At 44.0% G+C, this 70068-nt stretch overlaps 2 protein-coding genes across 6 annotated transcripts in view; both read left to right on the top strand.

Moving 5' to 3' along the window:
- Positions 1–30511: 30511 nt before the first annotated feature.
- ttc14 (tetratricopeptide repeat domain 14) lies at positions 30512–41297 on the top strand. 2 transcript variants are annotated; one of them, XM_079267647.1, is made up of 13 exons: positions 30553–30597; positions 30947–31109; positions 31871–32001; positions 32339–32538; positions 32802–32886; positions 34348–34477; positions 35240–35395; positions 35734–35805; positions 35950–36069; positions 36677–36799; positions 37086–37203; positions 39319–39425; positions 39572–41297. In XM_079267647.1, exons 2-13 carry the CDS (start codon positions 30976–30978, stop codon positions 40581–40583), a joined length of 2388 nt encoding a protein of 795 aa, XP_079123773.1. In that variant the 5' UTR covers positions 30553–30597; positions 30947–30975; the 3' UTR covers positions 40584–41297. The 2 variants fall into 2 exon arrangements, with proteins under 2 accessions (XP_079123772.1, XP_079123773.1); XM_079267646.1 differs by having other exon boundaries at positions 30512–31109.
- A 19084-nt stretch (positions 41298–60381) lies between these two features.
- fxr1 (FMR1 autosomal homolog 1) overlaps positions 60382–70068 on the top strand; it is an 11716-nt gene continuing 2029 nt past the window's right edge. Inside the window, exons 1-17 of one of the 4 annotated variants that reach the window (XM_079267423.1) lie at positions 60382–60646; positions 62523–62575; positions 62689–62782; positions 62888–62959; positions 63559–63707; positions 63958–64051; positions 64312–64428; positions 65218–65388; positions 65610–65688; positions 65915–66024; positions 66199–66285; positions 67485–67734; positions 67953–68046; positions 68126–68247; positions 68812–69021; positions 69247–69324; positions 70018–70068. The exon at positions 70018–70068 is cut by the window's right edge and continues 38 nt beyond it. In XM_079267423.1, the coding sequence (XP_079123549.1) occupies positions 60509–60646; positions 62523–62575; positions 62689–62782; positions 62888–62959; positions 63559–63707; positions 63958–64051; positions 64312–64428; positions 65218–65388; positions 65610–65688; positions 65915–66024; positions 66199–66285; positions 67485–67734; positions 67953–68046; positions 68126–68247; positions 68812–69021; positions 69247–69324; positions 70018–70068 (1969 nt within the window). In that variant the 5' untranslated portion in view covers positions 60382–60508. Of the gene's footprint in view, positions 60647–62522; positions 62576–62688; positions 62783–62887; positions 62960–63558; positions 63708–63957; positions 64052–64311; positions 64429–65217; positions 65389–65609; positions 65689–65914; positions 66025–66189; positions 66286–67484; positions 67735–67952; positions 68047–68125; positions 68248–68811; positions 69022–69246; positions 69325–70017 lie in introns of all 4 variants that reach the window. The other 3 variants (XM_079267422.1, XM_079267425.1, XM_079267424.1) reach the window with 3 other exon arrangements.

Raw genomic sequence — 70068 nt, 5'->3', positions numbered from 1 at the left:
CAGCAGTTGTTGTTGGGGCAGCAGTTGTTCTTGGAGCTGCAGTTGTTGTTGGGGCAACAGTTGTATTTGGGGCTGCAGTTGTTGTTGTTGGGGCAGCAGTTGTTGTTGGGGAAGCAGTTGTTGTTGGGGCAGCAGTTGTTGTTGTTGGGGCAACAGTTGTATTTGGGGCTGCAGTTGTTGTTGTTGGGGAAGCAGTTGTTGTTGGGGCAGCAGTTGTTGTTGGGGCAGCAGTTGTTGTTGGAGCTGCAGTTGTTGTTGTTAGGGGTGCAGTTGTTGTTGGGGCAGCAGTTGTTGGGGCTGCAGTTGTTGTTGGGGCTGCAGTTGTTGTTGGGGCAGCAGTTGTTGTTCTTGGAGCTGCAGTTGTTGTTGGGGCAACAGTTGTATTTGGGGCTGCAGTTGTTGTTGTTGGGGCAGCAGTTGTTGTTGGGGAAGCAGTTGTTGTTGGGGCAGCAGTTGTTGTTGTTGGGGCAGCAGTTGTTGTTGGGGCAGCAGTTGTTGTTGGGGCAGCAGTTGTTGTTGGAGCTGCAGTTGTTGTTGTTAGGGGTGCAGTTGTTGTTGGGGCAGCAGTTGTTGGGGCTGCAGTTGTTGTTGGGGCTGCAGTTGTTGTTGGGGCAGCAGTTGTTGTTGGGGCAGCAGTTGTTCTTGGAGCTGCAGTTGTTGTTGGGGCAACAGTTGTATTTGGGGCTGCAGTTATTGTTGTTGGGGCAGCAGTTGTTGTTGGGGAAGCAGTTGTTGTTGGGGCAGCAGTTGTTGTTGTTGGGGCAGCAGTTGTTGTTGGGGCAGCAGTTGTTGTTGGGGCTGCAGTTGTTGTTGGGGCAGCAGTTGTTGTTGGCGCTGCAGTTGTTGTTGGGGTAGCAGGTGTTGTTGCGGCTGCAGTTGTTGTTGGGGCTGCAGTTGTTGTTGGGGCAGCAGTTGTTGTTGTTGGGGCAGCAGTTGTTGTTGGGGCAGCAGTTGTTGTTGGGGCAGCAGTTGTTGTTGGAGCTGCAGTTGTTGTTGTTAGGGGTGCAGTTGTTGGGGCTGCAGTTGTTGTTGGGGCTGCAGTTGTTGTTGGGGCAGCAGTTGTTGTTGGGGCAGCAGTTGTTCTTGGAGCTGCAGTTGTTGTTGGGGCAACAGTTGTATTTGGGGCTGCAGTTGTTGTTGTTGGGGCAGCAGTTGTTGTTGGGGCAGCAGTTGTTCTTGGAGCTGCATTTGTTGTTGGGGCAACAGTTGTATTTGGGGCTGCAGTTGTTGTTGTTGGGGCAGCAGTTGTTGTTGGGGAAGCAGTTGTTGTTGGGGCAGCAGTTGTTGTTGTTGGGGCAGCAGTTGTTGTTGGGGCAGCAGTTGTTGGAGCTGCAGTTGTTGTTGTTAGGGGTGCAGTTGTTGTTGGGGCAGCAGTTGTTGGGGCTGCAGTTGTTGTTGGGGCTGCAGTTGTTGTTGGGGCAGCAGTTGTTGTTGGGGCAGCAGTTGTTCTTGGAGCTGCAGTTGTTGCTGGGGCAACAGTTGTATTTGGGGCTGCAGTTGTTGTTGTTGGGGCAGCAGTTGTTGTTGGGGAAGCAGTTGTTGTTGGGGCAGCAGTTGTTGTTGTTGGGGCAACAGTTGTATTTGGGGCTGCAGTTGTTGTTGTTGGGGCAGCAGTTGTTGTTGGGGAAGCAGTTGTTGTTGGGGCAGCAGTTGTTGTTGTTGGGGCAGCAGTTGTTGTTGGGGCAGCAGTTGTTGTTGGGGCAGCAGTTGTTGTTGGAGCTGCAGTTGTTGTTGTTAGGGGTGCAGTTGTTGTTGGGGCAGCAGTTGTTGGGGCTGCAGTTGTTGTTGGGGCAGCAGTTGTTGTTGGGGCAGCAGTTGTTCTTGGAGCTGCAGTTGTTGTTGGGGCAACAGTTGTATTTGGGGCTGCAGTTGTTGTTGTTGGGGCAGCAGTTGTTGTTGGGGCAGCAGTTGTTGTTGGGGCAGCAGTTGTTCTTGGAGCTGCAGTTGTTGTTGGGGCAACAGTTGTATTTGGGGCTGCAGTTGTTGTTGTTGGGGCTGCAGTTGTTGTTGTTGGGGCAGCAGTTGTTGTTGGGGAAGCAGTTGTTGTTGGGGCAGCAGTTGTTGTTGTTGGGGCAGCAGTTGTTGTTGGGGCAGCAGTTGTTGTTGGGGCAGCAGTTGTTGTTGGAGCTGCAGTTGTTGTTGTTAGGGGTGCAGTTGTTGTTGGGGCAGCAGTTGTTGGGGCTGCAGTTGTTGTTGGGGCTGCAGTTGTTGTTGGGGCAGCAGTTGTTGTTGGGGCAGCAGTTGTTCTTGGAGCTGCAGTTGTTGTTGGGGCAACAGTTGTATTTGGGGCTGCAGTTATTGTTGTTGGGGCAGCAGTTGTTGTTGGGGAAGCAGTTGTTGTTGGGGCAGCAGTTGTTGTTGTTGGGGCAGCAGTTGTTGTTGGGGCAGCAGTTGTTGTTGGACCTGCAGTTGTTGTTGTTAGGGGTGCAGTTGTTGTTGGGGCAGCAGTTGTTGGGGCTGCAGTTGTTGTTGGGGCTGCAGTTGTTGTTGGGGCAGCAGTTGTTGTTGGGGCAGCAGTTGTTCTTGGAGCTGCAGTTGTTGTTGGGGCAACAGTTGTATTTGGGGCTGCAGTTGTTGTTGTTGGGGCAGCAGTTGTTGTTGGGGAAGCAGTTGTTGTTGGGGCAGCAGTTGTTGTTGTTGGGGCAGCAGTTGTTGTTGGGGCAGCAGTTGTTGTTGGGGCAGCAGTTGTTGTTGGAGCTGCAGTTGTTGTTGTTAGGGGTGCAGTTGTTGGGGCTGCAGTTGTTGTTGGGGCTGCAGTTGTTGTTGGGGCAGCAGTTGTTGTTGGGGCAGCAGTTGTTCTTGGAGCTGCAGTTGTTGTTGGGGCAACAGTTGTATTTGGGGCTGCAGTTGTTGTTGTTGGGGCAGCAGTTGTTGTTGGGGCAGCAGTTGTTCTTGGAGCTGCATTTGTTGTTGGGGCAACAGTTGTATTTGGGGCTGCAGTTGTTGTTGTTGGGGCAGCAGTTGTTGTTGGGGAAGCAGTTGTTGTTGGGGAAGCAGTTGTTGTTGTTGGGGCAGCAGTTGTTGTTGGGGCAGCAGTTGTTGGAGCTGCAGTTGTTGTTGTTAGGGGTGCAGTTGTTGTTGGGGCAGCAGTTGTTGGGGCTGCAGTTGTTGTTGGGGCTGCAGTTGTTGTTGGGGCAGCAGTTGTTGTTGGGGCAGCAGTTGTTCTTGGAGCTGCAGTTGTTGCTGGGGCAACAGTTGTATTTGGGGCTGCAGTTGTTGTTGTTGGGGCAGCAGTTGTTGTTGGGGAAGCAGTTGTTGTTGGGGCAGCAGTTGTTGTTGTTGGGGCAACAGTTGTATTTGGGGCTGCAGTTGTTGTTGTTGGGGCAGCAGTTGTTGTTGGGGAAGCAGTTGTTGTTGGGGCAGCAGTTGTTGTTGTTGGGGCAGCAGTTGTTGTTGGGGCAGCAGTTGTTGTTGGGGCAGCAGTTGTTGTTGGAGCTGCAGTTGTTGTTGTTAGGGGTGCAGTTGTTGTTGGGGCAGCAGTTGTTGGGGCTGCAGTTGTTGTTGGGGCAGCAGTTGTTGTTGGGGCAGCAGTTGTTCTTGGAGCTGCAGTTGTTGTTGGGGCAACAGTTGTATTTGGGGCTGCAGTTGTTGTTGTTGGGGCAGCAGTTGTTGTTGGGGCAGCAGTTGTTGTTGGGGCAGCAGTTGTTCTTGGAGCTGCAGTTGTTGTTGGGGCAACAGTTGTATTTGGGGCTGCAGTTGTTGTTGTTGGGGCAGCAGTTGTTGTTGGGGAAGCAGTTGTTGTTGGGGCAGCAGTTGTTGTTGTTGGGGCAGCAGTTGTTGTTGGGGCAGCAGTTGTTGTTGGGGCAGCAGTTGTTGTTGGAGCTGCAGTTGTTGTTGTTAGGGGTGCAGTTGTTGTTGGGGCAGCAGTTGTTGGGGCTGCAGTTGTTGTTGGGGCTGCAGTTGTTGTTGGGGCAACAGTTGTATTTGGGGCTGCAGTTGTTGTTGTTGGGGCAGCAGTTGTTGTTGGGGCAGCAGTTGTTCTTAGAGCTGCAGTTGTTGTTGGGGCAACAGTTGTATTTGGGGCTGCAGTTGTTGTTGTTGGGGCAGCAGTTGTTGTTGGGGAAGCAGTTGTTGTTGGGGCAGCAGTTGTTGTTGTTGGGGCAGCAGTTGTTGTTGGGGCAGCAGTTGTTGTTGGAGCTGCAGTTGTTGTTGTTAGGGGTGCAGTTGTTGTTGGGGCAGCAGTTGTTGGGGCTGCAGTTGTTGTTGGGGCTGCAGTTGTTGTTGGGGCAGCAGTTGTTGTTGTTGGGGCAGCAGTTGTTCTTGGAGCTGCCGTTGTTGTTGTTGGGGCAGCAGTTGTTGTTGGGGCAGCAGTTGTTGGGGCTGCAGTTGTTGTTGGGGCTGCAGTTGTTGTTGGGGCAACAGTTGTATTTGGGGCTGCAGTTGTTGTTGTTGGGGCAGCAGTTGTTGTTGGGGCAGCAGTTGTTCTTGGAGCTGCAGTTGTTGTTGGGGCAACAGTTGTATTTTGGGCTGCAGTTGTTGTTGTTGGGGCAGCAGTTGTTGTTGGGGAAGCAGTTGTTGTTGGGGCAGCAGTTGTTGTTGTTGGGGCAGCAGTTGTTGTTGGGGCAGCAGTTGTTATTGGGGCAGCAGTTGTTGTTGGAGCTGCAGTTGTTGTTGTTAGGGGTGCAGTTGTTGTTGGGGCAGCAGTTGTTGGGGCTGCAGTTGTTGTTGGGGCTGCAGTTGTTGTTGGGGCAGCAGTTGTTGGGGCTGCAGTTGTTGTTGGGGCTGCAGTTGTTGTTGGGGCAGCAGTTGTTGTTGGGGCAGCAGTTGTTCTTGGAGCTGCAGTTGTTGCTGGGGCAACAGTTGTATTTGGGGCTGCAGTTGTTGTTGTTGGGGCAGCAGTTGTTGTTGGGGAAGCAGTTGTTGTTGGGGCAGCAGTTGTTGTTGTTGGGGCAACAGTTGTATTTGGGGCTGCAGTTGTTGTTGTTGGGGCAGCAGTTGTTGTTGGGGAAGCAGTTGTTGTTAGGGCAGCAGTTGTTGTTGTTGGGGCAGCAGTTGTTGTTGGGGCAGCAGTTGTTGTTGGGGCAGCAGTTGTTGTTGGAGCTGCAGTTGTTGTTGTTGTTAGGGGTGCAGTTGTTGTTGGGGCAGCAGTTGTTGGGGCTGCAGTTGTTGTTGGGGCAGCAGTTGTTGTTGGGGCAGCAGTTGTTCTTGGAGCTGCAGTTGTTGTTGGGGCAACAGTTGTATTTGGGGCTGCAGTTGTTGTTGTTGGGGCAGCAGTTGTTGTTGTTGGGGCAGGAGTTGTTGTTGGGGCAGCAGTTGTTGTTGGAGCTGCAGTTGTTGTTGTTAGGGGTGCAGTTGTTGGGGCTACAGTTGTTGTTGGGGCTGCAGTTGTTGTTGGGGCAGCAGTTGTTGTTGGGGCAGCAGTTGTTCTTGGAGCTGCAGCTGTTGTTGGGGCAACAGTTGTATTTGGGGCAGCAGTTGTTGTTGGGGCAGCAGTTGTTGTTGGGGCAGCAGTTGTTGTTGGAGCTGCAGTTGTTGTTGTTAGGGGTGCAGTTGTTGTTGGGGCAGCAGTTGTTGGGGCTGCAGTTGTTGTTGGGGCTGCAGTTGTTGTTGGGGCAGCAGTTGTTGTTGGGGCAGCAGTTGTTCTTGGAGCTGCAGTTGTTGTTGGGGCAACAGTTGTATTTGGGGCTGCAGTTGTTGTTGTTGGGGCAGCAGTTGTTGTTGGGGCAGCAGTTGTTGTTGGAGCTGCAGTTGTTGTTGTTAGGGGTGCAGTTGTTGTTGGGGCAGCAGTTGTTGGGGCTGCAGTTGTTGTTGGGGCTGCAGTTGTTGTTGGGGCAGCAGTTGTTGTTGGGGCAGCAGTTGTTCTTGGAGCTGCAGTTGTTGCTGGGGCAACAGTTGTATTTGGGGCTGCAGTTGTTGTTGTTGGGGCAGCAGTTGTTGTTGGGGAAGCAGTTGTTGTTGGGGCAGCAGTTGTTGTTGTTGGGGCAACAGTTGTATTTGGGGCTGCAGTTGTTGTTGTTGGGGCAGCAGTTGTTGTTGGGGAAGCAGTTGTTGTTGGGGCAGCAGTTGTTGTTGTTGGGGCAGCAGTTGTTGTTGGGGCAGCAGTTGTTGTTGGGGCAGCAGTTGTTGTTGGAGCTGCAGTTGTTGTTGTTAGGGGTGCAGTTGTTGTTGGGGCAGCAGTTGTTGGGGCTGCAGTTGTTGTTGGGGCAGCAGTTGTTGTTGGGGCAGCAGTTGTTCTTGGAGCTGCAGTTGTTGTTGGGGCAACAGTTGTATTTGGGGCTGCAGTTGTTGTTGTTGGGGCAGCAGTTGTTGTTGTTGGGGCAGCAGTTGTTGTTGGGGCAGCAGTTGTTGTTGTTGGGGCAGCAGTTGTTGTTGGGGCAGCAGTTGTTGTTGGGGCAGCAGTTGTTGTTGGAGCTGCAGTTGTTGTTGTTAGGGGTGCAGTTGTTGTTGGGGCAGCAGTTGTTGTTGTTGGGGCAGCAGTTGTTGTTGGGGCAGCAGTTGTTGTTGGAGCTGCAGTTGTTGTTGTTAGGGGTGCAGTTGTTGGGGCTGCAGTTGTTGTTGGGGCTGCAGTTGTTGTTGGGGCAGCAGTTGTTGTTGGGGCAGCAGTTGTTCTTGGAGCTGCAGTTGTTGTTGGGGCAACAGTTGTATTTGGGGCTGCAGTTGTTGTTGTTGGGGCAGCAGTTGTTGTTGGGGAAGCAGTTGTTGTTGGGGCAGCAGTTGTTGTTGTTGGGGCAACAGTTGTATTTGGGGCTGCAGTTGTTGTTGTTGGGGCAGCAGTTGTTGTTGGGGCAGCAGTTGTTGTTGGGGCAGCAGTTGTTGTTGGAGCTGCAGTTGTTGTTGTTAGGGGTGCAGTTGTTGTTGGGGCAGCAGTTGTTGGGGCTGCAGTTGTTGTTGGGGCTGCAGTTGTTGTTGGGGCAGCAGTTGTTGTTGGGGCAGCAGTTGTTCTTGGAGCTGCAGTTGTTGTTGGGGCAACAGTTGTATTTGGGGCTGCAGTTGTTGTTGTTGGGGCAGCAGTTGTTGTTGGGGCAGCAGTTGTTGTTGGGGCAGCAGTTGTTGTTGGAGCTGCAGTTGTTGTTAGGGGTGCAGTTGTTGTTGGGGCAGCAGTTGTTGGGGCTGCAGTTCTTGTTGGGGCTGCAGTTGTTGTTGGGGCAGCAGTTGTTGTTGGGGCAGCAGTTGTTCTTGGAGCTGCAGTTGTTGTTGGGGCAACAGTTGTATTTGGGGCTGCAGTTGTTGTTGGGGCAGCAGTTGTTGTTGGGGCAGCAGTTGTTGTTGTTGGGGCAGCAGTTGTTGTTGGGGCAGCAGTTGTTGTTGGGGCTGCTGTTGTTGTTGGGGCTGCAGTTGTTGTTGGGGAAGCAGTTGTTGTTGGGGCTGCAGTTGTTGTTGGGGAAGCAGTTGTTGTTGTTAGGGGTGCAGTTGTTGTTGGGGCAGCAGTTGTTGTTGGGGCAGCAGTTGTTGTTGTTGGGGCAGCAGTTGTTGTTGGGGCAGCAGTTGTTGTTGGGGCTGCAGTTGTTGTTGGGGCTGCAGTTGTTGTTGGGGAAGCAGTTGTTGTTGGGGCTGCAGTTGTTGTTGGAGCTGCAGTTGTTGTTGTTAGGGGTGCAGTTGTTGTTGGGGCAGCAGTTGTTGGGGCTGCAGTTCTTGTTGGGGCTGCAGTTGTTGTTGGGGCAGCAGTTGTTGTTGGGGCAGCAGTTGTTGTTGGAGCTGCAGTTGTTGTTGTTAGGGGTGCAGTTGTTGTTGGGGCAGCAGTTGTTGGGGCTGCAGTTGTTGTTGGAGCTGCAGTTGTTGTTGTTAGGGGTGCAGTTGTTGTTGGGGCAGCAGTTGTTGTTGGGGCTGCAGTTGTTGTTGTGGAAGCAGTTGTTGTTGGGGCAGCAGTTGTAGTTGGGGCTGCAGTTGTTGTTGGGGCTGCAGTTGTTGTTGGGGTAGCAGGTGTTGTTGGGGCTGCAGTTGTTGTTGGGGCTGCAGTTGTTGTTGGGGCAGCAGTTGTTGTTGGGGCTGCAGTTATTGTCGGGGCTGGAGTTGTTGTTGGGGCAGCAGTTGTTGTTGTTAGGGCTGCAGTTGTTGTTGGGGCTGTAGTTGTTGTTGGGGCTGCAGTTGTTGTTGGGGCAGCAGTTGTTGTTGGGGCTGCAGTTGTTGTTGGGGCAGCTGTTGTTGTTGGGGCTGCAGTTGTTGTTGGGGCAGCAGTTGTTGTTGGGGAAGCAGTTGTTGGGGCAGCAGTTGTTGTTGGGGCTGCAATTGTTGTTGGGGCAGCTGTTGTTGTTGGGGCAGCTGTTGTTGTTGGGGCAGCAGTTGTTGTTGGGGCTGCAGTTGTTGTTGGGGCTGTAGTTGTTGTTGGGGCTGCAGTTGTTGTTAGGGATGAAGTTGTTGTTAGGGCTGCAGTTGTTGTTGGGGCTGTAGTTGTTGTTGGGGCTGCAGTTGTTGTTGGGGCAGCAGTTGTTGTTGGGGCTGCAGTTGGTGTTGGGGCAGCTGTTGTTGTTGGGGCTGCAGTTGTTGTTGGGGCAGCAGTTGTTGTTGGGGCAGCAGTTGTTGTTGGGGAAGCAGTTGTTGTTGGGGCAGCAGTTGTTGTTGGGGCTGCAGTTGTTGTTGGGGCAGCTGTTGTTGTTGGGGAAGCAGTTGTTGTTGGGGCAGGAGTTGTTGTTAGGGCTGCAGTTGTTGTTGGGGCTGCAGTTATTGTTGGGGAAGCAGTTGTTGTTGGGGCTGCAGTTGTTGTTGGGGCTGCAGTTATTGTCGGGGCTGGAGTTGTTGTTGGGGCAGCTGTTGTTGTTGGGGCAGCAGTTGTTGTTGGGGCTGCAGTTGTTGTTGGGGCTGCAGTTGTTGGGGAAGCAGTTGTTGTTGGGGCTGCAGTTGTTGTTGGGGCTGCAGTTGTTGTTGGGGCAGCAGTTGTTGTTGGGGCTGCAGTTGTTGTTGGGGTAGCAGGTGTTGTTGCGGCTGCAGTTGTTGTTGGGGCTGCAGTTGTTGTTGCGGCTGCAGTTGTTGTTGGGGCTGCAGTTGTTGTTGGGGGAGCAGTTGTTCTTGGGGCTGCAGTCGTTGATGTTCGAGCAGCAGTTGTTGTTGGGGCAACAGTTGTTGTTGGGGCTGCAGTTGTTGTTGTTGGGGCTGCAGTTGTTGTTGGGGCAGCAGTTGTTGTTGGGGCTGCAGTTGTTGTTGGGGGAGCAGTTGTTCTTGGGACTGCAGTCGTTGATGTTCGAGCAGCAGTTGTTGTTGGGGCAGCAGTTGTTCTTGGAGCTGCAGTTGTTGTTGGGGCAACAGTTGTATTTGGGGCTGCAGTTGTTGTTGTTGGGGCAGCAGTTGTTGTTGGGGAAGCAGTTGTTGTTGGGGCAGCAGTTGTTGTTGTTGGGGCAGCAGTTGTTGTTGGGGCAGCAGTTGTTGTTGGAGCTGCAGTTGTTGTTGTTAGGGGTGCAGTTGTTGTTGGGGCAGCAGTTGTTGGGGCTGCAGTTGTTGTTGGGGCTGCAGTTGTTGTCGGGGCAGCAGTTGTTGGGGCTGCAGTTGTTGTTGGGGCTGCAGTTGTTGTCGGGGCTGGAGTTGTTGTTGGGGCAGCTGTTGTTGTTGGGGCAGCAGTTGTTGTTGGGGCTGCAGTTGTTGTTGGGGCTGCAGTTGTTGGGGAAGCAGTTGTTGTTGGGGCTGCAGTTGTTGTTGGGGCTGCAGTTGTTGTTGGGGCAGCAGTTGTTGTTGGGGCTGCAGTTGTTGTTGGGGTAGCAGGTGTTGTTGCGGCTGCAGTTGTTGTTGGGGCTGCAGTTGTTGTTGGGGCAGCAGTTGTTGTTGGGGCTGCAGTTATTGTCGGGGCTGGAGTTGTTGTTGGGGCAGCAGTTGTTGTTGTTAGGGCTGCAGTTGTTGTTGGGGCTGTAGTTGTTGTTGGGGCTGCAGTTGTTGTTGGGGCAGCAGTTGTTGTTGGGGCTGCAGTTGTTGTTGGGGCAGCTGTTGTTGTTGGGGCTGCAGTTGTTGTTCGGGGAGCAGTTGTTGTTGGGGCAGCAGTTGTTGTTGGGGAAGCAGTTGTTGTTGGGGCTGCAGTTGTTGTTGGGGAAGCAGTTGTTGTTGGGGAAGCAGTTGTTGTTGGGGCAGCAGTTGTTGTTGGGGAAGCAGTTGTTGTTGGGGCAGCAGTTGTTGTTGGGGCTGCAGTTGTTGTTGGGGAAGCAGTTGTTGTTGGGGCTGCAGTTGTTGTTGGGGCTGCAGTTGTTGTTGGGGAAGCAGTTGTTGTTGGGGCAGCAGTTGTTGTTGGGGCAGTTGTTGTTGTTGGGGCAGCAGTTGTTGTTGGCGCTGCAGTTGTTGTTGGGGCTGTAGTTGTTGTTGGGGCTGCAGTTGTTGTTGGGGCAGGAGTTGTTGTTAGGGATGCAGTTGTTGTTAGGGCTGCAGTTGTTGTTGGGGCTGTAGTTGTTGTTGGGGCTGCAGTTGTTGTTGGGGCAGCAGTTGTTGTTGGGGCTGCAGTTGTTGTTGGGGCAGCTGTTGTTGTTTGGGCTGCAGTTGTTGTTGGGGCAGCAGTTGTTGTTGGGGCAGCAGTTGTTGTTGGGGCTGCAGTTGTTGTTGGGGCAGCAGTTGTTGTTGGGGCAGCTGTTGTTGTTGGGGCAGCAGTTGTTGTTGGGGCTGCAGTTGTTGTTGGGGCTGCAGTTATTGTTGGGGCTGCAGTTGTTGTTGGGGCAGCTGTTGTTGTTGGGGCTGCAGTTGTAGGGGCAGCAGTTGTTGTTGGGGCTGCAGTTGTTGTTGGGGAAGCAGTTGTTGTTGGGGCTGCAGTTGTTGTTGGGGCAGCAGTTGTTGTTGGGGCTGCAGTTGTTGTTGGGGCAGTGGTTGTTGTTGGGGCTGCAGTTGTTGTTGGGGCAGCAGTTGTGATTGGGGCTGCAGTTGTTGTTGGGGCTGCAGTTGTTGTTGGGGCTGCAGTTATTGTTGGGGAAGCAGTTGTTGTTGGGGATGCAGTTGTTGTTGGGGCTGCAGTTATTGTCGTGGCTGGAGTTGTTGTTGGGGCAGCTGTTGTTGTTGGGGCAGCAGTTGTTGTTGGGGCTGCAGTTGTTGTTGGGGCTGCAGTTGTTGGGGAAGCAGTTGTTGTTGGGGCTGCAGTTGTTGTTGGGGCTGCAGTTGTTGTTGGGGCTGCAGTTGTTGTTGGGGTAGCAGGTGTTGTTGCGGCTGCAGTTGTTGTTGGGGCTGCAGTTGTTGTTGGGGCAGCAGTTGTTGTTGGGGCTGCAGTTATTGTTGGGGGAGCAGTTGTTCTTGGGGCTGCAGTCGTTGATGTTCGAGCAGCAGTTGTTGTTGGGGCAGCAGTTGTTGTTGGAGCTGCAGTTGTTGTTGGGGCAACAGTTGTTGTTGGGGCTGCAGTTGTTGTTGTTGGGGCTGCAGTTGTTGTTGGGGCAGCAGTTGTTGTTGGGGCTGCAGTTGTTGTTGGGGGAGCAGTTGTTCTTGGGACTGCAGTCGTTGATGTTCGAGCAGCAGTTGTTGTTGGGGCAGCAGTTGTTGTTGGGGCTGCAGTTATTGTCGGGGCTGGAGTTGTTGTTGGGGCAGCAGTTGTTGTTGTTAGGGCTGCAGTTGTTGTTGGGGCTGTAGTTGTTGTTGGGGCTGCAGTTGTTGTTGGGGCAGCAGTTGTTGTTGGGGCTGCAGTTGTTGTTGGGGCAGCTGTTGTTGTTGGGGCTGCAGTTGTTGTTCGGGGAGCAGTTGTTGTTGGGGCTGCAGTTGTTGTTGGGGCTGCAGTTATTGTTGGGGCTGCAGTTGTTGTTGGGGCAGCTGTTGTTGTTGGGGCTGCAGTTGTAGGGGCAGCAGTTATTGTTGGGGCTGCAGTTGTTGTTGGGGAAGCAGTTGTTGTTGGGGCTGCAGTTGTTGTTGGGGCAGCAGTTGTTGTTGGGGCTGCAGTTGTTGTTGGGGCAGCTGTTGTTGTTTGGGCTGCAGTTGTTGTTGGGGCAGCAGTTGTTGTTGGGGCAGCAGTTGTTGTTGGGGCTGCAGTTGTTGTTGGCGCAGCAGTTGTTGTTGGGGCAGCTGTTGTTGTTGGGGCAGCAGTTGTTGTTGGGGCTGCAGTTGTTGTTGGGGCTGCAGTTATTGTTGGGGCTGCAGTTGTTGTTGGGGCAGCTGTTGTTGTTGGGGCTGCAGTTGTAGGGGCAGCAGTTGTTGTTGGGGCTGCAGTTGTTGTTGGGGAAGCAGTTGTTGTTGGGGCTGCAGTTGTTGTTGGGGCAGCAGTTGTTGTTGGGGCTGCAGTTGTTGTTGGGGCAGTGGTTGTTGTTGGGGCTGCAGTTGTTGTTGGGGCAGCAGTTGTGATTGGGGCTGCAGTTGTTGTTGGGGCTGCAGTTGTTGTTGGGGCTGCAGTTATTGTTGGGGAAGCAGTTGTTGTTGGGGATGCAGTTGTTGTTGGGGCTGCAGTTATTGTCGTGGCTGGAGTTGTTGTTGGGGCAGCTGTTGTTGTTGGGGCAGCAGTTGTTGTTGGGGCTGCAGTTGTTGTTGGGGCTGCAGTTGTTGGGGAAGCAGTTGTTGTTGGGGCTGCAGTTGTTGTTGGGGCTGCAGTTGTTGTTGGGGCTGCAGTTGTTGTTGGGGTAGCAGGTGTTGTTGCGGCTGCAGTTGTTGTTGGGGCTGCAGTTGTTGTTGGGGCAGCAGTTGTTGTTGGGGCTGCAGTTATTGTTGGGGGAGCAGTTGTTCTTGGGGCTGCAGTCGTTGATGTTCGAGCAGCAGTTGTTGTTGGGGCAGCAGTTGTTGTTGGAGCTGCAGTTGTTGTTGGGGCAACAGTTGTTGTTGGGGCTGCAGTTGTTGTTGTTGGGGCTGCAGTTGTTGTTGGGGCAGCAGTTGTTGTTGGGGCTGCAGTTGTTGTTGGGGGAGCAGTTGTTCTTGGGACTGCAGTCGTTGATGTTCGAGCAGCAGTTGTTGTTGGGGCAGCAGTTGTTGTTGGGGCTGCAGTTATTGTCAGGGCTGGAGTTGTTGTTGGGGCAGCAGTTGTTGTTGTTAGGGCTGCAGTTGTTGTTGGGGCTGTAGTTGTTGTTGGGGCTGCAGTTGTTGTTGGGGCAGCAGTTGTTGTTGGGGCTGCAGTTGTTGTTGGGGCAGCTGTTGTTGTTGGGGCTGCAGTTGTTGTTCGGGGAGCAGTTGTTGTTGGGGCTGCAGTTGTTGTTGGGGCTGCAGTTATTGTTGGGGCTGCAGTTGTTGTTGGGACAGCTGTTGTTGTTGGGGCTGCAGTTGTAGGGGCAGCAGTTATTGTTGGGGCTGCAGTTGTTGTTGGGGAAGCAGTTGTTGTTGGGGCTGCAGTTGTTGTTGGGGCAGCAGTTGTTGTTGGGGCTGCAGTTGTTGTTGGGGCAGCGGTTGTTGTTGGGGCTGCAGTTGTTGTTGGGGCAGCAGTTGTGATTGGGGCTGCAGTTGTTGTTGGGGCTGCAGTTGTTGTTGGGGCTGCAGTTATTGTTGGGGAAGCAGTTGTTGTTGGGGATGCAGTTGTTGTTGGGGCTGCAGTTATTGTCGTGGCTGAAGTTGTTGTTGGGGCAGCTGTTGTTGTTGGGGCAGCAGTTGTTGTTGGGGCTGCAGTTGTTGTTGGGGCTGCAGTTGTTGTTGGGGCTGCAGTTGTTGGGGAAGCAGTTGTTGTTGGGGCTGCAGTTGTTGTTGGGGCTGCAGTTGTTGTTGGGGCAGCAGTTGTTGTTGGGGCTGCAGTTGTTGTTGGGGTAGCAGGTGTTGTTGCGGCTGCAGTTGTTGTTGGGGCTGCAGTTGTTGTTGGGGCAGCAGTTGTTGTTGGGGCTGCAGTTATTGTCGGGGCTGGAGTTGTTGTTGTTAGGGCTGCAGTTGTTGTTGGGGCTGTAGTAGTTGTTGGGGCTGCAGTTGTTGTCGGGGCAGCAGATGTTGTTGGGGCTGCAGTTGTTGTTGGGGCAGCTGTTGTTGTTGGGGCTGCAGTTGTTGTTGGGGCAGCAGTTGTTGTTGGGGCTGCAGTTGTTGTTGTTGTGGCTGCAGTTGTTGTTGGGGCTGCAGTTGTTGTTGGGGGAGCAGTTGTTCTTGGGGCTGCAGTCGTTGATGTTCGAGCAGCAGTTGTTGTTGGGGCAGCAGTTGTTGTTGGAGCTACAGTTGTTGTTGGGGCAACAGTTGTTGTTGGGGCTGCAGTTGTTGTTGTTGGGGCTGCAGTTGTTGTTGGGGCAGCAGTTGTTGTTGGGGCTGCAGTTGTTGTTGGGGGAGCAGTTGTTCTTGGGGCTGCAGTCGTTGATGTTCGAGCAGCAGTTGTTGTTGGGGCAGCAGTTGTTCTTGGAGCTGCAGTTGTTGTTGGGGCAACAGTTGTATTTGGGGCTGCAGTTGTTGTTGTTGGGGCAGCAGTTGTTGTTGGGGAAGCAGTTGTTGTTGGGGCAGCAGTTGTTGTTGTTGGGGCAGCAGTTGTTGTTGGGGCAGCAGTTGTTGTTGGACCTGCAGTTGTTGTTGTTAGGGGTGCAGTTGTTGTTGGGGCAGCAGTTGTTGGGGCTGCAGTTGTTGTTGGGGGAGCAGTTGTTGTTGGGGCTGCAGTTGTTGTTGGGGGAGCAGTTGTTCTTGGGGCTGCAGTCGTTGATGTTCGAGCAGCAGTTGTTGTTGGGGCAGCAGTTGTTCTTGGAGCTGCAGTTGTTGTTGGGGCAACAGTTGTATTTGGGGCTGCAGTTGTTGTTGTTGGGGCAGCAGTTGTTGTTGGGGAAGCAGTTGTTGTTGTGGCAGCAGTTGTTGTTGTTGGGGCAGCAGTTGTTGTTGGGGCAGCAGTTGTTGTTGGAGCTGCAGTTGTTGTTGTTAGGGGTGCAGTTGTTGTTGGGGCAGCAGTTGTTGGGGCTGCAGTTGTTGTTGGGGCTGCAGTTGTTGTCGGGGAAGCGGTTGTTGTTGGGGCAGCAGTTGTTGTTGAAGCTGCAGTTGTTGTTGGGGCTGCAGTTGTTGTTGGGGCAGCAGTTGTTGGGGCTGCAGTTGTTGTTGGGGCTGCAGTTGTTGTCGGGGCTGGAGTTGTTGTTGGGGCAGCTGTTGTTGTTGGGGCAGCAGTTGTTGTTGGGGCTGCAGTTGTTGTTGGGGCTGCAGTTGTTGGGGAAGCAGTTGTTGTTGGGGCTGCAGTTGTTGTTGGGGCTGCAGTTGTTGTTGGGGCAGCAGTTGTTGTTGGCGCTGCAGTTGTTGTTGGGGTAGCAGGTGTTGTTGCGGCTGCAGTTGTTGTTGGGGCTGCAGTTGTTGTTGGGGCAGCAGTTGTTGTTGGGGCTGCAGTTATTGTCGGGGCTGGAGTTGTTGTTGGGGCAGCAGTTGTTGTTGTTAGGGCTGCAGTTGTTGTTGGGGCTGTAGTTGTTGTTGGGGCTGCAGTTGTTGTTGGAGCAGCAGTTGTTGTTGGGGCAGCAGTTGTTGTTGGGGCTCCAGTTGTTGTTGTTAGGGCTGCAGTTGTTGTTGGGGCTGCAGTTGTTGTTGGGGGAGCAGTTGTTGTTGGGGCTGCAGTTGTTGATGTCAGAGCAGCAGTTGTTTGTGCAGCAGTGGTTGTTGGGGCTGCAGTCGTTGTTGTTATGGCTGCAGTTGTTGTTGGGGCAGCAGTTGTTGGGCCTGCAGTTGTTGTTGGGGCTGCAGTTGTTGTTGGTGCAGCAGTTGTTGTTGGGGCTGCAGTTATTGTTGGGGAAGCAGTTGTTGTTGGGGCAGCAGTTGTTGTTGTTGTTAGGGCTGCAGTTGTTGTTGGGGCTAGGGTTAGGGTTAAAGTAAAGGACCAAAGTAAAATACATACAATCAAAGCCACAATAGTATCATTCAAATATTTACCTTGTCCAGAGGATGCATGAAAATATCCAAATAAAAATATCAAACAAAGGATTTTTCTTTCCATGATGAGTTACAGGTTCAGACAAGTGCTTCGTAAATGAGTTGTTGCATAGTGTGGATTACTCCTCCCTCAGCTAAGGAGGACGGAGGATACTTTTATATAACTTGAGAAACCAGTTGATGCCTACAATACTCCATTGAGGAACTCCTTGGTTTTAAAAGCTGGTGTCAAGTAACTATAAATTAAATGGATATAAAATGATCGCAATTAACATGAGTTAAACAATTAAAATGCCATTGCTCTTAAGAAAGCCATTTTTCTTGCCGGACAACCAATTGAAACCCACGTACATGCATACATGAACATCCATATGCACACATACTTACCTGTTTTTCATTATCTTATTTTATTTTCTTTTTCTTTTAATTGTTATTATTATTTTTATATTTATTTTTCATCCATCTCAAAAGGCTCTAGGACATTCTCACACACCCACACACGCACACATACACACACACTGACTATATGATATTTGCTGGCTTTTATACCACTGTTCTTGTCATCCTCTTGTTGTTATGTCTGTGTATTGTCTTAATATTGTCTCGTGTCTTTCATTAAAAAATGTATAAAAAAACAAAAAACAAAGCCATTACTGGAAACCCTCATCAAGGTTGTCAAACAGGTTTGTTATTCATGTCATGCAATTCCTTTCTACATCTTCCGTCTCCGTTTTTGAAACTCTACTATTCTCAGTTGTGGGCCGTCAGGGCCAGCAAAGCCTTCTCTGCTGGCCGAAACAGAATCACAAAGTTATAGCTATTTTATAATTTAATAATTTTTCATAAATACACTACATGTATTGTAATTATTTTTCCCATTAGCTCATTTTCTCATTGCACAGCTGTCTTCCTCAGTTGCTCTGCTTCCAGCCTGCAGCGCTGCTTCCAGCACAGCTTGCTTTAAGTAGAGCTTTTATCCAATCAGATTCAGCCCCTATGTCTAGAAGAGAGGCCTGATGCCCTCTAGATAGACTTTGCAGTTTAAGTAAATGGACACGATATTGTTGATTGTCATAGTCTTCAACCAATCAGATCTTTATTTTGACATGTTGGCCGTATTCTTTGACGTGCCAGAGCATTCGCAGTAGCCTACGTCAGCATTAAGGTGCGGCTGGCTCAGCAATAACTTGTGCCGTGATTGGTCAGTGGGCTAGCGTGACTGTTGTAAAGCAGAAGCTGAAGCTAAAATAGACATTTAAATATCTCATTAACAACACTTTACACAGCACCACTGAACCTGAACTTAGTGACACATATCATGTTCAACTTGCTACTTCAGACTGCGGCTGACAAATCACATGGCCTCTCATTTCTTCTTATAAAAATTATATTGATTTAGGGACAAGTTGGTGTGACTGTAGCTTTCATAGTTACAGCCAGAGTTGTTGTGGCTGCAGTTGTGGTTGGTGTCGGCGATTTTGTGGTTGTGGCAATTGTGGTGTTACTTGCAGGTGGGGTAGTTTGAGCCACAGTGGCTTCAGCTGTGGGTGTTAGAACTATAGTGGCTGCAGTTGTGGATGTGACAGCCAGAGTTTTAGTCGCTGCAGTTTTTGTCGTTACAGCTGGAGTCGGGATGGCTGTAATTGTGGTGGTTGGAACTACAGATGTGGTTGCTGCAGTTGTGGGGTTGCTGCAGTTGTGGGCGTTCCAAATGTGATAGTTTCAGCAATAGCTGTGGTGGCTGCAAGTTTGGTCGCAGTTCTCTAGGCTGTATATGTCTAGGGGCGCAGTTGTTAGAGCTGTAGTTGTGGGGGTGCTTTTGTGGGGGCCACAGTTGTGGAGGCCATGGATGTGGGGCCACGGTTGTCAGGGCTGCAGTTGTGATAGTTTGAGCAATATAGCTGTGGATGCTGCAGGTTTTGGGGGCACAGTTTTCGGGGGTTTGGAGTTGTGGGGGCCGCAGTTGTGGTGTTTAGAATCGCAATGGTCACGGTTTCAGTTGTCGGGCTAACAGTTGTCGGGGATGTAGTTGTGGATTGTTGGGGTACACTTGTAGTAGCTGCAGTCATGGTTGTTGTAATTGTTGGGTTGATAGTTGTGGGGTCCGCAGTTGTGGGAGTTGTAGTTGAAAAATTAAATACTTCAGTGTGCAAATATTTTTATTTGAGTACAAATTTGAATGTAGGACTTTTACTCGTAACAGAGTATTTTTACACTATAGTAGGCCTATTACTAGTTTTATATAAGAAAAATATCTGAGTATTTTCTCTATTGGCTCATAAAGACTGTGTATGACTAAATTGTGGTTGGATATTTTACTTTTAACATCATTGCTGTAAGAGGAGTTACTTTGGAATACAATTTAGATTTGATTTTGAATGTAGCTTAATTAGAATTCAACACATTTGTAAGCTATTATGTTGAGCTCTCTCGGAAGCAGTGTTCCTGTGTATGTTTCTGGTGCTTTTATTGTGGAGGATGAGACGGAAAGAGTTGGAGATGAAAGAGGTTCTGGCAAAGTGTGTGTGAGAAGTGAATACATTTGCTGACATCTTGGCGCAGAATACGGAGCCCCGTGTTTATTATTGTATCATTATCCTAAAGTATAGGCGCAACATTAACCCTCGGCTACATATTCAAAAAATGTATGAATGTTTTGATTGTCCACTTTGGTTCCTAGGTGGGATTTGTTTCTCCCGACGGTTTCAGTGTAACACACCTTGCGCATGCTCACTCGTCCATGTGTGATAGTAATGGACGATGTAGGAGAAAAGAGGAGTCGAGACTTGTTGGAATTGAATATTGTCACGAGTGACTTCAAAAATCTATCTAACTCGCGATCATGGTAGAGAGACCCAGACGTCGTTGTATCTGGACCTTGGACCCATAGATAATTGAGAATTATTTAATTTTGACTCTTTTAACCGGCACAGCTTTACTGGCCTTTACATTCAGTGGTCTGGGAAACACATCAACCAATCACATGCTTTGTAAATCATCTCACATAATGCTACTCAGTCAATCCAATATGTGTATTCCGATTAGCATCGCAATCAATGTGAGAAAAACCCAACAGGAGCAGTTTGTAAATGAGAGAAGTTATTTCACGTGGCGTTCATCAAAAAAAGAAATGTGGACAGCGAAACCAGAGCCTTCAACCAAGAATGTACCGACTCTTAAAAGTCCATTCTTCCCGCGGGCAGTAAAACTAGTATCTCATATGTTCAGAGACCGTGACGATTTATAAAAGCAGCAATGTGAAGCGCCACTACAAGACAAAGCACAAATCTTTTGAGCAAACGCACCCACTCAAATCCAAAAGGCACAGAACATATAAAATCGTAAAGCTCAATATGATCAGAATTTGTTGATAAAATTAGCTTATATACAGCTTAATCAGCAGCTAGTTTATATGCAGCTTTAAGTAGCAACTAGCTTATATACAGTTTAATTAACAGCTAGCTTATATACAGCTTTAAGTAGCAATTGACTTATATACAGTTTAATTAATCACTAGCATATTTGTAGTTTTAATAACCATTAGCTTATGCAGCTCTATTAACCACTTATACAGTGCTCACAACACAGTAAGGCCAGAGAGAAGCAGGTGAAAGGTTACTTATTTAACTGCGTCACAAGGAACAGGCAGCCATCTTTCAGATAGATAAGACAGTGAGATTCAAGCGAGGGCCAACGCCCTAGCTGAGCCCGGCTTCTCCACACACTTATTCTCTAGGACCTCTCGCATGCAACACCTCACTCACACTGATGGAAACCAACGCCTACTGGGAGGGGCCAAGGTGAATGGACATTCACGGCCTCCATCCAGGCGCCATAACGTACAAACGTGCCACGCCTGCATCTTTGACTTTGGCCAATGTGTATCAAGGGGCGGACCCCCTATATTAAGTTTCACGCTGATGTGTTGAAGTGTGTCTCATGGTGAATCTCTGCGAAGTTCATGCATTAGCACCCAAGCTTGTTTTTTTGATAGCTGGGCTGAATAACTTTGTTGATAAATAAATCTATTGCTTTGATTTAACTATACGCCTATGAGAGCTTCTGTTTCATTCTTAAACCTGCTCTAAGTGTGAAAGACAGCTACACACATTTTTTCACAACAAAGTGGTGACCCCGACGTGATTTATATGATACAGAGCTTCGGGTTGGAATGTTAACAGACCTCTCTATTTGTGATTCCAGATAACGGCGCATCTCTCCCCTGAGGCTGGGAACCGATAATTGCCATCGGAGCGAGCTTGCAGTTCGGGAGACAGTCTGATTGTGCCGGCACATCTCAAGGTGAGCAGAAGCCTATTTAACTGAATTCTGCGTATTGTATTTATAGTCATAAAACTAAATTAAATCCGACTGTCCGAACTGTAAGTATTGCGTAGTCATAAAAGTACTGTAAAGAAGTAATCACACAGCAGCAGGGTTGTTCAGCCCAGCATTTGGGGTTTTTGTACATATGTGTGAATGAGTCCAGCAGAAGACGTTAGATAAAAGGCGAAAAATGACGTTTTCTGTGGCAGCGTAGAGTGAAGTAGTGTGAGACGCGGTCACGCGCCTCTTCTGTCGCGGTCACGCGCCTCGCATGAAGCGCTCAAATTCCTGCCACAAATAAAGCGTAATCTTTAACGTAATTATAAGACGTCTTGGGCTACGAAGAAATTGTATAACATGACGGGGATATATGTATATGTTATTGATGTCATTGGTAAATTGTATTGAGAGAATTGACCGTGAAATACTACCGTATCAAGGCATCGAGTGTGTTACGTGTGGTGTAAAAACCAAGTTAACTCTGCTTAGAGTAACTCTTAGAAAGTTTCTGCACGGGAGCACAAGTTTTAAGTTAACCGATGTATCGTTGATAGCGGACGAAGAGAAAATTACCTTATTGAGATCATCAAATCTCCGGATACTAAATTTGTGTGTGGCGTTTAGTGGAAAACCATGATATCTCTGCTTAGAGTATCCTCGACGGAGTTTCTGGGCGAGAGCACAAAATTTACGTTAAGTGATGTGTCGTTGATAACGGACGTTGTGTAATAAAGTAACTAGAGAAAAGGACCCGCAGAGTCCTAGGTTACTTAAAAGTGTATTAAATTGTGTTGTTTGATGTATTGCGTTGGTGGTGTGGTTGGTAGCACTGCGGACTTCCACGCGGAAGGGCCGTAATCGCGGCCCAGCCAAAGCAGATATTGTACTTTTGTTTTATGATACGCAGCGGTCGCTGTGATGCATTAAAATAGCGCTGTTTTCTTTGATATGTGTACGATAGGGAAAGAATCCTTTATAATTTGACTGATTGTTTGCTAAAAGAGCAGTTTTCATTTGTATCGTGGTCGAGAGGTCAGCGGTACACAGTCTGTTTGCTGAGTTTGAGGAAAAAGACAAATTGCTGTTAAAGTGCGCTGCTGATAAAAGTGTGTCTAAAGAGAAAAAAAAGAGCTGTTCAGCTCATCCGAGGGCTGCGCTTGTGACTGATTTATATTTAAAGAGACAGCCGTGTATGTTCTAATTTGTGTTCATTGTTTCACTGCATTTGTAAAGATATTAATTTCCTTTTAGACCGTAATTGTGAATTGTGCGCATTTCAGATTTGGTTTTAATTTGTGTTTATCATTTGACTGTGTTTGTTTGCTGAGAAGCAGTTTGCTTAGTTTGAGAAAAAGAGCTGTACATCTCCTCTAAAGTTCCGCGCTTGTGACTGATTTATGCTTAAAGAGACGGAAGCGTGTGTTTTGATTATTTAGTATGAATACGGGTGACTATTTGCTGAGCTGTACGTTTTCACTTTTGTTCATCATTTAACAGCGTTTGTAAAACTCTTCACTTCATTCTGAGACCGTGTTGTGACGGCAGAGTATTGATTCAAGTTTGTTTGAATGAGTGGAACTATTTGGCGCATACATGAGCGAGCTGACAGCTGAGCTGCTGAGCTGTACGTTTTAATTTTTGTTTATTTGTTTGACTGTATTTGTAAAGATATTCCTTTACCGTATTTGTGATCTGTGCGCATTTAAAAATGGCAGTGTGTTGCAATTTTGTTTGAATGAAAGTGAATGTTTGAAGTGATTGTATATGACAGAAGGACTGCTGAAAGCTGTAAAAAGTTTGTGCGTTCCTGAGAGGACAGGCAGTTGAGATCTTGATGTGTGGCAACATGTTCGTGCGTTGTTTCAAAGTTTGCTGTCCAGAGCAGGAAAAACACACATTATACACAAGCGTTGCATTCACACACATACATAAATCACTAGAATATGCTGAGAGACAGCTGAGGGTTAATCTAAGTGTTGGTTTTATTGGAATAGTTATAGAGACTACAGATACAGTGGAAATTGTGTTTCATAGGCCCCGTTAGTGAAGTTAAGAAAAGTGAAATCATTGCAGGCATACTTTCAGCCAGACAGACGCTAAAAATTAGGAATGTCCAAGGTTTACAGCTGAAACAAAGCATCCATTCATTTAGTCAGACAAACGGTGAGAATATTAGGGAGGGTATGCCTTCCTGATAAAAACACAGCTGCGGCCTTGATTTGAACAAGGACAGAGAGCTGAAGGAAACTAAAAAGGGGGGTTTATGGGCATATAGTTGCCATACTAATCTGAGAAATTCGAAACCACGTAACACACACACACCCGTACTAGACAAAGCACCCCCACTAACTTCTGATTCAGATGATAGATGATCTAAACCATAGAGTTACAGCCATTGCTTGAGTAATTAAAACATAGCATTTCACACCTAGCAGGGGTAAAAAGGGAGATTTGTAAATAATATATATTCATACACTGTTAAATAATATGCGTTATACTTGTAAAGCTTATATTGCGGAGTTGTGAGGTCACTGTATGAAGGTTTAAAACGCCGAAAGAAGCACTCCGTCATTCTTTCGTACAACAGAAAAAAGATCAGTGACCCCTGAACAGTAACGCTTGCTAAAACCATCAGATTAGGGCTGAACATTGCCACCTTAGTATAATGGACGAGCTTTTGGTGTCTATTCACACAGAGACTTCGAAATAAATCTATGACTATTCTGTTTTCGTCCTCTTCACCATATGTGTTAATAATAAAATAGATCATCATTTCACACACACACATTCCAGAGAAAGCACGGTTGTGAACGAGGGCCAGTGTGAATTCAGAGAGCAAACATGTCAATTGAAGGCATAAGAGGAGGTTTGGCTCCCTCTGCTGGCACTTCACAACCTGGGAAGAAAAAAAAAAAGAAAAAACATTTGACATGCATTTTGGCTTTTCTGTGGCCACTCCAAGAACTGCAACAGGAACAGTGGATAGGAGCTTTGGCTCCATCGTGTGGACATTTGGGAATACTGATTTCAGACTTTCTATTGATTATTGCAGAGGGGGACATCATGTCAGCAAAAATACTCCTCTTGTCTGTGCAACTTGGAGAATGATGTCCAGGATCAGAGCAGGATGAATGGAAGAATCAAACATTGGCCGGTGGAACAACAAGCGTACAAAAGAATGATAAAGAGATGGAAGGATAAAGCCATTTGGGATGGAGAACGGCTGAATTGTTCCCCTACAGAAGAGATGGTGCAACAAATAAGCACAGAACACACTTATGATGAATACAGAGCTGCTGTGGAAAGAACAGATATGGAGCTCGAAGCACTAAAAGTGTCAATAATGAGACAGCTGGCAAAGCTTGACGGGGCTCAAATGCCTGCTAAGGACAAAAAGAAACAGCACGGAAGAACTTTCTACTGCTACAACTGTGGAAAACCTGGTCACTATTCACGTAACTGCCGCACGCGTGGTCAACAACAACAAGGCTCACCACGTGGAAGAAGAGGAAATTATCAGAGAGAGACAGGCAATCAGCATCCAAGAAGCCAGAATCAAGCTGAACAGCAATATCTTTCACATACCTGGCAACAACAGAGACACTGCTGCAACTATTAGCCACAATACCTGCGTCATATCCAGTTCCAGACCCACATATTCCCTTAACAAATCACAGCCCACAGCCCACAGACAAAGCATCCTCCATCATGAAACACCTCAGCCCCTTTAGTTTGAACACAAGAAACAGAAGATGTTTCTGAACAAAAAGAGGGATGTTAATGAAGTTTTGTATCAGAAAAAAGGGGGAGAAAGAGACTCATCAAAGAATCCTCCTAAGAAATTCACGTTTGGAGCTGCAAGAACATCGAAAAGAGAAGGAGCTGCATCAAAGAATCCTCCTAAGCAAAGAAATTCACATTCGGAGCTGCAAGAAAATCGAAAATTCAAAAAGAATGCACAAGAACACATATTGTCTATGAAACAGGAGGAATAAATATGGCGTCATCACTACAACAAGGACAAGGAGATCAACCACACAGCTGCGAAGCAAGAGCAATCATTGAAAACAAACTAAGGCCAGACCTGGGAAATACACCAATCCCAGGAGCAGAAATGTGGTTATACACGGACGGATGTTGCTACAAAGGAGATGAAGGAAACACAGCATCCTATGCTGTGGTGAGACAATTCGAAGACATGGAACACACAATAGTAGCATCAGGTATCCTACCTCAACCAGCATCAGCACAACTGGCAGAAGTCGAAGCGCTCATACAAGCCTTGAAAATAGCAGAAGGAAAATCTGTAAACATCTTCACAGATTCTGCTTACGCACATGGAGCAGCTCACGTTGATGGGCCCATGTGGCGAAGAAGAGGATACACAACATCAATGGACGCACCCATCAAACACAAGAAGGAAATCATGGCACTGGTGGAAGCTATGAAGCTACCAAAAAGAGTGGCAATCATGAAATGCAAAGGACATGATGGCAAAGCAAGAACCAGAATAAGTGTGGGAAACGACATGGCAGATGAAGCTGGCAAAGGAAAGGAGCAACAACAGGAGAAAGTGGACTTTGGAGATCCCATGATGGCAGAGTGGTAGCACCAGCAGAATTGTGTGTCTCACTGATACCAGAGGCACATGGACCAACGCACGAAGGAAAGAAAGGAACATTACAAAGAATGCAAGCACTGTGCCTCTTCTGCGACGAATGCACCACCTGTGGGGATCATAATGTGAAGAAACCGTACAAAACACCTATGGGCTCTTATCCTGTACCATCAGCCTGCTTCCAAGACATCAGCATAGACTGTACTGACATGGGACATGAAAACAGAGTACAAGGAAGAAGTACATCTTGGTAATGGTTAACAGATTCTCAAAGTGGGTGGAGGCAATCCCAACTAAAAGAGAAGACGCACAGACAGTAATGAAGTGGCTGCAGACAGAGCTGATACTCCGATAATGGTTCACATTTCAGTAATAAGCATTTGCAGGAAGTAGATATGGATCAGTGTATCATCCACAGTCACAAGGACTGGTAGAGAGGGCAAATCAGACGCTAAAATCAAAAATAGCAAAGACATGTGTAGCATCAAAGCTGACATGGGTTGAAATTTTACCACTGGCTCTAATGGCAGTGAGGAGCGCACAAGGAAATAAGACGCTTCTTTCACCACATGAGTTAATGACAAGGAGGCAAATGCCTGGTCCTCCAAGAGACGGTAGTCATATACATAGATATACATAGATACATAGATGTACATATACCTAGATGTGCAGCAAGTTGAAATGAAGGCATATGTGACTGCATTAATCACTCTCACGGAGGCTCTCTCCAAACAGGTCCAGCGAACCAGTGCAGCTGACCAGGAAAAGGTAAAAATCTCATCCGAGAGGGTGACTGGGTCAGGGTCAAAGTTCATAAGAAAAGTGGACTGACCCCAGGTGGACAGGGCCGTACGAAGTGAAGGAGGTTACTTCACACTCGGTCCAAGTCATAGGTAAAGCAGGAGCACCTTGGCACCACCTGTCACACTGTGCCCCAGCACCTGAGCCGTCCAGACCTCTAGCAGAGGTCCGAGGTAATCTGACGCAAAATGCATAATTTGTTTTGTAATTTGTAATTTGACTTTTCAGCAACCACCAACAGGTGATCCAATTAGCTACAGGACATGGAAACGAAAATGTTTGGTTAAATTGAATTGTTGATAATGCTATAAACAAAAACAAAATGGGTGGCTGTATAGCTTGTGCTGCAGCTAGACCAGCTAGGTTCACCGAACCAGCACCACTATATCCTGAATCTGACCCAACAGGATACGCATGCATGACAAATATGACTAAAATGGCTACTCCATCAAATTGCATGACTCTGGCATCCATATTTCCACCAATTGATAGACTAAATTGCAGTAGGATAGTTCAGTCTGGACAAAGGTCCAACCTACATAGATACAATCAGAGTGAACCAGAGGAGTGCCTAATCAATACAAATTGGTATATCAAATTGCAGCAGGTTTTGAGAGTATCGCAAGCATTATTCCATGGATAACTGTGAATAAAAATGTTGATCGTATCAATTATGTGCATTACAATGTTCTTCGTTTGGCTAATCATACTAGGGATGCAATAGAGGGTCTGGCTGAGCAGCTCGCCCAACTTCTTTGATTTCTATGCAAAACAAAATGGCTTTGGAGCTTTTGCTCAATGTTTGGAGACCTGTGTTGCACTATCGTCCCCAACAACACTGCGCCGGACGGTTCAGTCACAAAAGCACTGAATAGTCTGAGGGCACTGTCAAACGAAATGCAGGAAGCATCAGGTGTGAACAATCCATTTGGAAATTGGATGGAAAACATGTTTGGAAAATGGAAGCACCTGATCTTGTCAATAGCAGTGTCAGTGGGTGTGTTCATTGCAATACTGGTCTCATGTGGATGTTGTATAATACCCTGTATTCGTTCTTTGGTTGGCCGTCCTATCACCACTGCCCTCTCCAAGGAACCATTACCACCCCCTCCTTATGGAGCTTACCCAGTATGGGAAGAGCAGAACAGCCTGGTAGGGTCAGGAGAGGCAGAGGCAGACACCAGCGTGTGAACAGGGCAGGAAAGTAAAAAAGTGACGTCCTTCAGACGTCAAGAGAGGGATTTGTTGATAAAATTAGCTTATATACAGCTTAATCAGCAGCTAGTTTATATGCAGCTTTAAGTAGCAACTAGCTTATATACAGTTTAATTAACAGCTAGCTTATATACAGCTTTAAGTAGCAATTGACCTATATACAGTTTAATTAATCACTAGCATATTTGTAGTTTTAATAACCATTAGCTTATGCAGCTCTATTAACCACTTATACAGTGCTCACAACACAGTAAGGCCAGAGAGAAGCAGGTGAAAGGTTACTTATTTAACTGCGTCACAAGGAACAGGCAGCCATCTTTCAGATAGATAAGACAGTGAGATTCAAGCGAGGGCCAACGCCCTAGCTGAGCCCGGCTTCTCCACACACTTATTCTCTAGGACCTCTCGCATGCAACACCTCACTCACACTGATGGAAACCAACGCCTACTGGGAGGGGCCAAGGTGAATGGACATTCACGGCCTCCATCCAGGCGCCATAACGTACAAACGTGCCACGCCTGCATCTTTGACTTTGGCCAATGTGTATCAAGGGGCGGACCCCCTATATTAAGTTTCACGCTGATGTGTTGAAGTGTGTCTCATGGTGAATCTCTGCGAAGTTCATGCATTAGCACCCAAGCTTGTTTTTTTGATAGCTGGGCTGAATAACTTTGTTGATAAATAAATCTATTGCTTTGATTTAACTATACGCCTCTGAGAGCTTCTGTTTCATTCTTAAACCTGCTCTAAGTGTGAAAGACAGCTACACACATTTTTTCACAACAAATCCTAACACATTCATTCACTGCCCAACAATGATGTTAACAGAGAGAAATAGAGCTGAAACAAGTGGTTTCAATAACCACAGATAAAGTCCCTGCAGTAGAGCCATATATACGGCATATACTGATCCTTGGAGTGGTATGCCACTTATTTTCCAATGGCATATACCGTTTCCTGAAGGCAGGTGCCGCTTGAAAGTGGAAGTCCATTATCAGACAGACATACCAGTGAAGCTCTTGAAGCAAATTTAATGCAAATTGGTCTGATTCATGAACAGTGATGCCGTAAATGTATCTTTTTCAGATTTTGTAGTAATGGCAATATTATCCACTTGACTTTGTCACCACCCAAACACAAACACTCACACAAGCAAGGGCCGAAGACCAGATGAGCAGGTTTTTGGCATTGTCAAATTCTTTTTAGTCCGAAAATACCAAAATCCGGACCAAAGTAAAATACAAACAATCAAAGCCACAATAGTATCATTCAAATATTTACCTTGTCCAGAGGATGCATGAAAATATCCAAATAAAAATATCAAACAAAGGATTTTTCTTTCCATGATGAGTTACAGGTAGACAAGTGCTTCGTAAATGAGTTGTTGCATAGTGTGGATTACTCCTCCCTCAGCTAAGGAGGACGGAGGATACTTTTATATAACTTGAGAAACCAGTTGATGCCTACAATACTCCATTGAGGAACTCCTTGGTTTTAAAAGCTGGTGTCAAGTAACTATAAATTAAATGGAGATAAAATGATCTCAATTAACATGAGTTAAACAATTAAAATGCCATTGCTCTTAACAAAGCCATTTTTCTTGCCGGACAACCAATTGAAACCCACGTACATGCATACATGAACATCCATATGCACACATACTTACCTGTTTTTCATTTTCTTATTTTATTTTCTTTTTCTTTTAATTGTTATTATTATTTTTATATATATTTTTCCTCCATCTCAAAAGGCTCTAGGACATTCTCACACACCCACACACGCACACATACACACACACTGACTATATGATATTTGCTGGCTTTTATCCCACTGTTCTTGTCATCCTCTCGTTGTTATGTCTGTGTATTGTCTAAATATTGTCTCGTGTCTTTCAATAAAAAATGTATAAAAAAACAAAAAACAAAGCCATTACTGGAAACCCTCATCAAGGTTGTCAAACAGGTTTGTTATTCATGTCATGCAATTCCTTTCTACATCTTCCGTCTCCGTTTTTTAAACTCTACTATTCTCAGTTGTAGGCCGTCAGGGCCAGCAAAGCCTTCTCTGCTGGCCAAAACAGAATCACAAAGTTATAGCTATTTTATAATTTAATACTTTTTCATAAATACACTACATGTATTGTAATTATTTTTCCCATTAGCTCATTTTCTCAGCTGTTACTCAGTTGCTCTGCTTCCAGCCTGCAGCGCTGCTTCCAGCACAGCTTGCTTTAAGTAGAGCTTTTATCCAATCAGATTCAGCCCCTATGTCTAGAAGAGAGGCCTGATGCCCTCTAGATAGACTTTGCAGTTTAAGTAAATGGAGACGATATTGTTGATTGTCATAGTCTTCAACCAATCAGATCTTTATTTTGACATGTTGGCCGTATTCTTTGACGTGCCAGAGCATTCGCAGTAGCCTACGTCAGCATTAAGGTGCGGCTGGCTCAGCAATAACTTGTGCCGTGATTGGTCAGTGGGCTAGCGTGACTGTTGTAAAGCAGAAACTGAAGCTAATATAGACATTTAAATATCTCATTAACAACACTTTACACAGCACCACTGAACCTGAACTTAGTGACACATATCATATTCAACTTGCTACTTCAGACTGCGGCTGACAAATCACATGGCCTCTCATTTCTTCTTATAAAAATTATATTGATTTAGGGACAAGTTGGTGTGACTGTAGCTTTCATAGTTACAGCCAGAGTTGTTGTGGCTGCAGTTGTGGTTGGTGTCTGCGATTTTGTGGTTGTGGCAATTGTGGTGTTACTTGCAGGTGGGGTAGTTTGAGCCACAGTGGCTTCAGCTGTGGGTGTTAGAACTATAGTCGTGGTGGCTGCAGTTGTGGATGTGACAGCCAGAGTTTTAGTCGCTGCAGTTTTTGTCGTTACAGCTGGAGTCGGGATGGCTGTAATTGTGGTGGTTGGAACTACAGATGTGGTGGCTGCAAGTTTGGTCGCAGTTCTCTAGGCTGTATATGTCTAGGGGCGCAGTTGTTAGAGCTGTAGTTGTGGGGGTGCTTTTGTGGGGGCCACAGTTGTGGAGGCCATGGATGTGGGCCCACGGTTGTCAGGGCTGCAGTTGTGATAGTTTGAGCAATATAGCTGTGGATGCTGTAGGTTTTGGGGGCACAGTTTTCGGGGGTTTGGAGTTGTGGGGGCCGCAGTTGTGGTGTTTAGAATCGCAATGGTCACGGTTTCAGTTGTCGGGCTAACAGTTGTCGGGGATGTAGTTGTGGATTGTTGGAGTACACTTGTAGTAGCTGCAGTCATGGTTGTTGTAATTGTTGGGTTGATAGTTGTGGGGTCCGCAGTTGTGGGAGTTGTAGTTGAAAAATGAAATACTTCAGTGTGCCAATATTTTTATTTGAGTACAAATTTGAATGTAGGACTTTTACTCGTAACAGAGTATTTTTACACTATAGTAGGCCTATTACTAGTTTTATATAAGAAAAATATCTGAGTATTTTCTCTATTGGCTCATAAAGGCTTGTATGACTAAATTGTGGTTGGATATTTTACTTTTAACATCATTGCTGTAAGAGGAGTTACTTTGGAATACAATTTAGATTTGATTTTGAATGTAGCTTAATTAGAATTCAACACATTTGTAAGCTATTATGTTGAGCTCTCTCGGAAGCAGTGTTCCTGTGTATGTTTCTGGTGCTTTTATTGTGGAGGATGAGACGGAAAGAGTTGGAGATGAAAGAGGTTCTGGCAAAGTGTGTGTGAGAAGTGAATACATTTGCTGACATCTTGGCGCAGAATACGGAGCCCCGTGTTTATTATTTTATCATTATCCTAAAGTATAGGCGCAACATTAACCCTCGGCTACATATTCAAAAAATGTATGAATGTTTTGATTGTCCACTTTGGTTCCTAGGTGGGATTTGTTTCTCCCGACGGTTTCAGTGTAACACACCTTGCGCATGCTCACTCGTCCATGTGTGATAGTAATGGACGATGTAGGAGAAAAGAGGAGTCGAGACTTGTTGGAATTGAAATGATAGTTGTGTTTATGCGTTTTCGGAAACAGAGGTACTTTGCATGTGTAAGACTATTGGAATATTCTTCATTACGAAGATAATTTCAACTTGCTCGTGTTTTCGCATAACTAACTAGCGTTTGTTTTGGTGGCTAGCTAAACGACGCAGAGCAACGCTGTTATCTAGCTAGCTAACTTGCGTCCATTAACGTCAACGTGTATAATGTACCTTTAATATTTTACAATCCGAGTTGGCGCACACATCTGTTGAATAGACGTGACTAGATGGGGGAAAACATCATGTCTCCACCGCGATTCAAGTAACACGTTTGCTAGATTTAGCTAAAACGTTTCAACCATAGTCAGCGGCACTCAATGGCTACTATATCCTTTGACTTGTAGAATAATGTGACTGCAGTCCTGTGAAAACAATGGACAGAGACTTGTTGAGGCAGTGTCTGACCTATCATGGAGAATCGTTTTTCAACAAACTGAAATGTGAACAAACGGAAAACCCAGACTTCCAAGCTGTGGTGTCTGACCTGTGCAAGGTCTCGTGTGAAAGGTATTTAAGCAAGTTCATTTTTGTTTTGTATGATTTGTTTTACATGTGAGCTTTGACGAATTGTTGTCAAATCACTTGTCTTGCATTGCCCATATAATCTTTTCATTTGTATGATATGGATCTTGATAAATTGTTGGTCTCACGTAATGCTGCAATTAACAAGTATTTTCATTGTGGTCAATAGTGAAAAGTGCACAATTGAATTCAGTCTCAATTTCCATGAGTCCAAGAAGACTGCTTCAAATGACTTGTTTTGTCTGACCAGCAGTTTAAAGCCCAATTCATTGATTTGTTTTACTGTTATATAAATCAGAGAAAGGCAAACTTAAAACTGGCTAGAATGAAAATTTGGCCTTTTTGCTTCAAAAAGACAGAACCTGTTGATTCATTAACAACATTCGTTGTTGATAGATTTTTTTGTTGTTTGCCTAATAATTAACTACTGATCTGTTGTTTCAGCTCGAGTCGTTATTATTAGTAATAGTGTCTGAGCTGTCCTTTTTTATTGGTTGTTGCAGCCTGTGGTTTTGGAAAAAAGATGTTCTTTTATATTGTGAATTTCATGCGTGATGAAGGTCCATTACTGAAAAGTTGTATCTCTAATGAACTCGGCACCAATAGTGTGCGAGAATTCAGCTGTTTGTTTTCCTTGATCTCCTCTTCCTATGCACCTGTTTGCCAGGCGTGGTCTACACAACGCTTCGTTTCACAAAAGGTTATTCTCCCAAGAGCCTTGCCGAGCATGTGTGTTTTGTGTGCAGCAAGAGTGATGGGCAGGACAGCCCCCTTGTGGAGCAGTTCATTGCCCGGAAGGCTGACATCCTGTTCTGTCCAGCATGGAAGACCACCACTCATCAGGAAGAGGAACATGAGGAGGACGACGACGCCGCAGGTGTGTGTTGGTTTTTACTACATCTCCCAGGCTCGGTCCACACTAGGTCATCAAACATGTTTATTTTGGAAAGACCAGACTTATGTCATTGAGTGTTCCCCACTAAACACTAAAATGCTGAACTGGCATCTTAAGATGTATCTACTCTAGAGAGAGTTTTGGAGAAGGCTCCATTTTTGGGTGAGAAAAAAATTCCAGCTTAGTGAATATGGAGGGCCAACACGGAGAGGAAAGTGTGTTTTTAAATCTAACCGGCCTGATGTGGATCTACCCGAATATAGAGAAATCTATCTTCAGATGCAACATGTTTGATTCAGTTTTGATTCTACTTTCCCAGAGCCGTATGCCATCATGCCACCAGTGGAGTTATTCATGGAGGTGTCCTATGAAGAAAGAAGAGCCATGCTGTACAGGGACCTGGAAAAAGGAGACATTTTGGTGGGGAGGATCAACAACATTAGAGAGTACGGCTTCTTTCTCACTCTGCTTTGCACGGCAGGAGGACTGAAGAGAGACGTAGAGGACCTAGAGCTGTCGGTATGTCAACAAGCTAAATCAATTGAATGCCCTTGAGCCATGTCATAAACCTGGTAACGGATCGCAACCAATCAGTCAGCCATTGTAGATGCAGAAGACTTTGATTGTCTTGTCCAGCTGTACCAGTACTAATGCCGACTTAAATGACCACCGCACAAGTTGAGGTCTTAAGTCATGACACATACAATTTGTGTACCTATAATTACTGTAGTAAATCGTACAACTCCACACCTGGTGGAATTTCCTTTCCCTTTTACGTACAGGCTCTTTGTCACATCAGAGAAATTCCCTCCACTGGCAGCCACGATGATCCTCTGTCCTACTTCCAGACCGGAGACTTCATCAGAGGTTAGCATCTTTGTTGCTTTCTCTTAAACAACCACCTCTGTGCAGACTTTCTCTGACAGCCAGACTATAGGCTTAGGTTTTTTAGGTTTTCTCTAAAGCTGTTACAAGGCTTTTATTCTCACCAAGTTGACTTTTGACTCTTGAAATCAAAACAACAGGGTCGTTTGAGAGAAAAGTTATAGCTGGCTCAATATTTGCTGCAGCACAATGTGTATTTTATCTGACATGCATTTGTTCAATTAAATGGCGGAGGATAAAATGATTGCCATTGTGATAACTTGTAAGAATTGTTCAGTGCTTCCTCAAAGTATTATATCCCACTGTTATATACAACTACAGGTAAAGTAGAGAATGTTTCAGGTATTATCTACATTTTGAGTCAATTGTGTCTTCAGAGTTTGGGGAAACTTGACATACCGGTAAGTACTCGACAATCAAGCGCTATTCTTCAGTTCTCCACCATGATAGCGAGTTCGATAGCTTTTTGAAGTCACTCGTGACAATATTTACAGTTATCCTGAAAATAAGTTACCTCAATCCATTTATTGAGCGTTTTTACCTTGATCATATCGTTTGTTGGAACCCGAGTTGTGGTTGTGGCAGCCATAGTTATGTTGGTTGGAATGTAATTTGTAGTATTTACAGCTGCAGTTGTGGTTGATCATTCCGTATTGTTAATATAAAACAGAGGGATTCAATTAATATTCAACGAGGTCCAGTTAGAGAGAATTTCCTCACACAAAGGTCCGGAACATCACAATAATGTCTAACTTGTGCTTTTATTTAGTGCCATGGTTATTGAAGTAGCGTAGCGGTTGTATTAACGTCTATATGTCGTCAACAACTGATTATCAAATCAAATAAATAAAGTTCAATCTCAACAATATTTATCGTTAAAATTTAACTGAATAAATAATAAATACTCTAATAATAAATAAATGTTCTCATTTGAAATAGTAGTAGTGGCGCTTCACATTGCTGCTTTTAATAATCTCCGTGCCTCTGAACCTAAGAGACATACTGGTTGTGAACTGCCCTTTAGAAGAATGAAGATAGACGAGTCTGTCCGTTCTGGGTTTCGCTGTCTACTTTCCTCTCTTCTCTTTGGAGAACGACATGTTCTCTGACTCGCATACTATTCAACTGTTTTATTCAATTATAATACACTGAGAAGGAAGTTACGCCACACAAACACAGCTGTTCATTGCTTGCTGGCTGGTTCTTGTGTTAGAAATGTCGCTTAATAATAAAAATAAACAACTGCGTTAACGCGTTAACTTGCTCAGCACTAGTTTTTTATGAATATGTTATATACATGAGTGTTTATAACTATCACTATTTAGTGCTATGAGCAGATTGTAATGCATTATAGACATGGGCGTCAGAAAAGTTGTCGACATTTGGTCACCCCAGAGAAATATTTTTCAAATCTTCAGAGTTCTCAACGTTCTCGTTCTGTAGCTGCAGTGAAAGACATCGACCGCTACCAGGAGAAAATCACCGTCTCCCTCCAACAGGCCTCTCTCTCGCACAACCTGGAGCACATCAAACTGGGTGTCGTTCCTCGGGAGGAGCTGCCCATACACTACAGGTAAATACACAACTCGCGTGATAAAATACTACAAAATATACAACACGCGATGTAGCTTAATCAAGAAATATATCAAACTGGTATATCTGTTTAAAATAACTAGTCTGTTGCTGCGCTTCATTATTTAACACAGATAAACTGAGTTCACGACTCATTCAAACGTTAACAATTTCTTTGTTCTCACCAGAGAACACAAATAAGCCCTCTGAGCACATCTAATTGTAGCATGGAATAATGTTGTACATCAAGTTAGGTTACGTTCAGACTGTATGCACAACATCATTGCATCATAATTTCACCCTCCAAACAATCGCGCTGTCAAGCCGCGATGCAGAACTGAAGGCTGGCAAACATTGCGACGCTCCCTGTTGCGGTCACGGAGAGATACAAAGTGCCAGCAGACGATTTTAGAGTCTGAACACGGACTGTTGTTCTCCTCCACGTTGTTCTTCATTGTGCTCTGCTAGTAGCGAGTGACACAAAAAAAGACACTTTGAGATCTGATTTGAGCGGCCAGTGTCTGGAAATCACATCTGTAGAAATCCGATTGGAATCGCATTTCAAACCAGCTCCAAATGTGGTTAGGATCCAATTTGCGAAAGGGTTTTTTGCTGTCCCGACTTAATAAAATCAATCTGGATACAGTCTAGATATGCCTAATAAATGTGGAGATGCCAAAAGACGGAATAGGGCTGGCAGCCTGAACAAAGCCGAAGTGTTCAGTTTTAGCATGCGACGCTGACTCCTCTCCCCTTTTCTTAGCCGTAGCGTTTGTGCAGCCGCTGACTCCACTGAGACGTACGAGTGTATACTGAAGAGCTGCCATGGCTACCACAACCCCTCTGTCGTGGCCTACCTGCTGGAAAAGGTGGGAGTCAGTGACACCCACCCACCATCAATGATGAGAGGACTACAAAGGTAATAAGCATGTCTACTGGCTGACTAACTGATTACTTTAAGCACCGCCATATTTTATTGGATAATTCTCCAGCAGCCGTATGATAGCAGAGAACTGCAGAGAGCGTAACACAGTGTCCTTACAACAAGCGCTATTTTGCATCAACAAAGCACATGCCTATCAGCTGTGCACTGGAGATCAGAATGGAGACGAGACCACTTAAAGGATGGGTGAATAGTACTAACCATCTTCTGACATTTGTACTTTTTTAACAGAAAAAAAGGAAGCCTACAATGCTGAGAGACGACCGCTCTGAGGGTCAAATAGAGTTCTTACCTTTGCCTCTTTTTCTCCACAGTAAACTTTTTCAAGAGGAAGATTTTGCCTCTGCAATCAGGAAGAAACAGTCTGCATCATGGGCTTTGAAGTGGTAATGATAAAATATGTCATTGGTCTATCATATTCATCACAGTACAAAGTGAACAACGTCCCCCTTTTTATAGTCTTTCTTCCTCTGGCTTCGTCTCACTTGATGTTCCCATTTCCTGTTCCGTGTCCGTCTTTGTTGTTCCAGCGTCCGTGCAGGTGTGGGCTACTTCAAACACGGTCACCACGTTCAAGCCATGAACGAATACAACAAGGCCTTGGACATCGACACTAATAATGTAGAAGCACTGGTGGCTCGTGGAGCTCTGTGAGTCGATTGCTTATTTCATGTCCTGTAACCTACTTTGGATGCGTTAACACTGTACAACTTCTTCACTGCCTTACATGGGGGATTTACATTGTTTTTATTAGAAATGGTTGATGTAATTTTCTTCTAAAACGTATGTAAAATTAACAGAGTATGCATCAGTTCATTTGAAATGTTATTCATATTTCCTTACAGGAACCACACCCGTCCCTGTCATAACTTGTCTATGTTGCAATAAAAAGCTGTCGTTCACTTGGTGCCAGAGATAAAAGAAAGTGAACTCATTTATGAACTACATAACAGATGAATGATGCAGAAAATGGCAGTAATGTTCAATTGCCTTTGTACATATTCACATAATTCTCTTTTACACATTTAGACTGCAACTTCGACTTCATAATCTCTCTGTCTGCAATAGTAATGTGTTCAAAAATCGAGTTGGTGATACCACAAAACCAGCAAAAGTTATAAAAAAGAAAATGGAAATAAATCCTTGTCGGGGCATTATTGTATCTCAGTTGTGATAGTCCCTGTCGATAGAAGGATTGAATTCTCTTTTTAAGATGTTTTTTTCTTTCTGTGTGTTTCCTGCATTGGATATTCTCAGGTATGCTAACAAAGGCAGCATCATGAAGTCTATAACAGACTTTGAACTGGCCCTGAAGACCTGTCCAGATCACCGCAACGCCAAGAAGTACCTCTGCCAGACGCTGGTGGAGAGAGGAAAACAGTAAGCACTGATAATAGTTCAGAGGTGTCAGATCTTCCAAAGTAATAGCAATCAAGCAGTATTAATGTATTCATGTGTATTCATCTGTCCTGGCTGTTTAGGGGAAGAAAGAAACATGCTGACATTGCTAATATAGTCTCCACAACGAAGGGTGCTTTTGTGCTCTTGCCGTTTCTTGCCTCTGTGCTGCAGGCAAAAGCAGCATTTTCCTGCTGACATTACTTCTGTTATTAATTAATTCATCGTTGACCTTATTCACTCAGCGGTCTCTTGTGTGTGTTGCTAGGCTTGAGGAACAGGAGAAACTAGTAACAGCAGAGGGATTGTACAGGAGAGCTCTATCTCTGGATGACTCAAACCCTGAGGCGCAAGAGGCCCTGCGCAAGATCACAGACACTATACAGGTGAGCAGGCCACCACCCACACACACACACACACACTTAAGGGGTTGGGGTAATGTTGGCAGTTATGCACTGTGTGTACTTAACTATTATAGAACTTGCCAACAATATCAAAGCTTTGTTCAGTCTACATATCAATGAAGTATGACTTGAAAAAATGACACACACAATTCACAACTAGCTGGTGAACATAGTGAAGTAATGAGCAACTAAAGAGACGGATGTCTCAGAATAGAGGTCAAGTTCATTTCTATACATGCATGGCCTGTCAAACTGCTTCCCTGTTGACCACTCCACACTCTCTGATCATTCACCAATCACGGGAATAAGATGTCTGTGATTCCAACAGAAAGGACTGAAACTTCCTTGTGTCTGCTAATGGTTAACCAGCTTAATGTTAGTTAAAGATTAATATTAAAACATGAAACATTCCTGGTTTGTTTATACACAGGATCACACAGCTATCAACTGGTTGGGGTCATACATCCACCTGAAAAATGTAAATCTATTTCATTTTAACAGCAAAACAAATCTTTGCTTTTAATTAATTTTTTTTATAATAAGGTGGCTTCTGTATATACCTGTTACTACATATTATTCGTTAGATAGACATCTTTTTAATAATAACCACACTGTCTTTTTTTGTTTTTCTGAGCGGCCCTTCGGCCATTTAAGTTGAACAAAGACAAGTCAAATGTTTATATATATATATATATATATATATATATATATATATATATATATATATATATATATATATAAAAAAACAAACAAACATTTGGAGTCTCTTTGTAGTCATTTTGAGTCTCACTGTAGTCGCTTTGTATGTTGTATATATGTATATATATGTGTGTGTGTATATGTATATATGTATGTGTATATGTGTATATGTATATATGTATGTGTATATGTATATATATATGTATGTATATGTATATATATATGTGTATGTATATGTATATATGTATATGTATGTATGTATGTATATATGTATGTATATATGTATATACATATGTATATACATTATTTTTTCTAAAAGCCTCGGTTGTTTTTACAAACATCTAAAATAAGTGAAAATTAAAAAGATAATATACTGGTTGTACTTCGCTGTCTCTCTCTGTCGTTGCCTCGGTGCTATTAATAGCTTGCTGAACGAGTTTGTCGGTGGGCAACATTTGATTATGGCCACTGAGGATACACACATGCATCCTTCAAAATCCTCTGGACAAAGGACTCAGTCTTTGGTAGAATTCAAAGGATCCTCAACATTGGAACACTTCCTTGACGTTAAGAAGCGCACAAAATCTGTAAACGCCTACACCTTCTAATAAAGTCCAACCAGTCAACGAGGTGAAAACATCTGTGGGGGTATGGAGGGACTAAACAATATCTGGACCAGAGCACCGTGGAGTGGTGCCGAATCGAATCTGAAAGCCTTTACAAGGGCATGTTGTGTTATTAAAACGTTTGTATTTCAAGTACAGCACACAATGTCCTCTTGCACTGAATTTTGTGCACAAACGCAGACATGTTGCCGACACCGTTTGGTTTGTAATACTGATGAAGTGCTTTGGTGTATGTGTGTGTGTGTCTGCGACCCTGGGACTCTGCCCTTTGACCCTCCAACTGCCATGGTCTTGTCACCTGCCTTGCTGGTGTGAAAATAAATAAACGGCACAACGACAACGACTCCTCCACTGGACACATGTGTGCGCTGTGCCCCTGACCCAAATACGGTAACGTTGAAACCTTCTCTGTCTCAATGGGGAACAAATGATGTTTGTTTTCTCTGCACATCTCTGCCTGTACCTCTGTTCATCCATCTATTTCTCTGCCAACTACTGTTCTCTTGGATCACACCACTTTTTCTTGTGGTAAATATGTGACTCTGTATATTTCGCGGTCGTTCTGTCATCTGGTGTGTGATCGTTAACGCTCTTCTGTCCTTTTCAACCCTTTGACTTGCCGCCTCTTCCTCATACTTGTTTTTACTCCGCTACTAATAAATGAATGACTGGCTGAATACCGATCAATTTCGGGGTCTCCGTTGCATGTCTGGGGGCGTTGCGTGTTTGATTGTGTCTCTGTGGACTATTGCTTTGCCCGGCGGCGATAAAGAAATCGATTCGCCTGCGAGAAGAAGCGGTGGCTAAGGAGCAGGACAAAGCTACGAGCAGCCAGATCAGTGCTGAGAAATTGCGTAAGATCTTAAAAGAGGAGAAGAGGTGAGTCGACTCTGATCTTTAGAAAGTGTGGCAGGTAAATATACTGCAGATGAAGCCATGCAAGTCATTTCGTAACTTCAAAGCATCAGTTGTGTAATGAGGATAAAATGTTCAGTGAATGTCTTTTTTCTTTCTTTTTTTTACAGGATGAAGAAAAAACGGAAGAGATCTGCCTCTTCCTCTTCATCCTCCAACACTTCTTCCAGGAACTCCTCGTCATCGTCTTCCTCCTCTCGCAGGAGGTCGAAGAAAAAGAAGAGGAGGAGGTCTGAGCGGGAAAGTAAGCGCCATCGCAGGATCTCCTCACGGGAGAGCAGCAGGAGGAGTGAGGAGGGTAAGAGCGAGAAAGACAGGAAGGTGAAAGAGGAGGACGAGGTGGAGTGGTACCCCGCTCCACCCAACACCGCCGCCACCTTTCTCAACCAGAAGGGAGGCCCGGGTTTTGGAGAGGAGGAGGAGGAGGAGGAGGTAATGGTGAAGGATGCTGACGATAGACGTATCTCTCAGCTGTACTCCTTGTCTGCAGCTTCAGAGGATGAAGAGTCTGACTCCTCACGCAGAGAAAATAAGAGAAGGGACAGAGAGGAGAGAAGGAAAAACAGTCTGAGCAGAAGCCCAGAAAGAGAGGAGAGGGGGAGAAGAGAGAGTCTGGATGAGAGCAGGGAGAGAGGTAGGGAGGATAACAGGAAAGACAGTGACTCCAAGAGGAGAAGTAGCTCGGACGAGAACAGAAAGCGGAAGGTATCCTGCTCGTCCGTGGAGTCCGAGTATTCACGGAAATCCAGTTTCAAATCTGAATACTTAGGGAACTCGGGTTCCGCATCAAAGCGCGTAGAGAGAGGGATGAGACATGACTCTTCCAAGAGGAACTCCTTCGATGGCGGCAGGTGTGAGAGCAGAGGGCGGGAGGAAATTCAAGAGGTAGAAGAGGCAGGGAGGGAGAAGGACAACATAAAGGGGAAAGTAGTGGACGGCAGCAGCAGGTCAGATGTTGGGAACGGTAGAAGACCAGAAGGTGCTGGAAATCACAACAGACAGAGTAGTGTCACCTCAGTGCCAGAAGGAAGGGCTACAAAAGACCTCCCATCCAACCTGTTGAGCATTTTCAATCAGATCGCCCAGTTTGAGAAGCAGAAAGGAGCCGGGCCAAAACAATAACTCGAAAACCAAAAGTCCAAAAGGTGCCCGAATATTAGTGAAACAAGGCTGTGAAATGTGGATGTTTGTACCATGAAGCCATTATTTCTGGACTGTGTATCAAGATGATTGAATGTTCCCAGTTGTTGTACCTTTTATTGTTTGGGAAAAAACGCAGTTTTTACTTTGAAATGTTTTAGTCCTCGTAGTAGAGTTAAGGCCTGTGTGCAACTGTTGTGTTCATCTGCATTGGTTGAAGCTATAATTTAAGTAAATACTTTCACTAATGATGTGATGGCATGTTCTTATTGTAACTGGTGGTTATTAGGGTATTTCATTAGAAGAACATTCTCCACTTATTGAAAAATCTACATCGGTGACTGCAGATATTATATAATTCGGCATCATTGCTTCATCTGTTATTCCGTTATCCAGCAGGTCTGATGTCGCATCAGTTGCTCCAGGCTTTGATAGCCCTTGTGTTCATCTTAAGTTGAGACCTGTTGTCTGTTGGAGGAGATACTGCCTTATGTTTACTGCCTTGTGCCATTTTGTGCATTCTCTCCGTGGCTCGTTAAATCTCAACCAACCTGACTGTTAGTGCTGCGGTACTTCTTTTTTTTTTTTTTTTTTTTTCAAGCTATCACACAATGCTGATGTTCCAGCTGTTTCTCCCGACACATTTTCTCTGTAGCAGAACAAAACTCTGTTGAATCAATAAAAGCATTTAAAATGTCAAAACTACACGCCGTGTCACTTTGTCCTTTGCGAGGGCGCTGTGCTTTGTGTAAAACAGCAGCGGTGGATGAGAGGCTGCGAACAGAGCAGATTAAAATACCGCTTTCTTTCCCTTCGCTGCTCTGTCTCCACTGCAGCCTCTCTCATCTGCTGGTTGCAGACTTTGCTGCGTGGGTGTGTGTGGAGCGCCAATACTGGGTTTTGGTAACTATCCCCAAATGCAATGATTTTTATTATTTCAGCCAATTTTCTTTTGCAATGTCTTTATTGCTGTGTTCATATCGCGATGACGATGAAAATGCAATTAATCAGTTGTTGACGCAGTAAGTCCTGACAGTGAGCCAGCATGCACAATATTATTTTCACAAACAAGTCATTTTCTACGTCACAAGACACCAGATTTATGATGGAGGACAGGACCTAATGTCAAATGGACATGGCACCGCTAAAAGAGTCAGTTTTAACTTGTCGTTTGCATATTCAAGGCCACATTCCATGATGATATTAATGCAGCGGTGCAGAAAACCTCCAGTCAAACTTTCTGGTGGAAATATTCAGCTGTGGGGCTGTGGATGAGCTCCACACCTGGTAGAGAGAGAAATACCACTTTATTTTGCAGAGGCATGCTACCCCTTCTGGCTCAGTGTAATATGTGTCAAAGAGGATTCATTTTCCAGCAGCGTATTGATCCTAAACATGCATGGAAGCTGCTGTATACCAGGCCCGTTTGAAGTCCGAGGAAGAGCAAGCACTGCTGGCTTGTGTGGCTTTCCTTCCTCACCAGACCTAAAGTTTACTGACAAAAAGTGGAAAAGTCCAAAAGTGGAAAAAGGAAAACACACAGCAACTTCACAAGCCTCTAATCTGGGATCCTGTCAAAGGGTTGGTTCACTCAAATGTCAAAATCAGTACATTGTATCCAGCCGTGCACATAGTTATGGTTTTATTTGCCCTTGTTGGAGATGTTACACTATTTCACTCTATTGTAACACTGTTGAAATGAAGTATTCTTTTGGTAAGAGGTAGTTCATAGTCTGTTATTTTGAGCCGTTTAAGGACCTTGAGAGGAGTTTTTTTTGTTTTTTTTGTTTTGCTTTTTGTTGTGATTTGGGTAAACTGACCTTGAGTTGAGCTGGACAAATGTTGAAGATATGATGAAGGCAGAAGCCAAACATGAGGAAATGTTCACCTTTTGTTAAATGTTAAGAAATGTTCTGACTAAATCTAGATTTTCGTCTTAACATGCCTTATCCTGTATTGATGCCCAGAGGGGAAGTGATGCCGTGTGTTTGTGTAGCCACCTGTATATTTTCATAATTCCATTCTGTCATGTTATTCTTGTCGCTACTGAAGCAACATTGCCCGAACATGAGATGGCCTAAAACACATCTGGTTGTCTTTCATCCTTCAACGAAGCAAATTAAACCCAAAGTGGCATTATGTCTTATTAGTGCTTTAAGCTACTTGGTGTCACATATTTGATTAAATAACTCGACACACACACACACACACCAGTGGTTGTGCGACCAGCCGTGCGTCGCCCTGTGCCAAAGTAGCTTACTTCAGGCTTAGCTGCCAACCTCTCGCTTTCCTCCATCATTACTGGTTCCATCATCAGCGATGCAGCCGAGGGGCTACAGTCTATCTTGTTAGGGCAGATTAACCACTAATATACAGGCCGTAAAGCAGCCCCTTCATCTAATACTGTACACACAGGCTCCTGATCCTGTGCTTTCTGTCTCAGACGCCTGACATCTTAATCTTTATAAATACCGACGACAGGAGATCCTGCAGCCGTTCCTCTGGCCTCACTGAGTGCTCGCTCCGTGGGTCATCATTAGTCCTATAAAGAGCCACTGGTGGAGTTTTTGGTCCCGAGCAAGACGCATCACTGAGCACATGGATTATTCTGATGACATTATGCGTCCTAAAAATGACTGGGGATCGCAGTTTGAGTTCGCGCCACACTTTCAATTATAGTTCTCAAATACTGGATGAAAAGAAATTTAAAAAAAAAACATACAGTGAAATCTAATGATATGATGGTAATAATGTTTTGTTCATCCATATTTTTCATTCATGAATTCTAATTATTTATCTTCTCATCCGCAAACCTCGACCAATTCAATGTAACATAGTATATGTAGATATAAGAACCTTTGTATTTGAGGCGTGACAGAAATAGTGCAAGTCCGATGTTAATTATTTTTGCGTACCCTAATTCACAACAAATCCAACTTTAGTAATGAAAAAAAATAATGTTTATTCACTGTTATCACTGGAACTGTTACCAAATGGAGTGTCTAATGAAAACCAGTGTCTGGTTAGTTAATCATGGTAACATGAAAGAAATGTGCAAGCTCTCTATATCCAGAGGTCTCCAGTTTAACATCGTGACGCATTAGAGGGTCTCGATAACGTGCCACCAGAGATTTATGTTGACACTGTAGTTAGAATCTGAGCAAACATGTCCTCCAGAGACACACTGACTCACCTGCTGCTGGCCTCCTACCCATGAGTGAACACTTTAATGTTTCTCAAATTCCAATTGGCATAATACAAGAAACAAATTCAAATGCATCACATCTGTAGTTCTGCAGCGTTCCACTGGAGGGCAGTGGTACACTGCGTCTGTGGACAACAACTGGAACTTGAGAAATGGAACAGATCACATTAGTCTTCTCCACATCCATACTGATGGAGGTGTCTGCTTTTGTTTTTGATAAGAAAGTGCGTTTTACATGGATTTATGTTTCGATCCATCTGTGAGTGAATCTGAAACAGACATTCTGGTTCATTGTAGTGGTTTTAATAAAGATGCAGCCTTTGTGGTTGTCGTTAACAGGGGTGCTGCTAGAAATTCTGGGTCCCTGAAACATCACTTTTGACCCTGAATCCTAAATATATGAATGAGATATCCTAAATCCCCGAATATATTGCCCGGCCCTCTTTATTCATGTTAAGTTTCATCTCCAGTGAAAAACATCACACCTCATAAGATTTGTTTTGGTAACTCTTTTTTTATCACATCAGAGAAAGGAAATCATAAAACCATCCCATTTGAGAGGTAAAGCATGTATTAAATGTATGCACCTTTAAGGCATGCGTAACGACGAATGTGTTTCTTATATATGATATTACTATATTGGAAATTATGAGGATATAGTGAACGTTTTGTGTTTATCACTTATCCTTTGAATAACATGTTCCAACCCGGTCTCACTCCCAACCAGTCAAACGCCGATGCTTGGTCAGTGCCCCTCTGCGTCTGACTACGATGCACCGGGCTTTTAACCAACTCCAACTTAAACCCACCTGTGTCATTGTTAAACAGTCAGAGCAACTGCTTACTATGAAGAGCGAGATAGTCCACACAGGGTTCGGTGGTCAAACTAACACAGGACTGCCACCCAGGAGACCGCTGTTGGTGTCCAGCGCAAAGCTAAAACTAAAAGTTGACATTTTGTTCTGTCAGTCGTTGGTGTCGTTAGTCACATGCGCCGCTAGTCAGGTGACCCGTTTGTCACTCGATATTCACTTGAGTCATAAATCACTCGGTAGTTACGCCAGTCAAGTTTCCTTTACCTAAACCGAATTAAATGGTTTCGTTGCCTAAACGTTACTTCCTGTGAAGATCGAAGTTTATTTTGAAATGTCCCCATACATGTAACAAGTGGTAACTGACACGCCGTCTCTGACACGTGGGTAACTGATGCCAGAGGGTAACCCAGAGACTCAGGGTTCGAAGCTTAGGGCCACTGAGCGTCAGTATTTGACGAGTTGAGAGTGAGAATGCGTTGCATGTTCATGTATACCGTATTTCAGGCACAGAGACAACTCATCACTGTCCTTTTCTGCAGACCTGAAGGACTTTATTTCTCTGGGGGGGGGGGGTTAAGTCCTGACCCTGCTCTGTTGCAATAAGCTGAGAGTGAAAAAGTGGGAGAGAAAGAAAAGAAAGAGGGAGGGAGGGAGAGCGACGTGGCCGCTGGAGGGAAAAGAATAGGAGGACCTTCGGTCCTTGAAGGTGTGGGTCTCTCCACTGCTTCGGAAGGTCAGCAGCAGCAGCTGTCCTGCTTGACCGACTCTGATGAAGCTGCAGATTCTCGCCTTCACGAATCATCCCGCTCCATTCTCCTCCTCTGCTCCCACCTGGACTCCTTTTCACAAAGAGAGGGGATTCCTCCTCTTAGGCCTCTTTCTTCAGCACTGAGGCAATCAGACTGTTGAACACGCAGAAGGAGATGAGACATTTTAAATTAGTGTGAGGAGAGGGGGAGAGAGGGAGAAGGGGAAAATGACATTTTTCATTTTCTACAATAAAAGGTACGACATTGAATTCTCGGAGCATGACAATACGGAGGAGTAAGTAATGGAATAGGAGCGGACGTGGTGCCTGTGTGTTAGTGGATAATGAGGAATTTAAAGATGTACGGTCCTCTGCTGCCATTCAATCAGACTCTCACCCCGTCGCTGTCACTGGCCCTCGTCTCAGCGCTGTCACAATACTGCACGGAGACTCAAACTTCTTCTTTTTCTGTAGTCGTCCGGAACTGGTCCTCAGGGGGTTTTGGGCATTATGTATCCTTTTAATATCCTGCTAAGCCACTCGGCCACTGTATTTCAAATTGTACAGTACGATAACAAGGGCACGATCACCAACCAGGCACAGGTTGACCATCAGGGGCATCCAAAGTTCACATATTGATTAGCATATTGGCCGTAAAATCGGACAATATTGTTTATGTTTTCAGCCTTAATGTTTTCAGGCTTTCACATTTTGGTTGAAGTGCATTTATAGATGTCTAAAATCAGAACATGTCTTCCTATAGCACACTTTCTTCAACAGTGTTGCCCAAATGCTTTCCAAACATGATTAAAACGGGTAAAACACCAGTAAGAGAAACAAGACAACCAGCCATCATTCCATCAATGGACACTGGCTCAGAGTCGGAGTTGATCGCTTCAAGTACTGAATCTGCTTAATGAATTGGAATCTTTTTGATTTGATTGGTTTGATCATTCTTATTGCTCCTCTCTAGTCTGCATGATGGATTCGTGTTCGTTGAGTACGAGTGTCCACATACTTTCACATCTATAATAGCTATACTATGCAAAAAATAAGTGAAAAGTACATTTCAAGTGCTTTATAGTCACAATGCCACAATGTTAGTCAGTCATGTCATTACATTAACTGTGAGGTTTACAGGAGGGTTTATATGGTTTTAGGGCTGGGTGACAATTCAAAATGATAATGTATCCTCTTTCAATGGAATCATATGGTGATGAAATCATAGATTGAGATATGATACATAATTAGGTTGTCTAAATTGATAATAATAACCGCATACTAACTCAAATTTCTCAGAAAATCGGATCAAATTCAGTTAAATCAAGCTATTGCCATAATGTGATTACTCTGTATCTGTATACATGGGTGTAAACATAATACGTTTATAGATGGAAATGTATATATTTATATTTTTTTGATAACCCCGATATGTTTTTTAATGATCCACCGTAGCGATGAGAGAAAAGATGAAGGTCCTCTGTACTTATTAAGGACATTTTGTGGATTTTTAACGGCCTGGGGAGCAGTTTACGATCTACATTTACCAGACAAATACACATGGTGATACTTTAAGGCAGATTCATACACTTTTCATCGTCCATTCAATTTGTCAGGTTAAGGCCAAAAACATGAATTAGAACAAAGGTGATTGTTCATATTTCTTCACTAAAATTGTGTTCTTGACATTGTGGGGAAGGCATGAAATAGCATTTTCTTTCATCTTGTAGGGAACAGAGAATTTGCTGAATATATATTTTGAAATAATATACAAAACACGAAAGAAAATATATATATCAGCCCTTTTCCGCTGGCCAGTCAAAGGTTTCATAGTGAGGTGGGGGTTGCATTTCATGGGTCTTTGGACGCTCAGCCACGGCATTTCTAAAATCATGGCTACTGCCGTGTAATTACACCCAAAAAATTAATTTCTGTCGATACATGTTTTGACTTCATCATCCGCTTGTGGATTTAGATCCTCATATCTGGTTTTGAGATAGATCATGTAAAATGAACTAATTTGTAGGTTGCTAAAATACCAATCCCGATTTACCGGTTTACAAAGAGAATATAGGCTGCTGCATGTGTATATAAATATACTATTCCTTCTTAAACTATATACTGCAGGCATCAAATGGTGAAGTGTGCCAACACAATTGCACAGGGTTTTTCTTCAGTCCTAAGACTCTTTGATAATAATAATAATAACCACAGTATTTGTAAACTGCACTATATCATTTAGAAACATTATGTAGTGACATCATCACAAAGCGCCATAGTAATTTCAACTTCAGCTCTCGGGCATAAAGAAAACCTGTCAAGCACAGGAGAGAAGGATTCTTTACCGTTCCAACTATAAACACTGTTTTGACATATAATTGCTGCTCTGAGAGTGCATGAAGTTGAGAGTGAACCTCATTTATTAGAGTCTTAACATCCCCCAGAGGTCGTTTTCCCCCCCAGCGAGCAGTCATTAGAAAGCACACACACAGCAGGAAGCCACAAGTCAATATGCAAACAAGTCTGCACATCATTGTTCAGTGTGTCCTCTGAATTATTTCTCACAGCCTAATGGCGTAATGTTTCTTTAGTTTCTTTCATTCAGGGGCATCCAGTGTTCAACATGTCTTACTATGTGTTTGACATGCTTTTTTTTCAAATATAAAATGCGCAAAGCTTAAAACATTGTTTTTGCCGTGCAGTTTTGCCAGCGTCATTGTCAGCAGGTGAACACCTCGCTGCCAGGCAGTTTTTAATTCCACACGATGTCAGGATGTCACATTCGAGTGTTCAATTCACTTTCCAGTTTAGATTTTTTTCGCCTAATGAGTTCCAGTTTGGATGTTGTTGTATTTTTTTTATTTATTTTTCCTCCACTCATTGTTGAATCACAGCGATGAAGAGGCAGGAGTTCAGGTTGAGGAGAGAGGCTGTGCAGCCAGCCATCAGAACATCCTTCAGCTTGCGTGGATAGAAAGGATGAATGTTCTGGAAGTGTTCAAGGCCAAAGTGAGAGATGAGAGGAATCTGTTGATTTGCTAATGGAGCAGAGGTGGTGGAGAATATACAGCACACTGTGCACAAAAACACTCCTGCTCTGACCTCTTTTTTTACTTTTTTTTTTACCCTTTCTACACCTGGCCTACGTTCTCTCCCCTCCCCCCCTTTCTGGCCATGCATAGATAAATATATAGTCACCACTTATGACTGATATTTTCCAAGCCTTCAGCATTCAATTGTTACATCCTCAGCCACTCTGCAGATGCAGGGACAAGCACATTGTACACCCAAAGGAAATTTCCTTCCAACAACAAAATTACACTCCGATACAAAACAAGCATGCATGCACAAGTGTACGAATGTACGCCGGAACACACACACACATGCGCACTCACAGGTACACAAATGCATATTAGCATACGCATACACGCAAGAAAGACCCACATACAAATAGATGTTTTCACCAAAAGCTTGCAAATTCCATTACACGTCAAAAATGACCTCCCCCCCCCCCAAAGAAAGGATTTGGGTTAATTTAGTAAACACAGGGTCAGAGCTGCCATAAAAGCTGAGAGGAGGTGAGGTATGTGTGCACAAGCTTCAGTCTGTGCGTGTGATTGCATATGTGCACGTTTGTGTGTGTGTGTGTGTGTGTGTGTGTGTGTGTGTGTGTGAGGAAGAAACGCTGACTGTGTGAAGCAGAGAGGCCTGGCAGCAGCAGCAGTCTAAACCCAGCCACTCTTTCCAGAGATAGCGCTTCTTTCTCATTTGCACTGGCCCTATTTTAATAATCGCTGTGCATAAGTAATTTCTAAAAGGCCAGGCAGGCACATGGGCGTTGGTGGGGGGGGGGGGGGGGGGGAAATTAAACTCATTTTATCTGTGAGCAGGTGGATTCCTATTTATCATTAACATGCATAGAATTTGCACAATGTTATTTCTTGCTGCTGCTACTGATGGAACGTCATCCAAATAATGTCGGAGGATGGTCTGTCTTTTTTTTTTTTTTTTTTTTGCTTATGCTGGAGTGAAATTCATAGATAAAAGTACGAGGGGTTTTTTTTTCTCTCGCAATTTTCTGCAAACGGAAACTAATTCTGGGGAAGCTTCTTATTACAGTGCAGGCTCATTTGGTTTGCATTAAAAGAGGGACAGGAGCGACATTAGGATTTCTGCCAGATTTTCAGGAGATGCTCCAACGTTCGCTCTTATATCATTAGTAACGCCCCTCTCCCTCCTCTACTTACAGCAGCCCCGTTCCTCTTTTAACTGGCCTTAAACAATCTCTGCTCATTATTGGCCCAACAATAAAACTGGAATATATTTGACTTCCTGATTTAGATCCTATCAAAATATTGGAATGTAAATGTGTAATTTTGAACGCATGATATGGAGGTTAATAATAATTGCTGGATATTCCTTGTGTTATTTTAGCAAAATTCAACAGCCGGATTATTAGTCATTTTTTAAAATACGAATTATGCTTTTTAATTTGTTTTGGACTGTTAATCTTTTCACGTTACTGATGGGAGCTGCTTCCAGTTTATTCAATTCTGTCCTCAACACCCACTGAAATGTATTATTAGTCTTACATTTTTTCATATATTCTTCTGTTAGGGCTGTAACAAACAATTATTTTCACAATTTACTGGCTGTTTGTTTGATCTAAAAATGTCAGAAAACAATAAAAAAAACGTCCACCACATGATTCCAGAGTCCACGGTGACGTTTACAAATGTCTTGTTTCATCTGACCAACAGTCCAAAACCCAAAGATATTAAGTTTACTGTGATATAAAACAAATACAAATGTCAGAACTTCACTTGAGCAGCAGCTGCAACCACAACAAGTGCCTTAATTGCTAAAAATGAACTAAACAGTTCATCAATTATCAGAATAGTTGCAGAACAGCTGACTATTTGCTGTAGCTCTAATACAGTATGTATTATCCTTTTTTATCTCTATCTATGAATCACCTTTTAAAACTTTAAATGCAAAGATGAAACCACTTCTAACTGCCACTTTGATATCCTTCATGTCATCACTGCATCCACGTCCATGTTGTTGTAGTGGAACAACATCACACACCGCACTCTGCAGCGGGGGATCATGGGAGATCCGTCTGCAGGCGGGATTAGACTCGCCGTTACAGGCGATGAGGAGCGAGATGATGATGTGTGTCTCTGTCTCCTTTTCTCTCCCCTGACAAATAACAGCATGGCAGCTCATGGCAGCCCCACAGCTCCTGACAGCCATCCAAGCAGCCAAACAGGCAGGCAGTCAGCCATTGTTTTGTAATGTGTTTCACTCTGCCAGCGCTGATCCTTGCTAAGGTACTTACCACGCCATTGTTGTCTAAGTATGCTATTTTCTGGCTGGGCACCTCCACTATAGAATAGGGTGCTTTCCCCCCCCTTTCTTTCTTTCCTCTATTTTTTTATTTATTTTTTTTCAAAGAGAGGTTTGTTACAGTCACCGTCATGCTAATCCCGGTGTGTGATATGTATATGTGTCAACACGGAGAAAGAGAGAGGGAGAGAAGGGAGTCTTAACCCAACAGACAAATGGTGTGAATGGCTGAGAGGCAGATAGACAGACAAGTCCCATTCACTCCGTACTGTCCTCCGTGACACCAAATTACTGTTTATCAAAATAAGACGAGCAGTATAATAAGGATACTTTAGGAGTGTGTCATCCAATGCGTCTTGAATGTGTACAGGCCTTATGGTTACTGCAGAAACATTCACCCGGCAGTCAGATTAACGGAGCAGGTCAGAGGAGGACTTTTAGCTGCTGCAATGATTGATTATTCATTCATACACAGAACAGTGATCTCGAGGTAAAGTCAGATTATGTTTTGGAATATAATGTTTATTGCACATTTAGAATTAGGCAAACTATAGTTTGACATTTTTGGGACGTTTTCTCATCTAACTCTCTTTCAGACTGAGATGAGAAGATTGATGGCACTCTCATGGTTGTACGGTGAATATGGAGCTACAGCCATAGAAGCCGGTTAGCGTAGCTTAACATAATGACAGGGGAACAGCTAGCTTTGCTCTTTCTAAAGAAATATGCCATCCAGCATCTCTGGAGCGCCTGGCCAAGAAATTGTCCTACGAGCGAGTTTTGCCATGAGAGTGCATCACTCCTCTCAGCTAACCCGACGAGAAGGAAACAGGCTGATAACTCATGCTGTGCAGCCAAACATTGTTCAAACCCACAGAACTTTATTCTTTTTATTCCTGGCGAAAGCCAAAAGTTACCAAAATATAAAGAATGTCAGGACAGCTAGAGTATTTCCACTTGATGTACTGACGCAGGCAAAAACATGATGAACACTTGGGTTTGAATATTTCACTTAATGCAACCAAAACACACCAAACACAGATTACATATGATACTGTTGGACGTCTTTCCAACCCTAAAGCTACTTAAAGAAAGAAAAGAGGGAAATTGTATGTTAAGAAATGAACCACCATGTTGATGAAAACAACAAAAAGCTGCTTGTTTCCCGATTGATCGGGTCTGTAGCTGTGATTTTAGAAATGATAAGGTACGACTCACCCATCGCAACTCCGCCTTCTTCTGAGAAATTGTCGAGTAGCCTCTTAGAACATTTTATATTCATTTGAATGTTAAACTCGTGCGTGATGAGCCACATGCTATTTCAAAGGTCTCTTCACAGTGCCAGGTTCTAATCATGGGGCAGAAATACAAAATCTCTTTATTTTTAAAAGTATGAATAATATTGACTTGAAATACAAGCTTTAAAAAAAACTCATCATGTGTAATTTATGTAAAATAGTAGAATGTAACCTCTCCAGGTAGTTAAAGCCCTCCCCATTATCAGAGACACTACAGAGGATATGTCCTCAGTGCGCTCACTGGTGGTGTTTGATGCAGCATCGACTGCATGCAGCGCTTTCTCTCTGCTGGGTGATGTATCACCGCACAATCACAATCACTTTAATTAATCATCACTCTGAGACCTTTTATTTTCCCATTTCTGGTTAAGTGTGCATATTTCACTGGCCCACTGCGACGGCGGAACAGAAAATCTGTGGGAGCATTAATAAGCCTAATATAGAAACATATTTGAACCCTGGTCCTCCACTAAGTAGATTATAAACATTTATTATAGCATGTTATCATAATATCCGGCACAGCATATTGCAAAACTTCTGTGGACCAGTTTTTCTCCCGGTGCAGTGGAAGATCATAGTTAATTCAGCAGCGTTATGGTAATGTAGAGGTCCTATCGGTCCCGGCATCACACATACTAACAAGCTTAGGATAAGCCCAGCCTGGAATGGTATGAGGTTTGAATTTCTGGAACCAGTGCGGTCTCTGCAGCCAAATCTCACTTCAGCAGAAACCAGTGGGGTGATTCCTCTGCTTAAAAAATTAGTGCTAGTGCATATATATTTTTCTGCAAGGAAAGGAGGTTTGGTACCTTGCGAGGAGAAAAATGCACTGTATGTAAAAAATATATATATTTTGAGGATGGCAAAAAAACGTCTTGAGAGGGCTAATCAGCTGGCAACTCTGAAAAGCCTGTAATGTGCATTAAGAGATTTATACACAGTGCAGAGGTAAAGCCTTGCAACGTTGTTGACTCATTTGAAAATGCCAACATCTCAACTTTGTGCACTGTTAACAAATGCACACATGTTAAGTTGGTGTACTCTGCACTTCTCCTGTCTCTGTAAATCGCAGTGTATCTGCCATAAGCATGTTATGCCCCCAGGGCTCATCAGCACCATGTGATCCTAGGCAGGGCTGCCACTGTGAGACAACATGATAAATCCTGTTTGTGAGACGCGGCTGCTCTCAGCTCTAATCGAACCACCCTCAACCTCGAGCACAGGAGAGGAGCGTCTGTCAATCCGAGCAGAGAGGGGAGGAAGGAGGGTGCCGGGCCGTATACGTTACTGTAAATTCAGATTACCCGGTTAATAAACAGGGTTGTTTGCAAATGAAAAGTGCAAAGGAAGTTTGCTTCTCATGCAGCCGGCGGTCAAGGCAACATACTTGAATTGGTAAACTGCAACTATGAACAGGATGTTTTTTTTTATTTTTATCGACCTGTATAGTACATTTATAAGAGTTTGGTAACTCAGGTTGTGTCTTGTCGGAAATTGAGTCAATAGACAAAAGTCCTTTACACTGACAAAAATAGCAAAGAGTGACTTTTTCCTCCATGAAACAAATAAGTATTGAGGTGACCATAAGGCTGATTGTGTAGCCAACAGATCGTTATGGCAGCTGCAGTGCTTTATGTATAAGGACAGCGGGAAATTTTGCCATTTCTGATTGAAAAATGATCAGTCATCCAAATCATTGCTCAATAACTTTTTTGGCGATCGACAATCGATTAATCAACTGTTTAAGCTCTTTTCAAATGACTATTGATATGAATTTATTCATTACTAATTCTGCTTTTAACATCTCACATAGCAGGCAGAAGAAATAACAGACTATTGAAAAAGGTAAATCCTCCTGCATCAAGTTTTTCTTTGGAGCAAGTCAACATTAAACATCACCGAATTGTATTCGTTGTTGCAAATAAGATTATTAAATGATGCTGTAAAACAATAAGTAACTCTAGAGCAGAACAGAGTATACATGGTAGTTTTCTTTAAAAAAATAAGATGGACCTTAAACAGTATCTGAAATACTGTGCGGCAGTGATACTCAACCCACGGCCCATGGGCCATATATGGCCAGCGATCGGGTGCCGAGGGGCCCACCGAACATTTTCTTATGCCCAAGAAAAATAAACTGATTAACAATGGGAATTTGTTACTTTGAATGTAAATAAGGCGCCAGAGTACATAAAACATCATTAAAATAGACTCAGAGTTTGTTTTTCAAATGCCAGGGGAGAAACCCCGAACCCCCCGAATAAGTCCGGGCTTGAATGTCTTCAAATCCTCGATAGAGATGAGTTCCGGACCTTTCAATGTTCATTAATTTTATCTGATCATTATTTTTAATGTAATTTTGCAAAGGTGGCCCCCGGGCAAATCAAAGTGAGTATCCCTGTTGCAGAGTAAAATATTCCTTCCTTTTATTCATTATGTATGGGGAGTGTACTAAGTGACTCAATTTACTTTAAGTTTTCTGTATCTCCCACAAAGTTTGTTTTTATTCAAGATGCCAAACATGAAATAATAGATTTACTTAAAGTAAATGTATTCGTAGTGACATGAGAGCACAAACACCTCATAACAGACAAAGAAGAAGATGAAGAGAAATTGAAGCAGAGTGGAAGTTTGCAATTTGCCTCAATTTTATTCTCTTCTGTCTGTCTGCCTGTCTGTCTGTCTGCCTCTCTGCCTGCCTGTCTGTCTGCCAGTCTGTCTGCCTGTCTGCCTGCCTGCCTGTCTGTCTGTCTGCCTGTCTGCCTGCCTGCCTGTCTGTCTGTCTGTCTGTCTGCCTGCCTGCCTGTCTGTCTGCCAGTCTGTCTGTCTGCCTGTCTGCCTGCCTGCCTGTCTGTCTGTCTGTCTGTCTGTCTGTCTGCCTGCCTGTCTGTCTGCCAGTCTGTCTGTCTGTCTGTCTGCCAGTCTATCTGTCTGTCTGTCTGTCTGCCTGTCTGCCTGCCTGTCTGTCTGTCTGCCTGTCTGTCTGCCTGTCTGTCTGCCTGTCTGTCTGTCTCTCTGTATGTCTCTCTGTCTGTCTGCCTGTCTGCCTGTCTCTCTGTCTGTCTGTCTGCCTGTCTGTCTGCATGTCTGTATGTCTGCCTGTCTGTCTGCCTGTCTGTCTCTCTGTCTGTCTGCCTGTCTGCCTGTCTGCCCGTCTGTCTGCCTGTCTGCCTGTCTGTCGGCCTGCCTGTCTGCCTGCCTGCCTGCCTGTCTGCCTGTCTGTCGGCCTGCCTGTCTGTCTTTTCTTTCTCTCTAAATGATAATACCGAACATCACCGATTTGGCACTTGTAGCAGGTCTCGCAGAAAAATTAATGAATGCAAACTCCAAGTGCTATCAAAATTATACATTTGGAGCGAGCGCAGATACAGATACAGAGAGAAAGAGATGTGAGGACGTTCTGGTCTCATTAAGAGAGCAGGCAGAGTGGAATTAGTCTGAATATAATGACAGGCCACACTATCTCATGTAAAAACAGCCCTGTTTTCCTCTCTCATTCATTGGCACGAGTAATTAGTTTTGGCCCTAAAACTGTCACCCTTTACTCGAGAAAAGGCAGATGTGATTTGAGGTGCAATTTAATCTTGCTTTAATGAAGAACTAATGGACGCATTGCAAATTACTCCCCCCCCCAACCCCCCCACCCCGCCAACCCTTGTGTGATTGAACACAGGGGCTTGGGGAAAAAAATCTATTTCCTGCTTTTGAAAAGATCAAGAGTATCTTTGATAATGGTGAGAGCGTCACCAGCAGCTTCATTGCATCGAGCCAACAAGCTCTTTTACCCGAATCACAATTCAGTGGAGAGGAGGCCACAATTAGTGACAAAGCAGAGAAAGCGCTGCGGGGCCTGGGCATGCAGAAAGCCTCTCGGTGCTCCAGGCTCCTTGTTAGGAAGAGGCCCTGGAGGTGTCACACAGGAACAATGAAGCCTGATAAATTACCCCCCCCCCCCCCAATAAAAAAAAAAGCAGAAAAGATGGTCTATTAATTTTCAATTACACCTATAATGCATTCCCAATTGGAAAGAGAAATTGGACATGTGTGGAGGAGAACAAACAGTCATAGGCTCAAAACACCTCCGTCCAGAGTGTATTAGCAATAGATTACATGGTGTTTAATATAGCAGTTCGCTGGTGCTTTTACTCCACAGAGATAGAAAAAGAGAAAGAGAGAGAGAGACAGAGAAGAGGAATGAATATTTGTGCCAAATGATGTCTCCTCATTACATTTACGTTTTTTTTGTCAGGATAATCGTAGCCAAAAAGACCAAATTGCATTCTTATCTAATTTAGCCTAATTTCACAAAATTATGTTTTTGTTTGGAAAAAGAACATTTGTTCGGCCCTTTTTTCGGAAGAGAGAGAAGAGGAGGAGAGAGTTTTAAGTGTGTGTGTGTGTGTGTGTGTGTGTGTGTGGGTGGGCGAACTGCCTGTCTGCAGCTCTCTAAACCACTTAAGAGACACTGTGTTTCAAACTGGCATCGCTAACGGATGATGTTGTGGAGAATATATCAAGGCCAAATAATAGTCCTTAAAACGGGTGAAAGGGGATGTGAGAACTGAGGAGGGTCAGACATGTCGAACATGTGTATCTGTCTTCCTGTGTGTGCATGTGTGTGTGTGTGGGTGCGCGTGTGTGTGTGTGTGTGTGTGTGTATTTGACTACAGCAGGAGCAAGGCAGAAAGCCTAATGGGAGTGGGCTTAACTCTTGCACACAGACTCGCTACATATCTGATTACTGGGACCAGTAATTTTCTTTCCTTAAATAAGGAAGAAATTGGATAGGATGAATGAAATTTGGCTGTCATATTGCAATGATGGTGCAGCAGGGAGATTATGTGTTTCACATAATCGTTCATCATTTCCCAACCAGTGTTCGGGCTTAGCATAATGGAATTGGTAAACTGGTTTAAATCAGAACGTGAGAACAGACTATCAGGCAGACTGTGAGGGTCTTGTGGTAATGTCTTCAGACCAAGCTGAATATTTTCACCACAGAGCTGCACATACACACTGAATCACACAAACACTACAGGAACACGCTGTCTTCATGTCTGCCTCATCACATTGGCAGAATACATCAAAAGATACCTTAAAAAGCATCCCTATATATATATATATATTCATATTTTTGTATTTGTTGTATAATTTATCTTTATTTCATTGTGTGCCAGTTTTCTCTGCCTCTTTAAAGCTTTTTACTTGAATTTAATACTGAATTCAGTGGTACAGTGTGAGCACTATGTCTTGTTCTTAAAAAGCAGACAAGACATCATTACATATCAACAATTTATTTTCAGATGTGAATCACAATATATCTAATCTGAATCTATTGGATTAAATGCGCAACACAGTATCACTTGTCATTTTATTTTGGTAGGACTTACGCATTCTGTGTTAATGGCTGTATTTTTTATTGTTCATTTACTTATATTTTTATATTTTATTGGTATTTGCCCAGAGTTCTATTTCAGTTACCAGTGAATAAATTGTCGATGTGGACTCACTTTATTTCACTTTCTTTTGTCTTCCTACATGTGTAACTGTACGACCACACAGCTCCTCACAGGGTCGCTGTGTAATAAAGACAAGTGCAGTATTAGTATAATGATGGCTACTTTTTTTGTAAATGTTTGGCTCTCATGTTGTAAACGAAAGCATGACAATGATGATAATGTCATTTCTTTGGGACATCATACGCCTCTTTTGCAGCAAATTATTATTTTTGTCCTCATCTTAACAAAAAGGGCAACGATTGTCAGACAAAACAACACATATCTACTATTACACCTGTTGAATGTAACACCTTTGGGGAATTAAGTACACTTCCTGAAAGAGCCGGTCACCAGTGTATGAAGTACTGCTATTTTCACTTACATTACTGAGAGAGTTTGACGACAGATGAAAAATATCTGTTTCAACTGATCATAATTAGAAATAAAGACATTTAGGGTTAAAACCTTTTACAGCATCAGTAAACATGAATTATGATAGTCTAACAATAATCTGGGAGTTATAGCTGCTTCCAGTCATTTGTTTGGAATTTTGGTGTTGAAAACATCAATCATTTTTTCAGCTTTTCCAAACTGGTGAAAACTTAAAATTGATGACCTGACCAAACACAACAGGTTCACCCAAAATTTACCAAAAACCCAAATTGCTCAAATGACTTCCTGTAGTGAATCGCTCATAACATTATTTTGTATACATTGAGTTGATTTGACACCAATGTGAGCCAATGAAGTCTGTTTTAAAGTTTGCAGAGTATCTCTGGTGCAGTCTCATGGTGGTGCCAAATCAGGATAAATATCTGGTGCACTGGGGTGACGGTCCCCAGGAAGTTATCTGTTGGCCACTAGGTGTCACAATGGTTGTTTGTTTCTAAAAGACGCTCTCTGTTTGACTGAGCACGACACTCAATGTTGAGTCTAATGTGTGTTTGTATTAAATCTGCCCTGTCGAATAATTCTGAAATGTGAATGAAAAACAAACATAGAACTATCTCCAACTATTTCATTATTTATTTAGTAGCTGCATCTGTGCATAAATGATGACTTGAATGATGTTGGAATCACAAGCCAACAGCAGGAGGAAAATGCCACATGCCCACAAATGTGAACTAGGTTTTAATCAGCAGATAAACAAGCTGAGCGTGAGCTACTCTTCATTACACTGAATTATACATCCAGATCGACGGCTCATGTCAGACACATGATAACAGGAACATCAAAATGAATTCAATTGTCTCAATATTGTTTTTTTCCCCCACAAGGTGCAAGAACAGCTCAAGTGAGTCACAGTCCGAATGTGTCTGAAGCTGGACTGCACAGATGGGGGAAAAACACAACTTGTTTTGTGTGTTTTTAACCTTTAAGAATATTGAGCCCTCATCTGGACGGAGCTGCTGCACAATTGGTCAAATGGCATCACTTCGAATGTCCTTGAATTGACTTGCATTTAAAATGGTCATGCAGGAATGTGGATCTAATCCACACCTGTAAAATACAGCGAAGCAACCACAACTCTTCACTTCAGTGAGCTATGGTCTCCAGGTGCGGTCTCAAGCTTCTTTCTCCCTCTTGATGTAAGCACAACAACATGACGTCTGTTTTATAGTTTTGCTTTTATAAGATACATGGTAAATCATAAATATCAATAATACATAGGTGAAGAAACCAAGGTTTAATTGGGATAAAATGTGTTTTAAAATAAAGAAATGAAATTTGGGAAGTTGGGAATGACATTAGAAATGAATGTATGCTTACTGTGACATTTTCTCATGGACACTTAATAAAACTATGTGATTTAAAGGAAGTGAAAACAAGTGCATGTCAGCTGAGCAAACTAATAATCCCAATAACATAATGAAAATATATAACTGTTGCTGACTGCTCTAGGAAGTGGCGGGAGAAGTATTTCAGTCCTTTACTCAAGAAAAACTACTACTGCTGTAATATATACTGTGAAAATTCTCGATTACAAGTGGTCCTTCATTCAAAATCTTACTTAACTAAACCATGTAATATCAGACAAATGTACTTTGAGCTTCAAAGGTAATCCTCATGTGGAGGAATGACCTGTATTGTATTAGTTGCATATTATTAATTATGCATGTATTTGTAAACTGAATTTTAATGTTGTAGCTGGTTGAGAAGGACCTAATTTGAACTATTCCATGTAATATCACTAGATTTTAATTACTGATGCATTAATTAAATGTACATAACTTCAATACTACAACTGGTAAAGGTGGAGCTTAACTTCAACCATTAGACATACTGCTGGGGAGCTTCCATGATAATAATCAGAATCAGAATCAGAACCGTTTATTTGCCCAGGTATGTTGCACATACAAGGAATTTGATGGGTGGTGCAACAATAAACAATCAACAACAATATCAACACAGTGCAAAAAATAGAAACATGTTAAAATGTACAGTAAAATATAAAATATAGTGCACAAACAGATAACAGTACTATAAACAGGTATAATGTAAGTGTAATAATAAGCGTCTTTGAGCACCTTTTAAAGCGCTTTACAAATAAAATGTATTATATATGTATTATTATTATTATTATTATATAACATCATATATTAGTTGATTTATATGTTGTCATAATCTGATTCCGCAAAGTAACTAATGTCGAATTAATGTAGTGGAGTAAAAGAGTACAATATTGGCTTATAGTATGTAATTAGGTAGAAGTATGAAGTAGCATTAAATGGAAATACTCAAGTAAAGTACAAATAGCCCTACCTTAGAAAAAAGTCCTGAAAGAATGTACAGTAGTGGTCTACTTCAGTAAATGCACTTCGTTACTTTCCACCGCTACACTCTCTTAAAGGGACAGGACAACCAAAATACAGCAGGAAGATGACTACGTCAGACGAGGCTTCCGTCTGCTGAATTATTGGTGTCAGGAAACACAATCAAGCTTATTTAGGGTTGTATGTTTGTATCGAGGTAAGCAATAAGCACACCACCATCATGGAGCAGTTACCTCTCCAGCCTGCAAACTTCTGCCCTGATGCCTCAAAGAGCACCTGTCGTCCCGACATCCGTTGCGTGTCCAATATGGAAGAACTGGTGGTGGAGGTCCGTGGCTCCAACGGGGCTTATTACAAGGTAATAAACCTGCTTATCGATTCAGTGTCCAACACAATAGCCACGTTATACCATGCAATATTCTAGTTGACGTCTCACAGACCACGGCAACAGTTTCCGACTTGCTCTGAACCCACTAGCTGCTCGCCTTTAGCTTGAACTAGCAATGCTATAGCTACAACACCAGCGGGCTAAGCTAGCATCGCTCGCAAGTCTTCGCCAATTGTCACTTTTTAGCGAAACTTCTTTGTACTCTGAGTGGACGAAACAAGATCTTATCTTCGATTATCGGGACGTACAACCGATAACGTTCTTTATTATTTGTGCTTGACGTTCGGTTACAGCTTTCCCGAGCTAAAAGTTAGCTACGTTGCTAGTTGCCTAACTTAACTGTTGACGTCAAGAGATGTGGCTCAAGTAGCGATAGATTGCGGTTACACGCTGTTCTGTAACATATCTTCTGCCCATTGTAAGAAACTAACATTTCATGTATCTGGTTACTAAGGCTGTTGATCATACATCTTATTAAAATATGTCATGTTTAGGAAGCACCGTGGCTCGTTATGACTGTGACTTTGAGCTCTCGTTGAGCTGCACCTACTCGACGGCTGTCTATTATTTGATACTTCATCACGCCGAAGTTATTTTGTGTGTGTGTGTGTGTGTGAGCCAGCTGTTCCTTGTCAATCCTGACCAGCTGGCATGCCAGGAGAGGATCACTGATACCGTCGACTTAAAGGCTATTTCTGGACGTGCTCTGTGCAACAGTCTCCTCTCCTACCATCGCTTCTTCTGTGCGTTTCCTCTCTCCTTCTCTCGTCTCCTCTGCTAATCGTACTCCTTTTATTTCATGTTCTTTTCTGACCTCGCCTCTATTCCTCATGACTCCTGCTACTACTGTTTGAGGCTGTCCCAGCCCTGGTGACTCATTGTGTCCACTTCCCTGCTGGTCGGATGCCCGGGCTGAATCTTGAGTTTTATGTCTGTGTGATTCTATGTTTCTATTAAAACTAAATTGATCTCACACCTTCAAAATAGATGAGCAGGTTGCTTACATTGCACAGGTCTTAAAGCTCCTGAACACCTAAAACATGTTCAATTCAGGTGTTAATGGGCAGCAGATAATGTTTTTTTTATTGTGTTAAGAATTCATATACAGATTATTTTCCTTTGATTCATCTTTTTACATGTCTATTACAATATCTCTCACATTGTATGTTTAGTCTGAGCCAGTTTGTCAAAAACCCAAAAGGTATTCAGTTCACTATCATACATGACAATGAATAGAGACAAATCCACACATTTGAGAAGCTGAAACCAGAGAATATTTGGCATCATTTCTCTCATCATTACTGGTAATTGATAACCAAAATAAAATAGTAACTAATCATTTCAGCTCTAAACCTTGAGGTCTCTTCTCATGCAGATGTAATAGGTGGTTTTTGCCCATATTTTAAGATGTCTGCCACTAAGATTCATGCCAACAACCAGAACTAATTGGGGTTAAAAATAGTTTTGTAAATTGACATAAAAACTGTCTCTGTTTCTCTTAATAATCAGCAGAACCGGCTGTAAATCATCTTAGTTGTGAGCTGTTGTATGCCTGATCCAAAACCTCAATTAGTTATTCACACACACTGACAAACAAGTTAGATTGTACGCCAAATATATTTATTAATGTGCACTTCACTCAAGCTTGTAATTGAGGTCCTGTAAATTCAAACCTGGAATTCATTCCGTTTGAATATTTTTTTATTCTCATCACAAAGGAGAGAACTTGCTTGAAGAATCAAAGTCAATTATTTCTATCCTGTACAGTCAGTGTCTTGAATAGGTGGCACTTAATATCAGTCCGCTGATCGTATGTGTTTGCCCTGTGTGTGTATCTGTCCTGCAGGGCGTTGTCAAAGATATCCACGATGACTCTCTCACCGTTGCCTTTGAGAACAAGTGAGTCTCTCCCTTCTCCTGCATTCAAGCTGTCCTCATGAAACATGTTGAGTTCAACATTTTAATGTAGGACCATGTTTTAACAAGGTAAGACATGACCATCTTGTTTACAGTTGGCAGCCAGAGCGCCAGGTGCCCTTCAATGATGTCAGGATGCCACCGGCCACTGACGGCAAGAAGGAGATTGGAGAGGACGAGGAGGTGGAGGTGAGGAGGACACACACATAGTCTACTCTTTTTCTTTCCTTGTTTCCTTTCCGATACCGTTGTGTTTGTGTCTCACTCTGTCTCTCGGTCTTCGTCTCCTGTCAGATCCTCTCCAAAGCCAATGATCAGGAGCCTTGTGGTTGGTGGCTGGCTAAAGTCCGCATGATGAAGGGAGCTGTGAGTAATGTTCCTGCTGAAGACACGTTTCTATACTATGCACTTAATATTTACATGCATATTAATGCCAACAGTATTACATTCTTACTGACACTCTATTGTAGTGTTGTTATTCTATAATTCATTAAAATTGACCAATATTGCAGCTATCAATCTAATCTATAATACTTTATAACTAGCAGAGCGTTGAGTGAAGAATTTAGCTAAAATACATTTTGGCTTTAATACTTTTTTGCAAATATGATATTTCGTTATTATTATTCGGGCTGTCAGGATTTCAGATTTTCACTACATGATTATTGTTTGCCAGAAAAAAATCATAATAACAATATTATCAGGATATCAACAGGAAATTTGAAAAAAATAAAATGCTACTCGTCAAATGCATCTATAAACAGACAGTTCACCCCAAAATCAAAAATACATATTTTCCCTCTTACCCGTAGTTTTATTTATCAATCTAGATTATCATATTGTCATATGTGTATTATTGAAATTATATCAATATCACATTTTTTGGATATCGTGTTTATCATCATTAGCTGTATATATTGTGACACCCCATAATGAGATATATACATGCCTGTCTGTCTTTACAGTTCTACGTGATAGAGTACGCAGCCTGCGACGCCACCTACAATGAGATAGTGACCTTTGAGCGTCTGCGTCCAGTCAACACTAACAAGGCCATCACCAAGAACTCCTTTCACAAGTGCACTGTCCCTGTTCCTCAAGATCTGCAAGAAGCGTATGTACAGCAGCTTTACACCTACGAGCATAGGGAGGGATACATCTTAAATACACATGCTTGTTCTCTTCATAATGAATGACAATAACACGCAACGATACAGAAGATTGTTTGTTGTAGGTGTTACATATGGTCTGTACTTTAACCCAATCCCAATCCCATGTCAGTGGTGTGACAGATGTGCGGGTAAACCATTTGTTTACATTAGGAATTGGCAAATTTAAAGTAATACATTTTCCTCATATTGCAGGTGCCAGGGTGAGAATGCCCATAAAGAATTTAAGAAAGCCGTGGGAGCCTGTCGGATCTCGTACTGCCCTGAGACCAGCCAACTAGTGATTGTGGTAACTGGCTCACTATTAATCCTGTGGTGACATTTGGATATTCATAATAGCATCTCAACTACTATATGATGTGTCGCAACTTTGTCCTACTGATGTTTGTGCACTGGATGACTCAGCTATTCCTTTCTTTCTCGTCGTCATCATAAAGGGAGCAGCTCAACATATGTTAATTATTATTTTATTCCTCTGTGTGTGTGTGTGTGTGTGTGTGTGTGTGTGTGTGTGTGTGTGTGTGTGTGTGTGTGTGTGTGTGTGTGTAGTCCACCAATGAGACGACAGTGAAGCGTGTTTCTTTGCTGAGTGACATGCACCTGCGCAGCATCAGGACCAAGCTGCTGCTAATGTCCCGCAACCATGAGGCCACAAAACACCTGGAGGTTAGTTGGTGATGAGGTCGCTGTGGTTCGGTCTCGATGGTAACCTGGAGGTCACATGGGCGGCTTAGTACACTTGGAGGGGGGGACAACTAGCAACCTTAAACCTAGTGTGAAGGGGACATGAAGGGCAGTTAATGACAATGTGACCATACCAGATGAAGTTGTAAAGTCAAACTTTGTATACGACACTTTGGATGTCCGTCAGAGCAAAGTGCTAGTAAGTGATAGTTAAGGAGTTTGTAGTAAAGAATTGGAGCTCTCCGCAATACCATATTTGGAGCTAAGACGCTTAAGTGAGAACCCTGAAAAACAAGTTTGCACATATGTAGGCCCATAAACATGAATGAATGAATAGACTAGCCTATGTCTCTCTATCAAGTTCCTCTGCTGTGTTTCAGTACCCGGGACAGCGACACACGGCCCCTCTACAGCGCTATCTGTCTGAGAATAACCAATAATAATTCATGTGGATGCATCATAAATAATGTGTTACTACTATTCTTTATGTGATGGGCTATTTGGAATTGTTGGGTTAGTGCATGTATAACAATGAATAATGTATAACAGCTATTACTCCTGATAATGAGCGTAAAATGGAAAGGACAGATATACGATGTGTGCACTGTACTTCAGAGCAGAGAGAAGATTATTAATATTTTTAGCTCCTTCAATTATTTTTTAAATTTTTGACAATGTTATATCTGTCCGTTTTGAGTATAAAAATAAAGTTCAAGTATTGTGACGAGATGAACTGATGACAACTGAACCGCTGCTCTTGTGTTTGTGCAGAGCTCCAGGCAGATGGTGTCGTCCTTCCAGGAGGAGTTCATGGTGAGAACGGATCTGATGGGCCTGGCCATCGGCAGCCACGGCAGCAACATCCAGCAAGCACGCAAAGTTCCAGGTGTCTCTGCCATTGACCTCGATGAAGAGACTGGCACTTTCAGGATTTACGGAGAGGTAGGGCGTTTTCTGCTTTAGTGTTGGAGGACGCATGAGTGGCTCAGTGATGGGTGAAAGGAATGAATACAAGCCTTTACAGCAACAAATGTAAAGAGAAACTAAGTAAACTTATTACGACTGAGTGACCGTATGCGGTTTGTAGAACATATAGGTGTTAACTTTTGACGGTGCATGTGTGTTGGACGTATGACATAAAGTCACCCTGTGTTGTCTTTCAGACAGCGGAGGCAGTGAAGAAGGCCAGGAACTACCTGGAGTTTTTGGAGGACTCTGTCCAGGTGCCCAGGGCCCTTGTCGGTACGTAGACACACGTTTACTCCCTGAGCTGGAGATCTTCAAAACTTTATGTTTTTACTTGGAGCAGTCACGGGCAACTGAAAATGAGATGCCTCCATAAGTTAGTCATGATCATAGTGCCACATCTAAAATTCATAACAATATCTGTGCAGCTCCTTCATATACCATAGTTATTTACTCCCTTGTTTGGCTAGTTCATCATCTTCTCCCTGCTCTGTGTCCTCAGGCAAAGTGATAGGTAAGAACGGGAAGGTCATCCAGGAGATTGTGGACAAGTCCGGCGTGGTGAGGGTCAGGATAGAAGGAGACAAAGACAACAAGCAGCCCCGACAGGAAGTAAGCCTGCTACTGCCATATCGTTTCTGCTACTGACAAAGCTGCTTGTGCAGTACTGATAAGTGTCACCGGTTTTGTCTTCTCTTGTTGCTATGCATCCAGACACTTTCTTTGCACTTGGTTCAGTCAGTCCCGTACTAACATGTGTTGTGTTCTTTTGTTTTGTCGACACAGGGAATGGTCCCATTCACCTTTGTCGGTACTAAGGAGAGTATTGGCAATGTTCAGGTCTTGCTGGAGTACCACATCTCTTACCTTAATGTAAGGAAGGATACCTGTGTGTGTGTGTGTGTGTGTGTGTGTGTGTGCGTGCATGCGCTAAATAGGGTAAAGGGGCTTGTTTTTCATGCATGTTTGTTTATTTTTCCCTACACCTTCATATGTTTATATATGTGTAGATATACAGTGTGTATAAACCAAAAAACACAACACATATGTATGTGTGTGTATATATACAGTATATATATACAGTATATGTGTGTGTCTATATTAACAGTACTTTTATAATTGGGATGGCCAGCATTTACTTTGGGACGTTGGTGGTAAAAGTTCAGTTTCAGTTCTGGTGTTGCAACATCAGAAAAAACAGCAACTCCTTTAAAATGTATTCCATTTTGAGGCTAACGGCTCAGTCAGCCACAGTTTGATGGGATGTGTGACGGAAATATCCACGGCACAAGCAGAGGAGTGCAGGGAGGTAAAGTTGGTTTGAAGAAAATCACCAGCTGGAGGGGACGTCTGTGGTTAACAGGGAAGAGCGGGTTGTCCCTCTAATCACGAGATTGCCAGCTCCTTCCCCGGCTCTTCTTTCCTCAACGTCAAAGGGTTCTTGAGACGAATGTGACAATGAAAACAGCGTTTCAGTTTAGGCTCGACATTGACTTGAAGTTTTAGACTTTGACCAGCTGGACATATAGATTATTACCATCTCTAGTAAACAATGTCCTGGCAGGAATTCTGATTAGTATCATTATTTCCGTATCGATATGTCTACAGTGTTAATTGTGCCATATAAATGCTTTCTAATCTTCATGTGTAATCACTTTGCTGCTCTGCGGTGTGTACGCTTTGCACGTGTCCTGTGTTGATGCTTTGTGTGTGTTTTGCACGGTGTGTGTGTGTACGTGTACGTGTAGGACATGGCGGAGCTTCTTGCAGAAGGCGAGCAGCTAGAGGAAGAGCTGAGGCAGATTGTGGATTATACAAAGGGAAGCAGCCTAGCAAGATTCAGAATATGCAACACAAGGCACACTGGATGTGATGTAGATGTGTGTATGATGATTATGCATTTGTATCCAGTGGTGACCCTACATAAGAAAAGAAAAACATTTCTCAGAGATTCTCTTCATTTACTGAACCAAAAGAAGTACAATTGCACACGTTTCTTGCTTTTCCTTTCGTCTGGTTTTCTTTCTCTTTATTCTTACCATTGCCCCTAATTCTTTTTTTTTATCCTCTAGGAAGTTGAGGAGCTTCGTCTGGAGAGGATGCAGATCGATGAACAGTTACGTCAGATCACCCAGGTTCATCGCCAAGGTGACCGAGAGAGAGGAGAGAGAGGGGAAAGAGGAGAGAGAGGGGAAAGAGGAGGAGGAGGGGGAGGAGGCTATAATACAGATGGCAGCGGCAATGCCTCCTCTTTACATGGCAGTCGCTCCTACAACGGTCGAGGGCGCGGGCGCAGAGGCCACGGCTACAGCACTGGATACGGTAGGCACCTGTTAAAGTCCAATATTCAACAAAAAAAGACTCAACTGACCTCCTGCCAGATACTTCGGTGTTAACAATTGTATACAAATGTGCCATTTGTGCAAGAAACCGTAACCTTTTGTGTGTGGCGGACTCTCTCTCTCTCTCTCTCTCTCGCTCTCTCTCTCTCTCTCTCTCTCTCTCTCTCTCTCTCTCGTGTGTCTGCTTGATTCATCCAGGCACCAACTCAGAGCAGTCCAACGCCTCTGAGACAGATTCAGAGCGCAAGGATGAGCTCAGTGACTGGTCCCTGGCTGGAGAAGACCAGGACAGGTGAGGTTTTTTTTTTTTTCATTCATAGCTGTGTTCTCACTACAGCGTGCACATACATGTTTTATTGACTGACTTGCAGGGAGAGAGAGAGAGGCTCACGGCCACAAAGAGATGCCCGCAGGAGGCCTGGGCCCGGCAGAGGCCGAGGAGGGCCTGGAGGACGGGGGAGAGGAGGAAGAGGAGGATACAGCAACAGCTCTGGTAAAATTCACTCTCCGAGCAGACATTCACAAAGATCGGGTCGAGACCCGCAGGTGGGACGCAGGAGGTTTTATTTGGCTCGCCAAATAGATTTGCAGAATTTCTTCCATCGTCCCTTCATTTAAGATTTATATCTGCAGTTCAGCTTTGAGCCACACGAGGCAGCCTGAAGGTTCCTCTTGTTCTGATAACTGTAGTTCACTGATCACACTGAATCTAATACGAGAGACCAGATTTCATTCTGTTTGTTGAAATCATGAGAGGAAGAAAAAACAAGAACATGTTAACTCTGCCTCAATGCATTTATTTGATCTGAATTATAAAGTATCTACGTGTATCTGTTTTCAATAACACGCATACAAATCTTTTTGAAATTGCTGGTTTACCTTTTCTAGATAATATAGTTGATGCTGAAATGGCAGTAAAAATGATCAGGAACAAAGTTTCTTTGCAACAAACTGTCTTAGAGACGACAACATCTTTACATCTTTCTCTTGTAAGAGTATTGTCCTGTGGTAGTGTGACTTTCGATAAAAGCTATTTTCACTAACTCCGACCCTGCAGCAGGGCCTCGGGACCACGAGGATAACCATGCCTACGGGGTCACGGAGACAAACACAGAGACAGACCAGACGGCCGATACCGATGCCAGCGAGTCCAACTTGCCCGCAAACCGACGCAGAAGATCTCGACGGCGCCGAACAGACGAGGACACCACGCTGATGGACGGCATGAGCGAGTCGGACAACGCCTCAATGAGTGAAAATGGAATAGGTAGGGAAGTCCCAACACTTCTTTCAGGACTTCTTCATGCACACACGGACTCTGCAGTGCATACATGTAAAGCATTAGTCACAAACAGAATATCCTGGTCGGAGAGTGTCATACTTTCCACATTTGAAGTGTTAAAGGAGCCTGTGCTGTTCAAAGGCAGGTCTCTGCTTTAAAGGCAATTTAAGCTCCAAATCCCTTTCTTTGTGATTACCCTGACGTCCTTAGATGACTCAGAAGTAAAACCTCAGCGTCGTAACCGTAGTCGACGTCGCCACACCCGCCTGCCTGAGGAGAAGCAGCCAGGTAACCATGGCAACTGCCAGTGTCTTTCCCCCCCCCCCTCTCCCTGAACAGGTCTCCTAATGCCTCGGCTTAGAGGTTGCACACCAGGCCGGGTTTCTTTTTTTGTCTTCGTGTGACACAAACCAAACAACTAAACCAAAAAAAGTTGTTAAAATCGTTGTGATATCTTTAACGACTTGGTGTTGCTTGCTGCTGCTCAACGATGGGATGTGATTGGTTGAGCGACACTGTCCTCACTGGAATGCAAATTTGAAAGTATGCATCTTCCTTTTTTCTTGTATTCTTTTATTTGTTGCAACGCTGGTTTACTAACAACTAGGCTGCAGCTGTTTTGTTTTCACATGGTCGGGCTGTCAGTAACACCGATGGCACTCTTGGTTTGTGTGGTGTGTCATAGTGGCCGTGACCCCTAACTTACTTCTCTGTGATGTCGGATGTCAAGTACACAGTGTGGCCTCCAGGTGCCGAAAAGCTCCTTTCAGGCTCATAGACAGGATTGACCGCGACATTCTCAAAACTGTCAAAACTATCGTCCATTGTAACTATTAAACCACAGGAGGTGTAAATTGTTAGATCGATATTGTGTACGTAAGAGTTTCACAGCACTGAAAGAACCTTTCGGCTTTGGTTATTTAAAAGAACAAACGGACAATTTCCTAGTGGCTTTCTCTCTCTGTTGTCTCGCCTGCACAGTGACGACGGTGGCTGACTACATATCCCGGCCTGAATCTCAGAGCAGACAGA

The sequence above is a fragment of the Melanostigma gelatinosum genome, assembly GCF_949748355.1.
Source record: "Melanostigma gelatinosum genome assembly, chromosome: 4".
Lineage (NCBI taxonomy): Eukaryota > Metazoa > Chordata > Actinopteri > Perciformes > Zoarcidae > Melanostigma > Melanostigma gelatinosum.
The sequence above is the reverse complement of the archived record's forward strand: the minus strand, read 5'-3'. Positions and strand labels throughout refer to the sequence as shown.

Bases quoted from the DNA above. Each gene is read 5' to 3' on its own strand.
- ttc14 (XM_079267646.1), top strand. From the start codon at position 30,976: ATGGACAGAGACTTGTTGAGGCAGTGTCTGACCTATCATGGAGAATCG. The intron at 34,478-35,239 runs GTAAATACACAA...CCCTTTTCTTAG, and splicing joins GAGCTGCCCATACACTACAG to CCGTAGCGTTTGTGCAGCCG. The intron at 36,070-36,676 runs GTGAGTCGATTG...GGATATTCTCAG, and splicing joins CTGGTGGCTCGTGGAGCTCT to GTATGCTAACAAAGGCAGCA.